At 46.8% G+C, this 71,497-nt stretch overlaps 1 protein-coding gene across 1 annotated transcript; it reads right to left on the reverse strand.

The window, feature by feature from the left end:
• Positions 1–3,463: 3,463 nt before the first annotated feature.
• Positions 3,464–36,072, reverse strand: LOC143645518 (solute carrier family 22 member 11-like). The gene is made up of 10 exons (XM_077114830.1): positions 35,668–36,072; positions 33,755–33,858; positions 30,698–30,852; positions 30,446–30,614; positions 29,814–29,937; positions 28,554–28,669; positions 26,990–27,204; positions 26,370–26,478; positions 25,199–25,405; positions 3,464–3,659 (listed from the first exon to the last, which is right to left on the reverse strand). Exons 1-10 carry the CDS (start codon positions 36,070–36,072, stop codon positions 3,464–3,466), a joined length of 1,800 nt encoding a protein of 599 aa, XP_076970945.1.
• Between the last annotated feature and the right edge of the window lie 35,425 nt (positions 36,073–71,497).

Consider the following 71,497-nt stretch of genomic DNA (forward strand, 5'->3'; position numbering starts at 1 on the left):
GAGCCACCTTGTTATTGAGGAAGATCCAGCCCTCCGGTGTAGTAGAGCCTCCCTGTGCAAGGAGGTTTTCACGTTCCCTGGAAGAGTAGGCGGGTTGGAGGGAAGGAAGAGTAAAGAAAAGAATTGGTGCTGGAGGGTTGAAAGGTGAGGGCTCTTTGGTCAGTTCTCGCGCAACAGCATCGACCCGGTTATTTCTGCAGGTGATATCAGAGTTATCTGTTTGGTGCCCTTTGCAATGGATGATGGCCCCCTGTGAGGGCAATAGAAGTGCTTGAAGGAAGCATTGGATAAACTTTAGCATTAATTACAGGTGAGCCTTTGGTGGTAAGGAACCCTCCCTCCTTCCAGATGGCTGTGACAGTATGTGATTAGGAAAGCATATTTGGAGTCTGTGTAGATATTGGCGGATCTGTTCTTGGCTAGGTGTAATGCTATAGTGAGAGCAATTAATTCAGCTTTTTGGGATGTGGTTCCCTCTGGAAGCCATACAGCTGCAAGTATTTCAGTGGGAGAAACTATAGCGTATGAGGCCCTGCGCCATCCCTGTTGGTCTATAATTGAGCTGCCGTCTATAAAAAAGGGTGAGATCTTGCGATAGTGGCATGTCTGAGAGGTCCTGGCATGGGGACGCGAGCTCTTCCATGATTTCAGTGCAAAGGTGAGTGAACTGTGGAGAGAAGCTTGATAGGGGACCGTGAGGGAGGAGAGTAGTAGGGTTGAGGCTAGGCGAGACAGAGAGAGTGACATCTGGGTTTTCTAGGAAGAGCAAATGGAATTCCTGGAGATGAGAAGGGGTGAGCAGAGAGAGAGATTTATAGGATAAGAGGTCTTGTAGATGATGTGTTGACAGGACTTGGAGAGACCTACCCAGAGTAAGTTTAAGAGCTTCACGCATTAGGGTTGCAGCCACAGCCAGCGCTCGGAGACAGGGAAGCCATCCATGGGTGGTGGGGTCCATCTGTTTAGAGAGATAGGCTACTGGATTGTAAGTTGGTCCCAGAGGTTGGGTTAAGATTCCCACCGCTATTCCTTGCTTGTCATCGGTGAAAAGGAGGAAGGGTTTGTTAGAATTTGGGAGAGCGAGTGGAGGTGATTGAAGGAAGGCATCACGGAGAACCGAGAAAGTTTTGGGTCCAGTAGAGGGGTCGTCTAGGGGTCCCGCGGGTGTCGCCTTGGCCATGTCATAAAGAGGCTTCACCAGGAGGGAAAAGCCAGGGACCCAGTGTCAGAAGAACCCCACAAAACCTAGGAAGGATAAAATTTGTTCAGTGTTTTCTGGAGGTTGGAGCTCTTGGAGGGCTTACTGCCTGTCTACTGTTAGATGTCGGGATGTAAGAGTGAGGCAGAGCCCCAGGTAGGTGCCATTGGAGGAGGAAAATTGAGCTTTGGTGGGGGAGATGCGATATCCTTTGTTAGCTAAATAATTTAACAGGGTCACTCTAGCCTTTGTGGAAGTGTTTTCAGAAGGGCTGCAAATTAACAGGTCATCTACATATTGGAGAATGACACTGGGAGTTAGATTACATTCTATTAGGTCCCTGGCTAGAGCTTGGCCAAAGATATGGGGGCTATCGTGAAACCCCTGAGGTAATACCATCCATGTTAGTTGTTGGACCACTGAAGAGTCCGGGTCTTCCCAGGTAAAGGCGAATAAATTGTAACAGACAGGGTCTGGAAGGATTGTGAAGAAGGTATCTTTAAGGTCCAGGGCAGAATAATGAGTAGTGTGAGGAGGTATGTATGGGAGAAGAGCATATGGGTTGGGAACTACTGGGTGGATGGGGATGACAGCCTCATTGATCAGTTGGAGGTCTTGGACTAATTGGTAAGAACCATCAGGTTTCTTGACAGGCAAGATAGGGTGTTATAAGGCGAGTTAGTGGGTATGAGGAGTCCCTTTCCCTTGAGCCAGTTAATGATGGGTTGGAGTCCTTTCTGATGGGTTATGGAGATAGGAAATTGTGGCCGAGATGGGAATGAGGATGGATCTTATAGTTGGATGCAAACTGGTTTATGATGGGAAGCTAGGAGGGGAGTTGAGGTATTCCATACTTCTGGGTTTACTAGGTGAGATGGTAGGGGAGGAGTGGGAGGGGTGGAATCCCGAGTGGAGGTGGAGGCCACACATAAGGGTAGTAGTAAATTTGTTTGGGGTTTTTGTATCCAGTGAAGTGAGGCCCCTAATTTGGCAAGAAGATCTCGCTCCATTAGTGTGGTGGAGCAAGAAGGTATGACTAAGAAAGAGTGTGTAATGGGGTACCCTTCTATTAAACATGTAAGTGGTCCAGTAGTTAAGGGGCTCAAAGGATGGCCATCTATGCCCATAACCGTGACCTGGGAAGGAAGGAGTTGACCTGAGTAAGAGGGGAGGACAGAAAAGGTAGCCCCCGTGTCCACTAAAAAGGATGTGGACTTACCTGCTACCTTGATTGTTACCTTGGGCTCAATGAGGGTGATCGGGGTCACTGAGGCCGGGCATCGTCAGTTGTTGGTGGCCAGGCCCAGGACTGCTAGCCGTGGGTTAGGGGTTGGAAGGACGGCCCTTCCACGGCCAGGTGCCAAGGGGCAGTCACTTTTCCAATGTCCCTTTTTCCCACAGAGGGGGCATGGTCCCTTGGGCAGTCAAAGATTGCGGCACTGGCGGGACCAGTGTCCATCGAGGCCACATTTGAAGCACCTTCCTGGTGGTGGATTAGTCATAGCTGGCTTCTTCTCCATTGAAGTGAGCTGCAGAGCCGCAATCAGGGATTGGGTTTGTAAGTTTGCCCTTCGGCGGTCCTGGGATTCCTTCTCCACCCTCTCCAATTCGCCACGAGTATTAAAAATTTTAAAGGCCGTGTTTACCAGGTCACAAATAGGGGCCTGAGGACCATCCTCGATTTTTCTAAGTTTGTGCCTAATGTCTGGGGCTGACTGGGATATAAAGTGTGTGGGTAAAACGATTTTACCAGCCTCCGAGTTGGAGTCTAGGCGGGTATATTGGGAGAGGGCTTCTATGAGCCAGTGTAGAAAAGCGGCAGGATTTTCTTCAGGACTCTGAGTAATCTCCCTCATCTTATGGAAGTTTACAACTTTATTGAAAGCTTTCTGCATGATGGCTATGAAGCATGTAAGCATCTTGTCTCACCTAATTTGTCCGTTTCTCCCCGCTGGGGTGTCCATCTGATAGTCCCACCCTGGCTCTTGGTCTGGCACTGCCTCGGCCCCCACCGGCATGGTGTGGTCGGTTATTTATACCTGGTTAGCATGAGCCCTGGCTGTATTGATAATGCGGTCCATTTCATTGGTAGTGAGGGAAGAAGAGCAGATTACATGAATGTCACACCAGGTGAGGTCATAAGCGTTAGCCAGATACTGGAATTTTTTAGTATAAGTAGTTGGGTCGTTGGAAAAGGAGCCCAACCATTTCTCAGTGTGTGAGAGATCGGCCAGGGAGAAGGGAGTGTGTACTCGGATTAGCCCTTCAGGTCCTGCAACTTCCCGGAGGGGACAGAGTAAGGTACTTTTTGAGCGGGTGCAGGAGCTTACAGGTGAGGATGGCAGGACTGTTGAGGGTAGTGATGGAGAAGGTGGTGGTGGAGGAGCCGGTAAAGAGAGAAGAGGGCACGGTGATGGTTGGAGAGTCGCTGGAATAGAAATAGATGGCGGCTGGGGAGCTGCTAGAACAGAAGGGAAAAGATAAGGATAAGATGGTGGCGGGAGTGCTGCCCGAGTGGTGGTGAGGGAGGAGAAGGACAAGATGGTGGCGAGTGCGCTGGTGGCACAAGAGGAGAAAGAAGGGGACAAGATGGCGGCTGGAAGGCCGCTGGAGTAGGAGGAAGAAGCGACAGGCAAGATGGCGGCTGAGGTGTTGCCGGAGCAGAAGGAGGACGTGAAGGACAAGACGGAGACTGAGGTGTGGCCGGAAGGGAAGGAGGAAGAGGAGGACAAGATGGCAGCTGGAGCACCACCGGAGGGAGAGGAGGGTAGAGCCGGGGAGGAGAAGATAGTTTCCCTAAATTTGGTGGAGGCCCTGGTCATTTAAAGGAAGATGAATCAAGGGGGTCGGAAAAGGAGGAAGTTTCATTGGGTTGTTTGTTTAGAAGTGGGGATTTGGGAGTTTCCTTGGCTAGGAGTACCTGAGCTGTAGAGCAGGAGGTACAAAGGGCGGGGCGGGAGCGCAGAAGGAGAAAAGCCTGGACATAAGGAATTTCGGCCCATTTGTCGTTCCTCTGGCAAAAGTTGCGGAAGTTTGTAAGGATATTAACATCAAAAGTCCCATCCTCAGGCCAATGAGAACCATTATCCAATTGATATTGGGGCCAAGCCATTTTACAAAAGTAAGTGAGGCGTTTTTGCCCGATGTCTGGAAGTAAATCCAGTGTGGACAGGTTTGTCAGAAGACAACCCAGGGGCACATAAGGTTTGGTTTTTGAGGATTTATTGCCTGTACTGATGGGTCTCTGAGGACAAAGGACTGGCCCAGGGGGTGTCGGCATCCTAACGCCCTGAGAGAGTCCTCGGAGCTCTTATGAGCGGGGGGCTTGTCTCCCCAGGGAATGTCTCACCCTGGTTTGAGGCCCTTTCAGGTCCTGGACTTGAATTTGGGAGGGAAATGAGAAGTGGGGTGTTCCCAAGACTTTTCAAGTCCTGAGAAATGGAGTGAGGCTTGTGGGCGTCCCCATTCACCTCAGCCCTTGGAAGAGAACCTGATGTGAATTCATGGTTTTCGGGGAATAATTTACGAACAGGCTCTCTTGGAACGGTGAGACCCGGCAGCAGGTCTAGGAAGGAAGGGACTTACCCAATCCATGGTGGATGCAGCAGCCGAAGGATCCCTTGTCACTGGCTTTGTGGAGGAAGCCGGGGCGCCCCTGGTCAGGCGGGCAGCACCCGTGCTCCTCTCCCGGGTTTTGGCACCAAGATGAAAAGCTTAGGAGGCGAGAGGGTGAAAAAGAAGGAAGGTAGACCAGGAAATTTAAAGTGGGTGGGTTTATTTCTGTGAACCCCAGGCATAGCTCACCAAACCCAAGATGGAGAGAGGTGAGTCTACGCACAGGCTTTGGCACGGACAGCTTTTAAGGATGGAGGCCAAGTGAGGTCTGGAAGGGGTGGTTCCAGAAGCCATGTTGGGAGGGGCGACACAGCCTCTGCAGCTCCAGTTGCAGTGCCCTTCCCCGTTCCCCGACCTAACAACCTTGTTATCCAAGATGTAGTGGAGAGGCTGAAGGGAACTGTCTGAAAATGTGGAGCTGTGTTCCAGTAGCCATGTTTCTTGAGGATGATTGAATAATGATATAGCTTTCACAATGTGACTGTGTGATTTTGAAAATCTTGTGTCTGATGCTCCTTTTATCTATCTTGTCAACAGATGGGTAGAACATATGGAATAAAATTAAATAATAAGGGGAACAAATGTTAAAATAAATTTAGATTGAAATGCTAGTGATCAATGAAAGGGAGGGGTGAGGGGTATGGTATGCATAATTTTTTTTCTGTTTTCGTTTTACTTTTCTGTTGTCTTTTTATTTCTTTTTCTGAATTGATGCAAAAGTTCTAAGAAATGATCATGATGATGAATATGCAACTATGTGATGATATTGTGAATTGCTGATTATATATGTAGAATAGAATGAGCATATGTTAAGAATGTTTGTATTTCTTTCTTGTAATATTTTTAAAAAATTAATAATAAAAAGAACAGAAGGCCAAAAAAAAGAGGGAGATTGGCCTGTAGTTTTCTGTTTTTGTAATATCTTTTTCTGGCTTTGATATGAGCATGATGTTGGCTTTGTAGAATGAGTTAGGTAGCTTTCCCTCATCTTCAATCTTTTTGAAGAATTTGAGCAGGATTGGTATTAATTCTTACTTGAATGTTTGGTAGAATTCACATTGTCGAGTTTATTAGCATAAAGTTGTTCATAGTATCCTCTCATTACTTCCTTTATTTCTGTGGGGTCAGTGGTTATGTCTCCTCTTCCATTTCTGATTTTATTTATTTGCATCCTCTCTTCTTTTTGTCAACCTCGCTAAGGGCCCATCAATCTTACTGTTTTTCTCATAGAACCAACTTCTGGTTTTCTTGATTTTCTCAATTGTTTTCATGTTCTCAATTTCATTTATTTCTGCTCTAATCTTCATTATTTCTCTACTTTTGCTTGCTTTGGGGTTAGTTTGCTCTTCTTTCTCAAGTTCTTCCAAGTGGACTGTTAATTCCTCAATTTTTTGTTCTTTCTTCTTTTTAATATAGGCATTTAGGGCAATAAATTTCCCTCTTAGCACTGCCTTTGCTGCATCCATTAAATTTTGATATGTCATGTTTTCATTTTCATTTGCCTCGAAATACTTACTAATTTCTCTTGTAATTTCTTTCTTGACCCACTGGTTGTTTAAGAATGTGTTGTTGAGTCTCCATATATTCGTGAATTTTCTGGTACTCTGCTTATTATTGATTTCCTTCATTCTTTATGATCTGAGAAAGTGTTTTGTATGATTTCAATCCTTTTAAATTTGTTGAGACTTGCTTTGTGACCCAGCATGTGGTCTATCCTTGAGAATGATCCATGAGCATTTGAGAAAAAGATATATCCTGCTGTTGTGGGATGCAATGTTCTGTAAATCTGTTAAGTCTCTCTCATTTATTGTATTATTCAAATTCTCTGTTTCTTTATTGATTCTCTGTCTACATGTTCTGTCCATTGATGAGAGTGGGGAATTGAATTCTCCACTTATGGTAGATGTATCTATTTCTCTTTTCAGTGTTTGCCTCATGTATTTCGGAGCGTTCTGGCTCAGTGCATAAATATTTATGATTGTTATGTCTTCTTGTTGAATTTTTCCTTTTATTAATACACAATGTCCTTCTTTGTCTCTTTTAAGTGTTTTACATTTGAAGTCTAATTTGTTGGATATTAGTATAGCTACTCCTGCTCTTTTCTGATTGTTATTTGCATTAAATATCTTTTCCCAACCTTTCACTTTCAACCTATGTTTATCCTTGGGTCTAAGATGCATTTCCTGTAGACAGCATATAGATGGATCCTGTTTTTTAATCCATTCTGCCAGTCTATGTCTTTTGATTGGAGAGCTTAATCCATTAACATTTAGTGTTATTACTGTAAGGGCAGTACTTTCTTCTACCATTTTGCCTTTTGGATTTTATATGTCACACCTAATTTTCCTTCTTTTTACTTTTACTGACAGTCTTCATTTTTACAGTCTTCTCCACACCTCTCTCTCCTGTCTTTTTGTATCTGTCTCTAGTGCTCCCTTTAGTATTTCTTGCAGAGCCAGTCCCTTGCATGCAAATTCTCTCAGTGATTTTTTGTCTGAAAATGTTTTAATTTCCTCCTCATTTTTGAAGGATGGTTTTGCTAGATATAGAATTTTTTTTCATTATGAAAGCTATATTATTTATTATTTTTTATTAATTAAAAAAATAACAAACACAACATTTAGAAATCATTCCATTCTACATATACAATCAGTAATTCTTAATATCATCACATAGATGCATATTCATCATTTCTTAGTACATTTGCATCGATTTAGAAAAAGAAATAGAAAGACAACAGAAAAAGAAATAAAACGATAATAGAGAGAAAAAATTAAAAAAAAATAAAATATATAAAAATAAAAAAGAAAGAATAAAAAACTATACCTCAGATGCAGCTTCATTCAGTGTTTTAACCTAATTACATTACAATTAGGTAGTATTGTGCTGTCCATTTCTGAGTTTTTGTATCCAGTCTTGTTGCACAGTCTTATCCCTTCAGCTCCAATTACCCATTATCTTACCCTATTTCTATCTCCTGATGGTCTCTGTTACCAATGACATATTCCAAATTTATTCTCTAATGTTGGTTCACATCAGTGGGACCATACAGTATTTGTCCTTTAGTTTTTGGCTAGTCTCACTCAGCATAATGTTCTCTAGGTCCATCCATGTTATTACATGGAAAGCTATATTATTATACAATCATCATCAAGAAACATGGCTACTGGAACACAGCTCCACATTTTCAGGCAGTTCCCTCCAGCCTCTCCGTTACATCTTGGATAACAAGGTGATATTTACTTAATGCATAAAAAAAACCTCCAGGATGCCCTCTCAACTCTGTTTGGAATCTCTCAGCCATTGACACTTTGTCTCCTTTAACTCGTCCCCCTTTTGGTCGAGAAGGTTTTCTCAATCCCTTGATGCTGGGTCTCAGCTCATTCTAGGATTCTTGTCCCTCATAGCCAGGAAGGTCCACACCCCTGGGACTCATGCCCCATGTAGACAGGGGGAGTGTGGTGAGTTTGCTTGTTGTGTCTGCTGGAGAGGGAGGCCACATCTGAGCAACAAAAGAGGTCTCTCAGGGGTGACTCTTAGGTCTAATTTTAAATAGGCTTGACCTATCCTTTATGGGGTTAAGTTTCATATGAACAAACCCCAAGACTGGGGGCTCAGCCTATAGCTTTGGTTGTCCACACTGCTTGTGAGAATATCAAGGATTCAACTTGGGGAGGTTGAATTTTCCCCCATTTTCACCATTCCCCGAAGGGGACTTTGCAAATACTTTTCCACTCACTGATCAAATCACTCTGGGATTCATCGGGGCATCACTCTGGACAAGCCAAGAAAATCTCAAGTCCTACCCAAGGTTCTGTGTACTTATGTTGTTCAACCAACTATCTACATAAGCTATATTAAGAAATGCACTAGTCAAAATATAAATTTGTACCAAATAAACATTTTTTACTTTAGTCTCACACATAAGTTGAAATTTTAAAATATTAATTACCATCTATTTCATCACTCTGCAGTAATGACATTCCTTTGTTTTTCCTCATGCAAAAACATTTTTAAAATTTGTACATTTAGTCACTATCCTTATACATGCTAGGCATTCCTAGATTATACCATCTCAATCTTTATCATCTATCTTTCTTTGTGATTTCATTTATGCCCCCAGCCCTCCTCCCTCTATCATTCTCACATTCAGCTTCATTCAATGTTTTAACATAATTGTATTACAGTTAGGTAGTATTGTGATGTCCATTTATGAGTTCTTATATTCAGTCCTGTTGCACAGTCTGTATCCCTTCAGCTCCAATTACCCAATACCTTACCCTATTTCTCTCTCCTGATGGTCTCTGTTACAAATGAAATATTCCAAGTTTATTCACTAATGTCAGTTCATATCAGTGAGCCCATACAGTATTTGTCCTTTTGTTTTTGGCTAATCTCACTCAGCATAATGTCCTTAAGGTCCATCCATGTTGTTACATACTTCATAACTTTATTCTGTCTTACAGCTGTATAATATTCCATTGTATGCATATGCCACAGTTTGTTTAGCTACCCGTCTGTTGATGGACATTTTGGCTGTTTCCATCTTTTGGCAATTGTAAATAATGCTGCTATAAACATTGGTGTGCAAATGCCTGTTTGTGTTCTTGCTCTCATGTCCTTTGAGTAGAGACAGCATATAGGTGGGTCCTGTTTTTTAATCTATTCTGCCAGTCTATGCCGTTTGATTGGGGAGTTTAATCCATTAAAATTTAGTATTATTACTGCATGGGTAGCACTTTCTTCTGCCATTTTACCTTTTGGATTTTATGTCATGGATATAGAATTTTTGGTTGGCAGTTTTTCTCTTTTAGTAATTTAAATATGTCATCCCACTCTCTTCTCACCTCCATGGTTTCTGATAAATCTACAGAGTCTTATTGGGCTACTATTGTATGTGATGGATTGCTTTTCTCTTTCTGCTTTCAAGATTCTCTCTTTCTTTTTGACTTCTGACATTCTGATTAGTAAGTATCTTGAAGTACGTCTATTTGGATCTATTCTCTTTTGGGTACGCTGCACTTCTTGGATCTGTAATTTTAAGTCTTTCATAAGAGTTGGGAAATTTTCAGTGATAATTTCCTCCATTAGTTTTTCTTCTCCTTTTCCCTTCTCTTCTCCTTCTGGGATACCCACAACACATATTTGTGCACTTCATGCTGTCATTCAATTCCCTGAGTACTTGCTCATATTTTCCCATTTTTTCCCTATATTTTCTTTTGCTTCTTGGATTTCAGATGTCCTGTCCTCCAGTTCACTAATCTTATCTTCTGCCTCTTGAAATGTGACATCGTATGTTTCCACTGTTTTTTTTTTCCATCTCTTCTACTGTGCCTTTCATTCCCATAAGTTCTGTGATTTGTTTTTTCAGACTTTTGATTTCCTCTTTTTGTTCATTCCTTGCCTTCTTTATATCCTCCCTCAATTCATTGGTTTGGTTTTTGATGAGAGTTTCCATGTCTGTTTGTATATTCTGAATTAATTGTTTCAGCTCCTGTATCTCATTTGTATTGTTGGTTTGTTCCTTTGACTAGACCATATCTTCAATTTTCCTAGTATGATTCCCTATTTTTTTGCTGGCTTCTAGGCATTTAATTACCTTAATTAGTTTATTCTGGAGATTGTTTTCACTTCTTTTACCTAGGATTTTCTTGCTGGATGACTTTGTTGTCTATCTGTTCTTTGACATTCAGTTCACCTAATGTGGACCTCTAGCTTAGGTTTTCTTTAACAGAGCAGAATTTTTTGGTTCTTGTTTTCTTGTTTTTTGCCCTGCCTGTATGGTGCCTTTTTTTTAACCCCCACTTAGGAGGGTCTACTTATGTATTATAGACCCCAGCCAGATATTCCCAGACCAAACTGGCCTTGTGTCGGGAGGAAAGAGTCACCTGCATCAGTTTTCCTTGAGGGTGAGACCCAGTATGTTGAAAGACTCTCCTATGAAGCCTCTGGGCTCTGTTTTTCCTATCCTGCCCAGTATGTGACACTTGTCTGCCTGCAGGTGCCACCAGCATAAGGTGATCAGGTACATTTAATTAACTTCAGCAGACCTTCCGTGCTGGGGGCGTGGTGGAGACAGAGGAGAGGTTGTAGGCTGGTTTTAATTGCTCCACTTTTCCAGACCTGGGATCTGAACTCCTTGAGGGAGGGATTCCACCTGAGCTGGGCCCCACCCCTCCCCTGGGGAAAGCACAGGCTCCAGACAAACACTCAAACAAGCTTAATTCTGCCTATGCCTGGGGCAATGGAGCCTGAGAAGCCTTGTAGCTGTATCCAAAGAGCAGTCAAGCTATAGAAACAGAGCCACCAAAACAAAAGAGAAAAATCCTTTTCAGAGCAGGACCACCATTCCTCGCGTTTGCCAATCAAGAGGTAAAGTTGGTACGCTGCTCTGTGTATCTCCAGGTCCTATGTGCCCCTCCTTTCCTTCAGGGCCCAGAACTTTATAAATCTAAAAAAAAAACCCTCTGTTTTTTGTTTTTTTGTTTCTTTTTCCATCAGTCCTGCCCCCTCTGCACTGGGACAAAACCCAGCGACCTCCACTTTGACTCAAGGTTCAGCTGAGCTGGGGGCCTATTTTTATATATAATTAATTCCACAATTGGCGTTTGGTTGTGCTCAGCACCTGCTGCTGGTAAAGTCTCTTTCCTTTCCCCTCTGGGATGCAGCCTGTGGGGGAGGGGCGCCAGGCGCCATAGCTTGGGGAACTCACAGTTCTGGGGGGCTTGCAGCCAGTCCAGCTAGTCCAGACTGGGGTACGCTGTGTGTCTGGTCACTGACGTGGCCCCAGCAGGTGTTCTGTACTGTTCCTGCTATGTATTAGCTGCTCTGGAGGATGAACTAAACCCCACACGTAGCTAAGTCGCCATCCTGGGCCTCCTCCTAGACTTAAGCTTCCATATAAATTTGATGATTGTCTTTTCCATTTCCAAAATTCTGTTAGAATTTTGATTGGTATTGCTTTGAATTTGTAAATTTTTTTGAGTAGAATGGAAAACTTAACAATGTTTAGTTTTCCAATCCATGATTATGAGATGCCCTTTAATATATTTAGGCTACCTTTTATTTCTCTTGCAATGTTTTGTACAGGTCTTTTATAGTTCTGATTAATTTTATACCTTGATATTTGATTATTTTAGTCACTATTTGAAATGGATTTCAAAAAATTTCCTCTTCAGATTTTTTTTATTATTAGTGTAAAAGAAACACTACTAACTTTTTGTGTGTTCGTCTTTACCCAGCTCTGCTGAATTAGTTTATTTGCTCTTGTGGCTTTGTTATGCATTTTTCAGGAATCTCTCTAGATAGGCTCATGTCATGTGAAAATAGGGAACATTTAACTTCTTCCTTTCCAGTTTGGATGTCTTTTATTTATTTTTCTTGCCTAATCACTCTGGCTAGCACTTTCAGTACAACCTTGAATCTCTGTAGTGACAGTGGCCATCTTTTTCTTGTTCCTGATGATGATGAAAGCTTTTGGTCTTTCACCATGGAGTAGGATGTTAGCTGTGAGTTTTTCATATATGCCCTCTATCATGTTGAACATTTTTCCTTTTAGCCCTAGTTTTCTAAGTGCTTTTATCCAAAACTGGTGCTGGGTTTTGTCAAATGCCTTTTCTGCCTCACTTGAGATTATCATGTGTTTTTCTCCTTTGTTCTAGTAATGTGGTGTGCTATAGTCATCGATCTTCTTATGTTGAATCACCCTTTTACATAGGTAGAATAAATAACAACTTGATCATGGTATGTAGTGCTTGTAACATGTTGTTGGATTCGGCTTTTTTAGCATTTTGTTGAGGACTTTTGTATCTATATTCACAGAGATATACTGGTCTATAATTTTATTTCCTTTTGATACCTTTATCAGGCTTTGGTATTAGGGCAATTTTGGCCTCCTAGAATGAGTTAGGAAGTATTCCCTCCTCTTTGAATTGTTGAAAGTCTGAGCAGGATTGGTATTAATTCTTCTTGGAAGTTGATTTAAGTCACTAGTGAAGCCATCTGGTCCTGGGTTTTTGTTTGTTGGGAGGTTTTTGATTACTGACTCAGTGTCTTTCCTTGTTTTTAATGTGCTGAGATCTTCTATTTCTTCTTGAATCAGTGAGGTGGTTTGTGTGTTTCTAGGAATTTGTCCATTTCATCTGTGTTACCTAACTGTTGGTTTTCAGTTTTTCACAGTATCCTCTTATAATTCTTTTTTTATTTTTCGAGTGTTGGTTGTAATGTCCCCCATTTCATTTCTGATGCTATTTATTTGTGTCTTCTCACTTTTTCTTGTCGATCTAGATAAAGCTTTTTCAATTTTTTGATCTTTTCAAAGAACCAACTCTCATTTAGTGGTTCTATTATTTTCATTCTCTATTTAATTTATGTCCACACTAATCTTTATTTCCCTCCTGCTCACTTTAGTTTGTGCTTTTAGAGCCTCCAGTTGTGAAGTTACGTCTCTGATTTGACATCTTTCTTCTTTTTTAATGTAAGCATTCAGAGCTATAAATTTCCCTCTCAGCACTGCCTTTGCTGCATCCCATACATTGTGCATCCCACATTGGCATTTTCGTTTTCCTAATTTCCTACGAGATGTTGTTTAAGAGTGCATTTTTAAATTTCCACATATTTGTGAATTTTCTAGTTTCCTGTCTTGTCATTGGTGTCTGACTTCATTTCATTGTGGTTGGAGAAAATATGTTGTATGATTTCAATATTGTCAATTTATTGTGACTTGTTGGAGAATGATCCTGTGCTGGTTTTAAGGGATGTATGACCCCTAGAAAAGCCATGTTTTAATCAAAATTCCATTTCATAATGGCAGAATAATTCTTTTTCAATACTGTATGTTTCAAACTGTAATCAGATCATCTCTGAATGATATGGTTTAGTCAAGAGTGGTTGTTAAACTGGATTAGGTGATGACATGTCTCCACCCATTTGGATGGGTCTTGATTGGCTTACTGCAGTCGTATAAAAGAGGAAACATTTGGGAGAATAAGAGATTCAGAGAGAACAGAGAATGCTGCAGCACCACAAAGCAGAGAGTCCACCAGCCAGCAACCTTTGGAGATGAAGAAGGAAAACGCCTCCTGGGGAGGTTCATGAAACAGGAAGCCAGAAGAAGAAGCTAGCAGATGATGCTGTGTTCTCCATGTGCCCTTCCAGCTGAGAGAGAAACCCTGACTGTATTCGCCATGTGCCTTCTCACTTGAGAGAGAAACCCTGAACTTCATTGGCCTTCCTGAACCAAGGTATCTTTCCCTGGATGGATGCATTTGATTGGACATTTCTATAGACTTGTTTTAATTGGGACATTTTCTTGGCCTTAGAACTGTAAGCTAGCAACTTATTAAATTCCCCTTTTTAAAAGCCGTTAAGTTTCTGGTATATTCCATTCTGACAGCTAGCAAGCCAGAACAGATCCATATGCTCTAGAGCAGAATGTGCAATCTGCTGCTGTGGGGCAAAGTGTTCCATATATGCCTGTTAGGTCTAATCAGTTTAGAATATCACTCTGTTCCCTATATCTCCACTGATGCTCCGACTCTACTTGTCCCTTCCAATCTGTCAATATTTGCTTCACAATTTGGGGTTTTTCCATTAGATGTATATATGTATTTACATTTGCTATTTCTCCTTGTCGAATCAACCCCTTTATCAAGGTGCTAGTTTGAAGCTGTTATGTACCCCGGAAAAGCTTATGTTCTTTTATGCCATCCCTGTGGTTGCAGACCTATTGTAGGTGGGACATTTAGCTTAGGTTGTTTCCATGGAGACCTGACCCAGGCCATTGAAAGTGGGTCTTAATCCTCTTGCTGGAGTCCTCTGTAAGAGGACAAAAGGCATATGAAACTCAGAGATCCCAGAGAAGCTATGAGAGAGGGAAATGTCCAGAGATATTTGGGGAGAGCCATTGAAACCAGAGCTAGGAGAGAAGGGCCAGCAGGCATCACCATGTGCCTTCCATGTGCAGAAGGGCCCTGGATGCCAGCAGCTCTACCTCAGAGAAGGAGTCTTCCTCTTGATGCCTTAATTTGGGCATTTTCATGGCCTTAGAACTGTAAGTTTGTAACCTAATAAATCCCCTTTGTAAAAGCCAATCCATTTCTGGTATATTACATTCCAGCAGCTTTTGCAAACTGAAACATTCAGCATATAGTGATCTTCTTTGTTCTTGATAACACTGTTTGAATTAAAGTTTATTTCATCTGATAGTATGGCTACCCCAGCTCTCTTTTGGTTCTGATTTATATATTTGGTATATATATTTTCCCTACCCTTATACTTTCAATTTATATGTATCTTTGAATTTAAGATGAGTCTCTTTTAGACAGACCATAGTTGGGTCATGCTTTTAAATCTATGCTGTCAATCTCTGCCTTTTGACTGTACAGTTTGACCCATTTACATTTCAAGTTGGTATAATAATGTAAGACTTTCTTCTTCCATTTTGTTAGTCTTTGTAACTTTTATACCTTTTTTTACTCCTCAGTCTACTTTCATGTTTGTTTGATTTTTTAGTAGAGTACCATTTTGAGTCCCTTCTCATTTCTTTTTGTGTATGTCATGGTCAGGTTCATGTGCCAACTTGGCCAAGCGGTGGTTGGGCAAGTGCTGGCTTGTCTGTTGCGATGAGGACATTTCATAGAATTAAATCATGATCATGTCAGCTGCATCCACAGCTGATTCTATTTGTAATCAGCCAAGGGGCATGTCTTTTGCAATGAGTCATGCTTAATCTAATCACTGAAAGCCTTATAAGGAGGATTCAGAAGAGACAGGCGCTTCTTATTTCGGCTGGTGAGACTCTCCTGTGGATTTTGTCCAGACCCTCCATCGGAGTCATCAGCTTCACAGCCTACTGTGCAGATTTTGGACTCTGCGGTCCCGCGGTCACGTGAGACACTTTTATAAATTTTGTATTTGTGAGTGTTCCCTGTTGATTCTGTCTCTCTAGAGAACCCTAACTAATACAGTGTATTTTTCATATATTTTGGGGAGAGCCATTGAAACCAGAACCAGGAGAGAGAAGAGCAGGCATCACCATGTGCCTTCCCATGTGACATATTTTTCATATATTTTTATTGAGGTTATTATGGGGCTTAAATTTAACATCTTAAATCTATAATAAGCACATTTGATTTGGTATACCAACTTAGCTTTAATAGTATCACATGCAATTCCCATATCCCTCCACAACACCTCCTCCCATTTTTTTTGTTACTTTATTTATTTATTTTTTGTATGCTGTATGGCAGGGTCACATATTATTATTTTTCCCTGTGAGTATCCCATTATTGCAGCACCATTTGTTGATTTTTTTCCCACTGGTTTTTGTTTGTTTATTTGTTTTGGGAAGTGCATGGACTTGGAATTGAACCTGGGTCTCCCGCATGACAGGCAAGGATTCTACCACTGAATTGCCCTTGCATCCTGCTCCCCCTCCCCATTTTTGTGGTACCTGTTACATAGTGTATCTTTATACATTGTATGTCCAAAACTATAGATTTTTAAATTACTTCTTATGTACTTGTATTTTAGGTTATCTAATTGCTGCTATTCAGTTGTTTATAGTATCCTGTAAAAAGTAAAAGTGGAGTTATATACCAAAAAAAAAAAAAAAAAAAAACCCCACAAAAGCACTGGCATTTATAATTACTGAGTTCATTACCTTTACTGGAGGTCTTTATTGCTTTATATTTCTTCAACCCACTGTTTAGTGTCCTTCCTTTCAGAATGAAGAACTCCCTGTAGCATTGTTTGTAGGTCGGTCAGGTCTAACAGTGGTGACAAACTCCTTCAGCCTTTTTTATGTTTTAATCTAGGAATGTCTTAATCTCTCCCTCATTTTTGTAAGACAGTCTCACCAGATATAAAATTCTTATTTGGTAATTGTTATCTTTCAGCACTTTATTTCCTTCCACTGCCTTCTTGCCTCCATAATTTCTGAGGATAAATTGGCAGTCAGTCTTCTTAAGGTTTTGGGGGCACCCTTGCACATAAGTTATTGCTTTATTTCTTGGAACTCTCATCCTTGGCATTTGACAGTTTGACTACTATGTGACTGTGCACGGTTCTCTTTGAATTTATGTTCTGTGGAGTTCGTTGGGATTCTTGAATGTGTATATTCCTGTCTTTCATTAAATTTGGAAAGCTTTCTGCCATTATCTCTTCAAATATTCCTTCTTCCCTTTTCCCTCTTCTTCTGGGATTCCCGTAAGGTGCACATTATTATGCTTGGTTGTATCTCATGGTCTTTTAGACCCTCTTCTCTTTTTTCATTCTGTTCCTCAGCCTGAGTCATTTCCATAGTGTCACCTTGAGTTCCCTGATTCTTCCTTCTGCCAGCTCCAATCTGCTGTTGAAGCCTCTAAGAATTTTTCATTTCAGTTATTATGACCTTCTCCTCCAGTGTTTCTGCTTTGCTCCTTTTGAACATTTCTCCCTTTAATGAGCGTCTCCTTTTGTACATTCATCACTTTCCTGATGTCCTTTAGTTTTTTCTCTGTGTTTTCCTTTATCTTCTTAACCATACTGAAGATCCATTTTAAAAGTTTTTTCCTGGTTTGTCTAAAGTCTGATATTCTTCACTGATGGTTCTGAATTTCTGTCTTGTTCCTTTGGATGGGTTATCAGTTCCTGTTTGTTTGTTGTGTAAATTTTTTGTGTGCACACTTGTACATTTTAATGTATTAAGTCTGGGATTTAGTCCCTGAGCTGCCTGCTCTTTGAGTTTCTATCCTTATAGTGATATGACAGAAGTTTTCTTGCATGCCAGAGCTAAGAAAAACAAATAAATCAACATGTAAAATACCTTTCACATTTTTTTTTTTTTGCAAATTGGCCTTACATTAGCTGGTGTCCTCCTTTAGCCTTTACCCTTCCTATCAAGAAGATAAGCCCAAGGTAAAAGGAAAGTACAGGGTCATCTCTGTCTCTTCTGAACCTGTGTTTTGTCCTAGGCTTATGCTTGCACATGGCTTTAAGAATTCCCCCCTTTACACCTAGTTGATTCTTACAATGCTTTAGCTGTCTACAAGCTGCTTCTGCCTGAAGGGCAATTTCTGGGAGAGCGAGCCAGGGATGAGTGTCCTGGGTCCATGTTTAAAGGTAGCCACCCAACAGATTGACACTGACATGCAGACACCCCAGTGAGTGCAGGGTGACTCTGCTGCCTGCAGGACAGGGTTAGGGCACACAGTGGAAGGTCGGCTCCACACTGCGCTGGGGAGGAAACGAGTCGGGACCAACAAGGGTGCCAGGAGCTTCTGCCACCATTTTATAAGCTTCATGTTCTTGCGTCAGCACTCGCCCAATTACTTCAACCCTTTAGCGGTTTCCAGAGTTTCGAGGAAACTGGTTTTGACTGTTTTTGCTAGTTGTTCAAAGATTCTTTGCAGTAGCATCCTATGCCACCATCTGCCCAACTGGAGGCCTCTTTTCCCTTTAAATATTTTTGACCTTTGTTCTGGTTCACAGTTAAGCTACTTGGGCACAGTTTTAGATTTTAAGGTTTATGTATACACTTTGCTAGGTGGGACCAGAACAACCGTTATTCTAGGGCTAACTTGCTCTACTATTGAGGCAGTATTGGAATATTCTATCCAATACTCTGTTTATTTTGATGTTTCTCTAACTTGGCTTTTGGAAACCTGAGATGAGCTCTAGAAATTGTTGTTTTCCCCACCTCAGGTAGTTTCCCCACACTTGCACTGGTCAGTTCTCAAGTGAAAACTCAAGGGAAGCTGCACATCTCTGGAGCTCTCGCTCTGTGCAGTTTTCTCTTCTCCAGTGTCCTGTCCTGCAAAATCTCACCTCCATGTCTTCATGAAACCTCAACTCTGTCTCAGTAAATCAGCGAGTCCACAGGCTGAGTGGGATATCCCTTCTTTATGGGACAGCCTGGAAACTCTCCCCAGGCGGTCAGCTGGGACAACCGAACATCTCACCTCATTTATTTCCTTTCTCTCAGAGATCACTGTCCTGCATTGCCTGCTGTCCATTTCTGAAAACTACCTATGGTCAATGTTTTGTCCAAGGTTTTGGTGTTTTAATGTGCAAAGGTAAATCCAGTTCCGTTTACTCCATCATGTCTGAAACTGGCATAAGAAATATATGCTACATTTCAGATGAAAATAAAAATAAGAATGCATTTGTCCCTAAACAGCAGAGGTGATTCAAAACTCAATAGATTGGTGGCTGGTGGCTGCACTTTTCTCTTGCCGCTCAAAAGTATGTAGCATGGAAACTGGTGTTACTGTTTTATAATATTCTAGGTGATTACACTCAGCTGATTTCTCCTTTCTCTTATTGGTGCACTTTGATTTGCTTCCAGTATTTTGCCATCACTGACAGTACCACTATGAACTTTTCAGATCTAGTCCTCTGATGCTGTGTACAAGAGCTTCTCTGGGCAGCTTTTTTTCCTCTTGGCTTAAATAGTGGAAATTTGTTGGCTCACAGTTTTGAGGCTAGGAGAAGTCCAAAGTCAAGGCATCAGCCAGGGGGTATCCAGAAAGATTTTACTTTAATACCCCATTAGTGGGATCATGAAATCAACTCAGTGGGTCAGTTTTTAAAAAATGAAATAGAACAAAATACAGAATATCAGATTACCTAGCACACGGTAGGTGTAAGTATAAGTCCTTGAACCTTTCATTTCAATTGTCTGTTTGTGTAAGTAGGTATGTCCATGAGCACATGTGGCTGAGTGTACTGGATTTCTATGTAAATTATATTCCTCGTCATTGTGCGAAATTACAACATATTAAAATTTAAAAGCATCAGCATCAGAAACACTGCTCTGGAGTTTGTACTATAGGTAGAATTGCTGGGTCGTGGAGCATCTGATTTAAGGTCATGTTCACTTTATAAGAAAATGCCAAAAGGTTGTCCAAAGGCATTCTCCCCTCTAACCAACAATGTAAGACCATCCACTGATTCACAATTTTGTGAATTCACAATTCACTTGTTTTTATCAGACTTCTTAATTTTGTGAATCTAGTACGTATAAAATGATGTCTCTTTTCATTTGAATTTACATTTTAATTGCAATTTTTCTCGATTGCCAAAGGAGTCAGCTATTATTTCACATATTATAAGCCATCGTGTTCCTTCTTCTGTGAAATGCCTGTTCATACCTGTTGCCTATTTTTATATCTGTTTGCTTTTTTCTTAATTATTGGTTAGGAACTTTATATATTTTAGATACAGACTTTGTTAGTTGTATTTTAAAAACATCTCTTAATGTCTTACCTTTTTACTTTCTTTATAGTATTTTGGGATTAAAATGAGCTTTATTTATTTATTTATTAATTAAAAAAATTAACAACAAACAAAAACATGAACATATTCATTCTACATATATAATCAGTAATTCTTAATATCATCACATAGTTGCATATTCATCATTTCTTAGAACATTTGCATCGATTTAGAAAAATAAATAAAAAGACACCAGAAAAAGAAATAAAATGATAACAGAAAAAAAAAAGATTATACATACCATATCCCTTACCCCTCGCTTTTAAAATGAGCTTAATTTTAATATAATCAAACTGAACAATCTCTTCTTTTAAGGTTAATGTTTTCTTCCTTTCATTTAAGAATCCTTCCCTGTCCCCCAAAGTCATAAAGACAGTCTCCGACATTGTTTCATAAAAATTTTAAATATTTTCTTTTCACTTCAGAAGGCTTCTCTCCTTCACCCCCACCCCATCATAGGCTAGTCCTAAGAGCATGCAGCCAGGATCAGCTTTCCCTTTCTTTGTGTGCTCTGGGACGCTGAGCTTGACAGTTTGCTCTCACCATTATTTTTCCAGGTTTTCCATGTGTGTGTGAGGGCAGGCATTGCCCTCTGCCCACACTGGCACTCTCCCGTGGCCCACAGGCACACAAAGGCTGGGTGTGGAGGTAGGAAGCTGAGCTGAATGCTGGGGATGCCGAGCTGGAAAATACAAATTCTTTGCTCTCGGGAAGCTCCCAGCCAGGCCTTGCCCCTTTGTTCTAGTTTACCAGTTGCCGGAATGCAATATACCAGAAACAGAATGGCTTTTAAAAAGAGGAATTTAATAAGTTTCTAATTTGCAGTTCTAAGACCAAGAAAATTTCCCAATTAAAACAAGTCTATAGATATGTCCAATCAAAGGCATCCAGGGAAAGATACCTTGGTTCAAGAAGGCCGTTGATGTTCAGGGTTTCTCTCTCAGTTGGAAAGGCACATGGCAAACACGGCGTCATCTGCTAGCTTTCTCTCCTGGCTTCCGATTTCATGAAGCTTCCCGGGAGGCGTTTTCCTTCTTCATCTCCAAAGGTCACTGTCTCGTGGACTCTCTGCTTCATGGTGCTGCAGCATTCTCTGCTCTCTCCGAATCTCTTTGCTCCAAAATGTTTCCTCTCTTATAGGACTCCAGAAATTTACCAAGACCCACCCAAATGGGTGGAGACATGCCGTCACCTAATCCAGTTTAACAACCACTCTTGATTAAATCACACCTCCAGGGAGATGATCTGATGACAGTTTCAAACATACAGTATTGAATAGGGATTATTCTGCCTTTATGAAATGGGATTTAGATTAAAACATGGCTTTTCTAGGGGACATACATCCTTTCACACCAGCACACCCTTCTACAGGCCTCAGGCTCCTCCTATATAAAATGCAGATATGGCTTATGACCTACGAGAACCCACCAACTCCAGCTTACACATGTATACAAAGCGTCTCTGAAATGCTTTTGGGAAGAGGTGGAGGAAAGCAAGTGCCAGCACAGACATGGGGATAAATGACGGAGAAGGGGTGGAGTAGGAGAAACAGGGGTGGCTGGTCAGCAGGGAGGGGCTTTCAGACCAGGGAAGACTTGGGACCGAGCCAGAGGAGGCAATGAGGGCAGAAAGGGCCACAGGTCCAGTGTGGGGTGGAGCAGGGCAGATGCAGGAGAGCTTGCGGGTGAGGCAGGGCTGGGGTGGAGCAGGGCCCCTGGGACCCATCGGGTCAGGGCACAGCTCTGCATGGAAAGGTCATGGGAAAAACATCTTAGTATGGTCATTTTGACCTCAGACCATGTTGTGAGCCTAAGAAAAAGCTTTCTGATGAAAAATATTGACTACATAACATGTTTAGGAGTCACCGTTTTCCCACCCTGACCAGCCCAACTCCAAATGACAGGAACTCCAGAAAGAAAATGGAGAAAATGGAGGAAAGAAAATCATCAACAAAATGATTCAAGACAACTTCTCAGAACTGAAGGACATGAACCAACAGACTGAAATGTCCCACCAAGTGCCCGACCAATGGATGAGAAAGACCTGTTTCAGGCCCATCATCAAGTAATTTCAGCACACAAGATAAAGAAAAGATTCTATAAGTCTCCTGAGTGAAAAAAATAGACCCCATACAAAGGATGGATCTAGAAAATTGGTCATTTTAAATTTTTTAAAATTTTTAATTAATTTTTAAATTAAAAAATATGACAACAAAGAAACACAAACATTCATAACATATGATCATTCCGTTCTACATATATAATCAGTAATTCACAATATCACATAGTTGTATATTCATCATCATGATCATTTTGTAGAACATTTGCATCAATTCAGAAAGAGAAAAAGACAACAGAAAAAAATTCATACATACCATCCCCCTTACCCCTCCCTTTTGTTGATCACTAGCATTTCAATCTAAGTTTATTTTAACATTTGTTCCCCCTATTATTTATTTGCATTCCATATGTTCTACTCATCTGTTGACAAGGTAGATAAAAGGAGCATCAGACGCAAGGTTTTCACAATCACACAGTCACATTGTGAAAGCTATATCATTATTCAATCATCTTCAAGAAACACGGCTACTGGAACACAGCTTCACATTTTCAGGCAGTTCCCTCCAGCCTCTCTACTACATCTTGACTAACAAGGTGATATCTATTTAATGTGTAAGAGTAACCTCCAGGATACTCTGTTTGGAATCTCTCAGCCATTGACACTTTATTTTGGCTCATTTCACTCTTCCCCCTTTTGGTCAAGAAGGTTTTCTCAATTCCTCGATGCTGAGTCTCAGCTCATTCTAGGATTTCTGTGCCACGTTGCCAGGAAGGCCCACACCCCTGAGAGTCATGTCGCACGTAGAGAAGGGGAGGGCGGTGAGTATGCTTGTTGTGTTGGCTGGAGAGAGAGGCCACATCTGAGCAACAAGAGGTTCTCTTGGGGGTTACTCTTAGGTTTAATTTTAAGTAGGCTTGACCTATCCTTCGTGGGGTTAAGTTTCATATGAACAAACCCCAAGACTGGGTACTCAGCCTATAGCTTTGGTTGTCCGCACTGCTTATGAGAATATCAAGATTCAACTTGGGGAAGTTGAATTTTCCCCCTTTCTCACCATTCCCCGAAGGGGTCTTGCAAATACTTTTTTATTCACTGTTCAAATCACTCTGGGATTTACTGGGGCATCACTCTGGACAAACCAACAAAATCTCATGTCCTACCCAAGGTTCCACGTACTTATGGTGTTCAATTAACCTGTCTACATAAGTTATATTAGGAAATGCACTCGTCAAAATATAAATTTTGTAAATTGGTCATTTTTAAATCGTGCTTTTTGGCAACACTATTTCACAAGTATGGTGGATTTTACCATCAGAGACATATAATGACTAGGAGTTCCTCTTTGTGATGTTAGCACACACTGCTGACACTACTCAGATCCATGATTTCATTTGGGGTTATCACATCTGTGACCACGGGAACCTCTTCGAAACCTCTTTTTTTTTTTTTTTTTTTTTTAAGGAAAGACAGAGAGAAGGAAGGAAGGAAGGAAGAAAGGGAAACATTTTTAAACATTTTCTTGTTTTTTTATTGTATTCTGTTTCTCCGTTTTTGTTACATGGGCTGGGGCCGGGAATCGAACCGAGGTCCTCCGGCATAGCAGGCAAGCACTTTGCCCGCTGAGCCACCGCGGCCCGCCCGAAACCTCTTTTTGACGCAACCACAGTGGTCTCTGCTTTCTGGGTAGACAAAATGTTCCAGGCTCATCTTGTTCATTTCCTGTTTCAGGCCGGGAACCAGACATTTCCTAAGGAATCCATCCCCTCCGAATGATGAAACTATTGCTCCCTTGCCTTGCAGCTCCTAATGATGCTTTGAGAAGTCTGAAGTCGTTCTGCCCACTCAGCCACACGGCACCTTTGAGGCTGAGGGAGAGGTAGCACCCTGTCCAGGAAGCTTCAGCTGGAGAGGGCTCTGCAGGCAGTGTTCCTAGAGCCAGGTGCTTTGTGCAACGACCACCTCTCGTCGGGGTCCCCCGAATATAGGACGGGGCCTGGCGTGGAATAGGTATGCAACAAATATTAATGAGATAAAGAATAAATTAAATCTCAGCCTCCCCACTTCTTAGGCAGGCTCCGTAACGGCACTCAATTTCCTTGAGAAATTGGTTGATAATAGCACCTTATATCAATTAAAAAGATGATATAATAAAACACTCAGAGTTCACTAAGTACAAAGCTGCTCCAATTTCTATTGTCATGCCCTCAGTTCCTGCCCAGCTCAGGGAGGATAGAAACATACCATCATCCAGGAAATGACAGCTGCCCTTAGGGAGCTCTGCTGAGGGGCAGACATTGTTTAAGTGCCTTAGTTTAACAATTCACTTAAACCTGAAATCAACTCTATTAGGGGGGCTGCTTTTTTTTTTTAGCACTCATCTTACAAATGAGGAAGCAGACACATAGAGAAGTGATTCTGGCTTCCGAGAATGAAGTTGGAGAGTGTTCCTAATTTCTGCTCTCTCAAAGAATCTTAGTGAGAGCAGAACTGTCAATTCTACTGTTAATATGTTACTCTGTCTGGGTCTGGAATTCTTTTTGGAAGATTTAACCACATCTACACCTATATAGACGATATAAACTTTCTATATCTTCTTGTGTCAGTTTTGGCAAGATAGATTAAGGAATTTGCCTGAGTAGACAGTGAATTCAGTTCCAGGCAACTTGGCTACAGCACCCAAAGCATTTTCCTGCTTCAGGCACAATCAATTTCTGGCTGTGAGACCTTGGGGAAGTCACTTCTCTCTGAGCCTCAGTTTTTCTACCTATATAAGGGGAAAATAAAAGTGCCTTCCTGAAAAGGTGGGTGTAAAGATGAAATGGTATCGGAAACACAAACCCAGATGGCCTCTGTGCCACCAACCTGGGCACGGTGCATGGAACACCACGAGTGCTGCAGTACTGTGAGGAGGACAAGCCCTGCCCCATTCCAGCACCCTCTGCCCCAGGACATCATCTTATGCCAGGATTGGGGGTGGACCCCCACCTGTACTCCCATCCCCAGCCCCTCTGTATCCTGGCTCAGGAGAAACCCCCAGCCCCACCCCCGAGGTGGCCATGGGTGACTCACTGTTTCTCCAGGTCCTGTATGGTGTCAGGGAGAGGAAGTCCCTGGGTCTCAGGCAGAAACAGCAGGATGATAAAGCTGGACACGATGGGGAGGACACTGTAGGAGATGGGGGGCAGCAGGGGCAGGACCTCTCTGGCCATCCTGATCAGGGGGCCCAGCACAGCTCCCACCTGGCTTGCCGAAAACAAGAGGCCATTTGCCGTCACCCTGCAGGCAGAGGGGAGACTGAGGGCCCATGTCACGGCTGCCATGGGACGGCTCTCCAGAGGTGCTGTGTCAGGGGATGCAAGGCCAGAGAGCACTGGCTGAGGGGCTTATCCCCCTGGAGGCCGCCCCTAATGCCACGTCCCCCAGGGAGCCCATGCAGTCTTCCACCCGGAGAGGGGCTCTGCCTCCTGGGCACATCCAGTGCCTTCCATGAGGCGCTCTCTGGGGCCGACTTCCTTCTCCCTGCTCTTGGGTGATTTGGGAGTTTGCCGCAAAGCTCCCGCTAGGCCACCAAGCTCCCAGCTTGGACTTTCCACGTACTATCAACAGTATCAATAAATATTCATTGTATAAATGGATGAAAAGAGTCAGCGAGTGAGTGAGCCCCAAAGATGTGGAAAGAGCACTGGGCTAGGGCTCTGGAGCATGGAGTCAGGTCCGACCTCTCCGTTGGGTACATCCATCTCTTCTTGCGTCTCACTCATTCAATGCACGTTTATTTTACGTTTATTTACATGTGGGCACGGAGTTCATGCTAGACCCCAGCTCTTCCATCTGTGCTCCATGGAGTCCTGGGTTCCAAGGAGGAGACGCGGGCACTCTTGGGAGTGGGGAGGGGGCACTGGGAAGTGGGTGTGGGCTCCTGGGTGCTCTCTTGGGGTTCATGTCAGGTTTCACCTGGACAGAAGGGTCTGTGGCTTGCATCGGATTCAAGACACATGCCTAGCCGCCTTCTGCCATCGCTGCCCTCTGAGTCGGGAGGTCTGGGCAGGGGAGGGGCGAGCCAAGGAAGGGGGACCTCCTGGCCAGTCCCCGTCAGCCGGCGGAGGTCTCCTCTCCCACTCTTCTGTGTGGCTCGGGGTGCCCAGCTCTTCTCTTCCTCCCCCCACCCCCCCCACTGGGCCTCCTGGGGGTGTCCTTTCCTCACCACCCCCCAGGGGCATGGCCCGCAGCCCCAGCCTACCTCAGCGAAGTCGGGAAGACTTCAGATGTGTAGGCCATGTGGCAGGTGAAGTTTATTGTAAAACATCCCATTCCCAGTACGGCGAAGGCTGCACGCAGGGTCTGCATATCTGGGGGGAGTGAGGGGGGAGGGTGGGATCCAGCCGGGAGGGCTCCCCAGGGCTGCTCCGCTCTGAGGCCGGCTCAGGGTGAAGGGCTTGGGTTTCCCCCAGGTTTTCTCTGGCCCAGGCAGGGGTTCAGCCAGGGATTCGCTATCACGGTGTTTGGGTGTGTGGGGCCCAGGGAGGGAGCCCAGCCAGGAGTGGGAGGGGGCAGCTGGGGCATCTCAGAGGCCAGGTTCTGGAAGCCTCCTCGTTGCCGCTCAGCCTTCCTGGGGGAGACCCGGCCTTCATGGGGCACCAGTGGGTGGGTGGAAAGAGGGGCCTGGCTGGGAAGCCGAGTCCCCCAGCCTCCCCCACCCTCCCTCCCAGTCCAGCCTGGAGCGTCTGTGCAAGCCCTGGCTTGTTCCCTCCTCGCTGGGGGATCTCGGTCATCAGGGAAATGGACGGGGTGCACTGGGTGGGGGATTCCCGAGACGGGGTGGGCAGGGCAGCCCCCACCCCCGTGCCCCCCTTGCATCACCTTGTGGCACCAGCGTGTTGGCCAGGATGGAGCAGCCGCATGTGAAGAGGGCGCCGGCCATGACCCCGCGGCGGCCCAAGCACCGGAGCACGAGGGGCACACAGGTCTGGCCCACGAAGTTCACCGCCCCGAGGAGAACCTGGAGGATGAAGATGTCGCCTCCCAGGCGCTGCAGATCCAGGGCCAGCCCGAAGTAGGAGAATAACATGGAGAAGCTGCAGGGCAAACACGGGAAGTCGGGTCCCCGCCCCACAGGACAGGGCACCCTTCAGCACCCCCAGCCCAGCGGCTGTCCCGAGAGGTGCAGTTTCTGCGTGGAGCGGGGCATGGCCAGAGCCCAGGAAGCCTGTGGGGTTGTGGGATGCAGGAAGGTCTCCCCAAGGTCAGGCTCACCCCAGGAAAGGGCAGGCAGGATGGGCTGGGGCGCTGGCCCTCAGGCTCCCTGGCCACTGACCAGCGAGAAGATTTGACCCTTTCTGGCCCTGAGCCAAGACCAACTGGGGGGTCTCTGTGATCCCTGCGCTGTCCCCTCTGTCCTGGCCGTGGCCCTCTCTGGTCTTCTTTCCTGGGCCGGGTCCTGCTTGACCAGCCGTGAAGCTGGGCACGTCTCTGACCACTCTCGGTATCAGGAAGACTGGGGGTCGCAGGAGTTCGGGGTGTCTGGGGGGTGCTGGACCGCACTGCCCCGAGTCTCTCCTGGGACCTTGCTCCAGCTGGGGTGACCCCGGCTTTTGGGGGCGGCGTCAAAGACCCGTCACCACTGGGCAGAGGCAGGGCCCAGAAGGGGCACCCCAGGTCCAAGCCCCCGGGGGTCAGCTGGGACCTGGCTGTCCATGCGTCTCCCCGGCGCCTCCTTCCCTCCCCCACCCGCATAGCTCCCAAGATCCCCCCCATCCCCAGTAAATGTCCTGCTCACTAATCTCCATCTCAGCGTCTGCTTCCCGGGGGACCCCTGTGACGCTCCCTGGTGGAGCTGAATTTCTGCAGTTGGGAGACTGAATTTGGATCCACACGCGGCCCCAACGTGCCATTCTTCCCGCCTGCTTTTAAAATCCGTCCGCACTCCCACAAGCATCCAGCTGAGCCTGGGGCCCAGCCTCGCCCTTCCGCAGGGCGTCCTCGCGGGCAGGAGGCTGAGCACGCACCGCCCAAGGCACGGGACCTGTGCCTGGCAGAAGCCCCGGGTGCTGTGAGGTTCTCGTGCTGACAGTGAGCCGGGAAACACTTTGCTTTGGGCTGAGTTTATTTTGAGGGGCACTCTTGGGTGCCGAGGCAGGGCCTAGGGGTGGGGCAGGGTCCGGGGGACAAATGCAGGGAGGACTCAGACCCCGGGTGTGGCTCAGCCCGCAGCGGCGCAGACCCTGCCCAGCTGCTCCTCCCACCTCGGGGACTTACCTCTCTCCTGCCTGCCAAGACCCCAGCTTACTGGGGATGCTTCTCGGACCAGCCGGAAATGCTCCTGCCACCCATAAGCCAGCAGACGCTGTTCTGCCCCTGGGCGCCCCCTCTCCCTGTCCGGGAACCCGACTCTGTCTCCAGGAGAGGCTGAGCTAGGATGGCTTACCTGACCACCAGCAAACTACAGGTTCTCAAGCGGAGCAGGGGCAGGCGGAACAGCGCCAACCCCGACGGGCGGGTCTTCGCGGTGGCCAGTTCCTCCTCCATGCAGGACATCAGCACCTCCGGAGATAACGGGTTCAGTGAATGGGGCAGCCAGGTAGGCAGAGAGGTGGGGGAGCTTGGCCTGCGCCTTGGCCTCTGAGATTGGACCCGTAGAGGTGGGGGTGGATGCAGATGGGGTTCTCTCTGGCCTCGTGGCTGAGCTCTCTTCTGCAGAGCTGCCCCACCTCCCTGGAGCCAAAGAGGGAGTGTCCGTGCTGGGGGCTGCGGGATGGTGCCCTTGACCGCCACCCTGCAAAGCCCAAACACCCTCTTTCTTGCCCAGTCAGGCTCCTTGCTGCTCCCAAGTTTCCTATGCAGTCCTCTCCAGTGCTCAGTGGAGCACTGCCCCCTGCCTCTGGGCCCTGCCTACACTGGACTCAGCTCTGTTCTGGTGATGTGGGTGGTGGTAGTGTTGGTGTGGGTACTGTGATATGTGGTGACTGGTGGTGGAGGTGCCAGTGGTGGTGATGGTGGAGGTGATGGTGGTGATGGTGGAGGTGATGGTGGTGATGGTGGAGGTGATAGTGGAGGTGCCAATGGTGGTGATGGTGGAGGTGATGGTGGAGGTGATGGTGGTGATGGTGGAGATGATAGTGGAGGTGCCAATGGTGATGATGGTGGAGGTGATGGTGGTGATGGTGGAGGTGATGGTGGAGGTGATGGTGGAGGTGTTGGTGTTGATGGTGGAGGTGATGGTGGAGGTGATGGTCATGGTGATGGTGGAGGTGCCAATGGTGGTGATGGTGGAGTTGATGGTGAAGGTGATGGTGGAGGTGATGGTGGAGGTGTTGGTGTTGATGGTGGAGCTGATGGCCGTGGTGATGGTGGAGGTGATGGTGGAGGTGCCAATGGTGGTGATGGTGGAGTTGATGGTGGAGGTGATGGTGGTGGTGATGGCTGTGATTGTGGAGTTTATGTAGAGATGGTGATGCTGTTGGTGATGGTGGTGTTTGTGTAGAGGTAGTGATGGTGGAGGTGACTATGGTGGTGCTGATGTTTTGTAGAGATGCTACTATTGGTTTTGGCGACGCTATTGGCAGCTAGATGGAGGTGATGCTAGAGTGGGTCATGGAGGTGGTGGTGATAGTACAGAAAATGCATCCATGGATGTCCTTGCCTGGGCCGGGTCTCACCCTCCAGGTCCCACATGGCAGTGTCTCACCTCCATGGTCAGCGTGTTTTTGGCGTCCTTGTGACCATTTATCCTGGCCACCTTTCTGAGTGCCCGCAGCCCTTGGTCTGGTTTGCCTGTAATAATGAGCCATTGGGCGGATTCTGGCAGCCACCTGTAGAAGGAGCAGGAGCTGGGCTGGGTCCTGGTTGTTTTGGTGTCTACTGTGACTCCCCTGGGTCGGGGAGGGTGGTGGGCAGCGGAGCCTCCAGCTGCAGAGGGAACGGAGAATGCAGGTGCCTCTCCCACTTTGCTGCAAATGCCAGGTGGGAGATGGTGGCTTGGGAATAAAGACGAGCTCCAGGGCCTGACTGCCCTCTGCTTCCCTGTGCCAGCCCACCTGGCTGCCCTGGGTACTGGGAGCCTGTGCACCCAGTCCTCTTACAGTCAGGAAATGGGCTGCTGGGCATGGGGTGTCCTAGAGGCGCCACCTCTCCTTGATTCTGGGGCCATTTCTCACAGCCAAGCGAGGGCCCAGCTCAGCCCCTCTCTCTTCTTGCCTCCCAGAGTCTGAGGACCTGGGGGCCAGCTAGGGTGGTGAGTGAGAGTCTCCCTCTCCACTCTGGGCCCCTTCCTGGGTTGCAGCGTTCACCCCAAGGAGAAAGACTCCCGACTGTGCCCACCAGGATGCCAGGAAGAGAGCAAAGTAGGGCAGCGCCACGGCCATCTGGAGGGCGTGCCAGTCCCGCAGGGCGAAGGCCAGGCCGGCCAGGACCACGTTCCCCGCGGCGAAGCAGCATCCCTGTGTTGCTATGGCGACAGCCCTCCTGCTGGTGGTGGTCCACTCTACCACTGGAAGGTGGGGAGGCCATGCAGTGAGGGCCACCCCCCAGCCCCGCGACCCCCACGTGGGAGCAGCCGAGGGAGAGACTCACAGAGCACACTTGTGATTATGGAGAGGCCAGAGATGGCAACAGCTTCAATACATCGGAGCGCGCAGTAGACGGGGAAGTTCGGGGAGAAGCTCACGGCCGTGCTGACCACGGCCACCTGCAGGCAGCACCAGCTCAGCATCGGCTTCCGTCCAACCCTGCCCGGAGGGAAGAGCGTTCTGGTGCCCGCAGAGCCTCCTCTGAGCTCTGGGGATACACGCGGGGCACTAGGGGATACACGTGGGGCACTAGGCGATCCACGCGGGGCACTAGGGGGTACACGCGGGGCACTGGGGGGCACACGTGGGGCACTAGGGGGTACACGCGGGGCACTAGGGGGTACACGCGGGGCACTGGGGGGCACACGTGGAGCACTGGTGTCTACACATGGGGCACTAGGGGTCACACTCGCGGCACTAGGGTGTACATTTGGGGCACTAGAGGGTACACGCAGGGCACTAGGGAATGCATGTGGGCACTAGGGGTTACAGTCAGGGCGCTCGAGGGCACACTCGAGTTCTGGGGGATACACGCAGGGCAATAGGGGGTACATTCGGGGAACTGGGGGGCACACATGGAGCACTGGGGTGTACACACTGGGCACTAGGGGTCACACTTGTGGCACTAGGGTGTACAGTCGGGGCACTAAGGTGTACACACGGGACATTAGGGTGTACACGCGGGGCACTAGGAGATACACACAGGGCACTAGTGGTTACACTGAGGGCACTAGAGGGCACACTCGAGCTCTAGGGATACATGCATGACACTATGGGGTACACTCGGGGCACTGGGGGGCACACGTGGAGCACTGGGGTGTACACACGGGGCACTAGGGGTCACACTTGTGGCACTATGTGTACACTCGGGGCACTGGGACTACACGTGGGAGATGCCATGCTCCGGGACGGCGGCTGGTCTCTGGGCCGTCGGGGTGGGGGTTCAGCTCTGGTCCTCCCAGGTGACCTGGAGACGTGGCTCGGTCTCTCTGAGCTCCACTCCCCCCACCTGCTGTGACTGGTGCTTCACCACGACTGCTGCTGCCCCAGACCAGGCGCCCCCAGGAGGCAGGGCACGTCCTGGACCCCGCAGGTGAGGCCAGAGACCCGGTGCCCCTTGGCTTCCTGGGGGCCAGCCTTGGGTACCAAGCGACCCCCACGGCCGCGTCGAGCTGCTCAGAGTTGCAGGCAGAGCTGGGCCCTCCCTGCTGCTGAGGAGGATATTTCCACGTGCAGAACCCAGAGGCCCAACCCCAGCCCGCAGCGCTGGCGCTCTGTCCAGGCCCTCTTCCAAGCTGCGGACGTGGATTAACTCGCTTAATCCTCACAAAGCCCCCGAGAGCAGATGCCAGGGTCCCCGCTTACACAAGGAAACTGAGGCACAGAGACGTGGAAGAGCCTGCCCTTTGGAGGCAAGGCCATGGCGGGCCTGGGACTCAGACCTCGGCGGGTCCACCCCGGGCCTGCACTGAAGGCCATTCGCGTCCCTGAATGTCTACTGAGAGTCTGCCACCTGTAGAGACCGACATGGGTCCTGGGACATGGCTCGGGTTTCCTGCCCGTGTGGAGTGTGCGACCTTGCAGGGACACAGACAGTCCGAGGGAGGCCGCGTGATGAGGGGGCGCGGCAAGGCCACATGGCCTTCGGTGCTGAGCCTGGGCAGGGTGCCTAGCCGGGAGGTCCAGGAAGGCTTCCTGGAGGCGGCGGCACTGGGTGAAGACTCTGTGGCCCAGAGACCCACGGAGGAGAGGCCCATGAGGCTGGGGAGCAGCGGCCAAGGGTGGGTGAGGCTGGGGCAGGGAGGGCTGCCGCTGTCAGCTCAGCTGGGCCTGGACATGTGGGGCCAGGGGAGGGCCAGGCTCACCCCCAGCTGACTGCAAAGTCACTGGCTGCAGGGAGTAGAGGCGTGGGGGGGGGCGTGGAGACCACAGGGTGGGGGCCGGGGCTGCGGTCCCTACGGGGCTGGAGGTGGCTGGGCTGGGGGTGAGGAAGAGCCCCTGTGTACTCAGGGGGGTGGAGGGGGATCCCCACAAGGACGGGGCTGGGCTGTGCCCCTGGGCGGGAGGAGCTCTCCTCTGGATGAGGGGCCCCAGATGGATTAGCCTGCGCCCTGGAGGGGCCTCGTGCACAACCACATGGAGACTCGAGTCTGCAGTTGGATTCACAAGCTTGGGCGGGGTGCAATTTAGGATTTGAAGACAGGATTAAGATGTGGCTAAACTGGACTGGGGACGGCCCTGTCCCAATGCAAGGCGTGTCTTTTAAGAAGGGAGAGAAGACACCCCGAGCAGCAGGCCAGCTGCTCAGCAGCCTCAGCGGTGGGGCGGCAGGGAGGGAGGAGCCCCCCCGCGGATTAGGGACCTCTGTTCTGCACCTGTGAGACACTGCCTTTCCCTCATTTCCAGCAACCCGGGCTGTGGGACCTTGTCACGGCAGCCCCAGAAATGAGAACGCCCTGGGCCTTTGCCCCCCTCTCCAGGCCCGTGTGGTCAGCGAGATGACATTCGTCCCTGACTGCCCGACGGCTAAGCCGTGGCCACACCTCACATGCTCTCTCCTGTCCCTACTTAGCTAAACTCAACTGGACCAGCCCCGAGGCCTCTGTCTCCATGTCCCTTCCTCCAAGAAGCCCTCCTGGGTTTCTACTTCTGGTGGTGTCCTGTAGTGGGGTGACAGCGCTGAGGTCAGACTCTCCCCTACCAGGCCGTACGCTACCTGGGGCCCGGCCGGGCTGCCTGAGCCCTGGCATACAGTAGGTGCTCAACAGAGGCTGGTGCACTAAGCGGAGGAGAGAATGTGGTGGGCAGAGGACGTGTGCGTCCCTGTCTCTTTCTTGTGGGGATGCTGACATGGCCTCGAGGCTCGGGAGTCAGTTCTGGGGTCACCTTGGGAGTGACCACTGCTTGGGGGCTCTGAGGGCGAGGGCCACGTCCCAGACCACGGCGTTCGCTTTTCCCAGGGCACCCTCTGACTCCCAGGGTGAGCGTGGATCTGACGTCTGTGCCTGTCTCCACAGTGCTGGGCTCCGTTCAGAGGGAGCCGGGCAGGGGACTCACTCACCGGGAGGAGAGGAGGCCCCACATGGCGGACCCCGCCAGGATCCCGGCCATGAAGATGGACTGGGCCAGGGGCTTCAGGCTCTGCGAGCCGCACACCAGGTCCCACTGGAAGAGAAGAGGGCACGGAGGCTGCTGACGGGCTGCAGCGCCAGGGAGGAGGGGCGCAGAGGGGTCCAGGTCGGGACTGCCCAGCCAGGATCACCTGGTCAGCCTGGATTCTGCTGCCACCCACAGGGGGAGATTTCTAGTACCAGGCCCCAGAGGCAGAAAGGGGTCCACTGGCAGTGGGGACCCCAGCTCTAGCTGCCGGGACACAGGATGGCCGTGCATGCGACAGTGTGACAGCTACTCTGGGTAGGTTGTGGTTGTCCAGTCATGCAGTGGCTGCAGTGGTAGGCAGCGGCTGGCAGTGGGGACAGTAGCTGGCATGGGGCAGTGAGGCAGTGATGAGTAGTGCCTGGCAGTGGGGACAATACCTGGCAGTGCCTGGTACTGGAGGGCAGTGGCTGGCAGTGAGTGGGGGCAGTGCCTGATAGATGCAGTTTGGTTAGTGACTGGCAGTGATGAGCAGTGTCTGGAAATGGGGGCAATAGCTGGCAGAGGAGGCAGTGGCTGGCCGAGGGGAGCAGTGGCTGGCAGTGGGGGCCGTGGCTGGCAGTGGGGGCAGTGGCTGGCAGGTACCTGCCGTGATTGGCAGGGAAGGGCAGTGGCTGGAAGCGGCAGGCAGGATGAATTCTAACCCTGCCCATTACTAGCCGGGTCAACCTGTTACTGCTGCCAAGTCCGTTTCCTAATCCAGATGGTGGGGCAATCACCCTGTTCCTCTCGTACAGATGGGGGTTGAATGGAGACGGCTCAGCACTTCCGCCCGTGATTCTTCCAGGGGCTCTGGCTGAGCACGGCCCACCCACGGTCCCAACGCGCCCAGCCCCATCCCTGTCAGGTCAGTCCTTGCCAAGACCTCGAACCTTCACCCATCTCTCCATTTCCTCCTCCAGCCGTTCTCTCGCCTGGTGGGGGAAGGGGGCGGGCTGCAAGGCTGGGTCTCCTCTTACTCCTACAGGACATTCTCCCCCCAGCAAAGTGATTTCTTAACAATGCAAATCTGTTCCTCTCACATCCCACCCCATACCTCCTAGCAGAGAACTGGGTCCCTTCCCACCGGCCCCCCGATGCTGTCCTCTCCCCATCCCCAGCTGCCGTGGCCACGGCCCCTCACCTCTGACACGCTGGCCTCACTCTGCCCCTACACCGGACCTTTGTCCTGCCCCAGCTCTCCTGATCTTCCCGTGGCCAATTCCATCTTACACCATTCAGACCTCAGCTGAAATGGCACGTGTGCTCAGAGAGGCCTCCCTGGCCCTGCCAGCGAAAGGACATTGTCCTTCACAGTCATTTATGACACGGAGCATCGAGGCAGGAGAATAGAGAGATTAGAAGCCTGGGCTCCAGATCCTGGCAGCCTGGGTTGAAGCCAGGTCCAGTCCATTTCAGGCCTGTGTGTCCTGGGGCAAGTTGCTTAGCCTCTCTGAGCTTCCATCTTCTCATGTATAAAATGGGCTGATAATAACAGTAAGCACCTCATATGATCTGGTGAGAGTGGGACAACCGGGTGGGTGTCTGCTCAATGCCAGGCCCCCAACGGGCTCTGTTTATTTCTGCCTAATGTTCTCAATGTTGACAGAGTCTGAATTCACCGTTAGAACGGAATGGAAGCTCCTAGAAGCCCCCCTGTGTACCTTGCAACCCCAGCCCCAGAACAGAATCCGGCATCATCAGCGCTCAGTAAGTGTGCATGGAGGGATAACATTTCCTGCATCAGCGGGGCCGGAGGGGACCCACCGTGTCCATCCATAGACTGTGCCTGCCACTCGGGGACGGGAGGGGAGCTGTGCACTGGGGACGCGCCCTTACCTGGGTCACGATGGTGGAGGTGAAGGTGCCGCGGTCATAGGCCCAGCCATCCACGCACGGCTCGGTGGCGGCCTCGCTCCAGTTGGCGGCCAAGGCGTTGGGGCCCAGCAGCTGCCACTGCGGCTCGCGGAAGCGGCCACACCGCTGGGGCCGCAGGTCGGGGCCCGGAGGGATGGAGACGGTCAGGAGGGCCTCAGGGTTCAGGGGCCCGGGGTGGGCGCCGGCCGTGGCGGTGCCGTTGTCCAGGAGGGGCGCCCAGCAGCGGTGGTCGGGCACGGCGGCCGAGAAGTTCTCCAGGATCATGTGGCAGGGGATCAAGAGGCAGACAGAGAGGATGGTGACCATCTGGAGAAGGTGGAAGCGGCCGACGCCCCCAGCTCGCTCCAGGAGCTCCGAGAACGCCATGGACCGGGCTGCAGCTGCGCACGGGCAGAGTCTCCTGGAAGCCGGCGAGCTGGGGGGCCCCCAGGCTGCTGCTGGGGCTCGCGGGTGGGGGTAGCGCCAGGGCCCAGGGCTCTCACCACCCCCTGCTGCCTGCCCAGAGCTGTCCTCCAATCCGAAGCCGCTTCACCCAGGCGATCTCTGGGGTCAGGGACAGCGAGGCCCCAACGCTCTGGGGCCGGGGGAGTGAGAGAGCAGGACCCCAGGAGGGCTGAGCTGCCAATTGGGCCCCCAGCAGGGAGAGGGAAGGTCGGGGGACTGGGCTGGTGCCAGGCCAGTGTGTGATGTTACTGACTACAGCGGTGGGGGAAACATCTCTCGGCCTTCGCCTCCGTTAAAGTTTAATCTCGGGGTGACTTCCTGGGTGGGGGAGGCAGAGCAGGCTCAGACTGCAGCGAGCTCCCCGCAGGCCGGCTGCTCTCAGGCTGTCATCTCAAACCTTCACTACTTCGTGTGGCCTTTTGCATCAGAAAACCGGTGGCCTCAGTGAAGCCCAGGTCCTGGGTTCATTTCTCCAAAGCGTGGATGGCAGGACCGGGCAGGGCCTTCGGGGGCTCTGCTGCCCTGAGGCTGCGGGGAGGAGGTGGTGGGTTCGGGGCTCTTTTCCAGGGCTCTTCCGTTGTCCCCTTTCTCCCCGGTCTCAATGCCACCTCCTGCCAGGCCATGCTGGGGGACCAGCCTGCAGGTTCTATTTCGAGGCTACGCGTTGCCTTTATTAGATTGTGAGCTCTGCCAGGGTGGAAATCATGCCTATGAGTTCCTGGCATTTGTTAGAAGCCCTTCGTGGGCCCCAGTCTGAGCAAGTGTGCAGGCCAGGAAAGTGAGAAGCCCCAGCTCTGACCCGGCCCCGGCCCCCCACCCCACCCCCGCATATCTACTGCCTGTGAGGGTATGAGGGGGGTCTGCCGTGTGCCTGGCTGTGCTCTCCATGCCACCTGCGCCCCTATTTCACTCCTCACCCCTCTTTAAATCCTCACAGCAGACTGGGAGACAGATGCTGCTGATCTGCCCAGACCACAAAACTGAGGCTCAGAGAGGGTGGGCAGCCTGCCTGAGGGCACACAGCAGAGTCGCCATTGGCACCGAAGCTTGAGTTTGCTGCAATGCCCCTGAGCAGCTGCGTGTGGCCCCCAGACTGGCACGGGCCATCCGCCAGGACGCTCGCCACATGGCAGTTGGGGACGTAGTTGGGGGACATGAGGCCCCTCCCGGGGTGTGGGAGAGGAGCGTCTGAGCCATTCTGGAGGACAGTTTTGAGAAATACTGGGAGGGGGTCCTGGGTCTGGGTGATTGGACGCTGAACTTTCCAGAAGCTCCCCAGGGGGCACCCAGCCAGGAGGCCAGAGTGGATTTCAGGACCAGCACTGGCTGCTCTGTCTATCAATCCGGGCAGGAACTCATCCAGAATTTTAAAATAACAGATGGAGATTGCTGGGAAGGAAAACCAGCTCACACTGCAGCCCAGGAGGCCTCGGGAAAGAGCTACTTGGGCCCCAAACAGCTGAAAGGAGGCACTTACACGGAAAAGAACCTTCCTCTATTGGTGTATTTGTGCAAACACCACCTGCTAGTGCTGTAACCGAGAAATTTGGACTTAAAGGATGTTTTTAATTGCTGAATCCTTATATAGCGGTTCATTTTTGCTTTCTGGTATATTGGAGTAGGCAGAGGGAAATACCTGACATCTTTGAACTGTCTTACAGCTGCCTTGATCGCTGGTCATGGTTGTAAAGTCTTTATTTGGTGCCCTTGTGATTGTAAAAACCTGTGACCAATCTTCACACATATCCATTTATCTAGTTTTTCACTTTAGACTTTGTGATCACTAAAGACAGCGCTTCATGTTTATTAATGAGGAGCCTTGGGTCAATCCAGAACTAATCACCCCAAGTCCAAAGTTATCTTGATAACCGAGACTGGATCTAATCAACGTGGGCCCACCTGACGTGCGCAGTCGCTTAATCTACAAATCTCCTATACCTCATTATAATACTGCAAATCATGCCCATCATTATCTTAAGGATTCTGCTTTCTTACATAAGTTCTGTGACTAAGCATGTCATCAGTCTGCGCATGTGCAATAATTAAAACCCCTCTAATTATGTCATCTGGGGCCACTGTGTTCCTTACCCTAAAACCTGCCCATCTTATGATGCTGTAAAATGATCAGAGTTACTGCATTGGGGGAGAGAGATCTGTCGACCAATAGGCCATCTGATCAACTGCAATGCACTTAGCAGGAAACTTTTTCTCCCTTTGAAACCCCAGTGTCTCAGGAATTGGTCATTTGGGCACATCGGGCAAAAGAATCCGCTGCCTTTGTCTGGTAATGGGGCCAGGTCTGGACTGAGACCCAAGAAAACCGGCTGAGGGTTCTTGACCTTGAACAGTGTCCTCTCCTCTCCGGACCCCAGGTTTCACATCTGTGAACCGAGAGCTGTGTTGTTCTCGTGTTTTCAAACCTTAGCGTGTGTCAGGACTCAACAGGAGTGCGGACTGGATGGGGCCCAGCAATCTGCATTTAAAAATAAGCCTCCAGGGTGATTGTGCGGCACTGGCCCAGGGCTTGCTGTGGCTCTTCAAGGCTGCAATCCCCGAGGAGGTGCTGTGTTCTTTCTCCTTCCTTCTTCCTCAGGCGTTTAAGCATTCTCTCTTCTTTTCTGCCCTTTGCCTGTCGTGGAGGCTTTGCTAACAGCAGAAGGTCAAACCTCCCAGATTTTCCAGGAGGCTCCCGGAATCTCCGACTGCCTTTCTGCTTCTAGGCCAAGGAATTTTTAATCGATATTTTCTGTTTTCCTGGGGCTGTTGGGGCAGGGCTCTCAGCAGCTGCTCTGCCACCTGGTGGCCGCACCTGGGACCGCAGCCTGGCCAGCATCCCTTGTCCTTACCCTCTCCCAAGTGACCACCTGCCGAGGGTACCTGGGCGAGGCAGGTGGGGGCAGGCAGGAACGCCAGGATGTCTCATTATTTTAAGCCATGTAAAGCAAACCCCTATTTCTCACAGGGCCAGAGTTGTCATCAGAGTTGACTTGACCAGCCAAGGGCTCCCACCAATTAAACTGCAGGCCAGCTGGCTACCAAATGACCTCTGAACTCCAATTTCCTCACCTCTAAAATGGGTGCCTTCCACTTACGATCATAAGAGTGAATGAGGTACAATCTGGGGGTTTGTTCCCATGAAACTTATCCCTGCAAAGGACAGGCTAAGCCTATTTAAAATTAGGCCTAAAAGTCACCCCCCAGAGAACCTCTTCTGTGGCTCAGATGTGGCCTCTCTCTCTCCAGCCAGCACAACAAGCAAACTCACTGCCCTCCCCCTGTCTACGTGGGACATGACTCCTAGGGGTGTGGACCTTCCTGGCAACGTAGCACAGAAATCCTAGAATGAGCTGAAATTCAGCACCAAGGGATTGAGAAAACCTCGAGCAAAAGCGGGAAGAGAGAAATGAGACAAAAATAAAGCATCAATGGCTGAGAGATTCCAAACAGAGTTGAGAGGTTATCCTGGAGGTTATTCTTGCATTAAGTAGATATCACCTTGTTATCCAAGATGTAACAGAGAGGCTGGAGGGACCTGCCTGAAAATGTAGAGCTGTGTTCCAGTAGCCATGTTTCTTGAGGATGATTGTATAATGATATAGCTTTCATGATGTGACTGTGTGATTGTGAAAACCTTGTGTCTAATATTCCTTTGATCTACAGTATGGCCAGATGAGTAAAACATATGGGTAAAAAATAAACAAATAATAGGGGGAACGAAGGTTCAAATAAATTGAGTAGACTGAAATACTAGTGGTCAGTGAAAGGGACGGGTAAGGGGTATGGCCTGTATGAGTTTTGTCTTTTTTCTTTCTTTTGCTGGAGTGATCGAAATGTTAAAAAAAATGATCATGGTGATGAATACACAACTATGTGATGCGATTGTGAGCCATTGATTGTACATCATGTCAAGAATGCTTGTTTGTTGTTTATAATAAAATATATATATATATATATATAAGAGTGAATGAGATAATGAATGCCCAGGACCCAATAATTAATAGCCTCCATCACCATCATCATCATCGCTGTATAGTCCCCCCTTGCTCTCCCTGCTTTTCTCTTCCAGTGCAAGTTATCGCGTTTCAGATGGAGCTAGGCTGATGGGGAGCCCCTCCCTTGCTTGGCCCCTCCCTGCCACCTGGAAAGATCCCGAGGTCTGGGGAAGGTGGGGCCTTTCCCAGGCTCACACAAGGGGCTGGGAGGGGGGTGGTGGGCAGCGTTCAGCCAGTTCTGGGTCCTGACTCCACGGTCCTGTGCAGTGCCCAGCGAGTCACCAGAACCCCAAAGAGGGAGGAGCCGTAAAACGTCGAATCATCTTCCTGTTCTAGAGAACAGACCTCACCCCCATGGGCACGTGGATTCCCAAGAGCTACAGTGGGGATAAAACCAGATCTTAAGTCGTGAGTCCCCTCCTTCCTCATTTTGGGAGACCGAACTTTGGGGATTTTTTTTCCCCCCAACATCACAAGTTTAGGTCACTTTTTCCCTCCCCTTTAAATTCCTCTTTGAGTCACTGCCCTGTGGCAACTCAGATCTCCTGGGTCTTACCTTATAAAGTCTCATCTGTAAAGCTTCCACAGTTCACTCCAGGCATTCTTTGGGGGGAAAGAAAGATGGAATGTAAGGAAAGCTCTTTCTCTGCCCCAGTGGCTGCAGCAATCCCACTTCCCAGTGAACCCACGTCAACGCTGTTTTCTACATATTAAGAAACACATCAATATAAATAATTTATCATTGGCTACTTCTAATTGAACAGTCATACCACTGCATGGTCTACAAGTGTGTAAAATGACAAGCAAGAGCCCTTTTCTCTACCTCCCCCCATTTCACTGCCTGGAAACAGCTGCCACCAATGGTGTATATTCTCCCAGAAAATCTGAATGCATCTTCAAATAAATGCATCAAGTTTAAAAATTTTTGCATAAGTAGTAAACTCGCACGGTTCAAAAACATCAAATGCTAAAGAAGTATGCAATGAAAAGTCTCTTTCTCACTCCCCCACCCCATTCACAGAGTTCCCACTTGCCGCTTCCCACCCCAGTAACCATTTTTAGTTTCTTGTGCTTCTTTTTAGATTTTCTTTCTGAAAACATAAGCAGGGATAACTGTGTATTCTTATTTTACTCCTTTTTACATAAATAGTGGTTTTGCAGTATGAGTTTATTTCACATAACAGTGTATCATGCATGCCTTCCACATCCTTGTACAGAGTACTCCCTCGTTCCTTTTCACAGCTGCATAGTACTCCACTGTATAAGAGCAGCATCAGTTATCTAACCAGTCTCCTGGCAATGGACATTCGGATTGCTTCTAATACACTGAAATTACAAAATGTGCTGTCACGGACAACTTTGCCCGTACGCTATTTTCAAATGTGTGCTAGTAAATCTGGAGTGTGCAATTCCAGGAGTGGAACGCCATGTCATCAAAGGGTAAATACGCTTGTGGCTTTGAGAAGCAGCCCCACTGCCCTCCACGGGTACACACCCCTTTACCCTCTCCCCAGTTGGAGCACCAGCACCTCTTACCAAACCTGCCAGTACCCATAGAGGAAAATAGTGCAGCTTTAATTTGCATTTATTTTCTCCTGAGTGAGGTTGAGCCTCTTTTAATATATTTATGATACATTTATATTTCTTTTTCTGTGAGCTGTCTCTTCAGCTCATTTGCCTGTTTTTCTATTGCAATTTGTGTTTCCTTATCAATTCTATGAGTCATTTACATATTAGGGGGTTGGCTGTTTGCCTGTGATATAAGTTGCAAATATGTTTTTTCCGGTTGTCTTTTGACTTTGTTATCATGCTGCTGTTATCATCGAGGTTTTTTGTTTTTTTTTAACATGGGCAGGCACCGGGAATCGAACCCAGGTCCTCTGGCATGGCAGGCAAGCACTCTTGCCTGCTGAGCCACCGTGGCCTGTCCATCATTGAGGTTTTTGCATGTGCTGTTGTTTTTTTTTTTTTTTGGTAATTGAATTTATCAGTCTTTTCTTTTTTGACTTTTGGATGGGGCCATAGTTAGAAAGGCCTTCTCCACGCCAAGGTGATAAAGGAATTCCTTCATGGCTTAGTACTTTTTTTTTTTTTAATTCAAGAATTGTTAGTGAATTAGCCATATGGCTTCTTTTGCATCTCCGGAGCTGATCCCATCACTTCCCTTTTTAAATCCATGCATACAAGGAATTATATTAGTGGATTTTCTGATGTCAAACCAACTTTTCGTTTCAGGAATGAATCTACTTAGACAAATTGTATTATTCCTTTGATGTTGTGCTAGATTCTTTTCATGTTTTGTTTACAGTCTCTCATTAGTCCTCACATGTGAGATTGGGCTGTAGTTCCCCCCTCCCTCCCCCTCCCCCACCACCCCCACCCTCCCTCTCCCTCTCCCTCCTCCCCCTCCCCTCCCTCCCTCCCTCCCCCCTCCCTCTCCCACCCCTCCCCCTCCCTTCCCCATCCCCTCCCTTCCTCTCCCCCTCCCTCCTCTTCCCTCCTCCCTCCCCCTCCCCCTCCCCCCTCTGTACCATTCTTGTCCGGTTTGGCATCAGTGTTACAGTCACTTTGTAGACAGGGACTGGATGTCATTCCTTCTGCTCCTCCCCCTTGTCCGCCTGCTGGACCTCCCTCCCACCGCCTGCTGCAGCTGAGCCCCGCAGCTGAGCCCCACACGGGGAAGCAGCAGTTTCCCGGGAAGGCCTGGACGCGAGGTGAGCGGGAAGCTCGGGAAGCTCCGGGAACGGGGCAGGGGAGGTGGCAGCAGAGGCTCTGGCCGAGCGGGCAGTGTCCGGGACAAGATGGTCAGCAGACCGCCCCGCGTGTGACGCGCTGCCCCGCGCGCATGGGGTGTGTCCCGTCCCCCAGGCTTGCCTTCACCACCGCGAGCGTGTCGGGGCCCCGGCTGGATGCAAAAGCTGCCGGTCTGGAAACTGAGGCCCCGCGGCCCTCCCCGTGTCCCGGCTGCCCCCCCCCCCCCCGCCCCCACCAGCTGGCCCTTGACTCTCAGCTTGTTTCCTCTGGTTTAGGGGGAACAGGCCCCTGAACCCTCATTCTTGGCGCCTTCTGAGGACTCCTGCTGTGAGGACCTGAGCCTTTCTCTGGTCACGGAGATGCCCCAAGTGGGGGTCACCCCCCATCAGTGGCCTGTGGAGCTGCTGATGCGAACCCCAGCTCACTCGCCCCCTCTGGGGGGCCACGAGTCCAGGCAGCGGCCGGAGGCCCCGTGTCCACGCGGACACCTGCTTCCCTGCTCTCCTCTTGGTGGCCTCTGTCCCTTCCCTGCCTCCGGTCCCCTCGCGGGACCCCAAGTAAACGATTCACCCTCACGTATTTGTTCCGCAGTCTGCTTTGGGGGGAACCCCACCTCAGCCGGAGTCCCCCCTCGCCTGTGAGGGGCAGCAGTTGGTGGCAGCCGGCTCTGGGCTGGGGGTCGGGCAGAGCTGAGGCCCCGGGGGCGGCCGTGGGTTCCGAGCTGGGAAGCGCCTTTTGCTCAGCACCTATCCCCCCCCAGTCCACCTCCCCCAGCCTGTCCCCCGCAACCCGTTCCCCCCAGCCCGTCCCTCCAGGTGGAGGCAGACCTCCCCGCCTCGTGGGGTGCAGACCTGTCCTGGTCCCCCGTGGGATTCACCTGGGAGCCCGTCAGCCAGGCCTCACCCCCTGCCCTGGAGGGGCCCCCGCAGCTCCTTGGCTGGAGGTGGTTTCCCCAGCTGCTCCCGAGCACAGCCCACCCTGGGTCTGCCCAGAGCCGGCCTCACGGTCCTGCAGTTGCATCTCCCCTGCCACAAACGACAAGTCCACAAACGACGGGGTCTGCCCCCGCTGGGCACGTTCCCTCGGGGAGGCTCGAAGCCCTGGGCAGTGGGCGCCGGGCAGTAGGGGACCTGAGACCAGTGTGATCCATAATTGAGCTTCAGGCACGCTGTGGGTCTGGGGTGTCACCAGGAGGCCAGGGGGGCAGCTCCGTCCCCAGAAGGGCCCCCCAATCCCCCACATCCCTCGCAGCCAGAAAGCAGGGGCGTGCCTGGAAGCCCCCCGACCTGCGGCTTCTGGGCATTTGGCAACTCCAGGTGTGGTCCTTGGACCAGCGGCACCGGCCTCACCTGGGCGTTCTGTAGAAATGCAGAATCCCAGGTGCCGTGTTCAACAAGGTCCCCGTGGGAAGTGGGAGAAGCCCCGGCCTGGGCGGCTCCACCTCCACGCGCCCCTTCACCGCTGGGCGCACGGCTGCCTCCCACCAATGAGCTCCTGAAGCGGGGAGCCCTACCTGGTCCTTCAACCCCTGCACCAAACCCTGCCTGCACTCTGGGGGCGCCTGGTCCGCGCTTGCCGAGTGAATGGAGGAACAGGGCATCTGAAAGCATGTCTGCAGAGCACCCGGCCACGGCCAGCTTTATTCTGGGCATCATCTGGCGCTGGTGTCAGGAGGCTCCGAGGCACTTGGGGACACCGAGGAGGCCGGCCCTGAGGGTGCTGTGCCAGGACATCTTCTGCAGATGTCTGCTCCCCACTGCCCATCTTCCCCCATCTTCCCCGCTCTGCCCCGACCGCAGGGAGAACCAAACTCTTCTGTTCCGTGATCCCAACCTCAGCCCCAGGCAGAGCTCACTCAGCTGCTGCTTGGCCAACCAGACTCCTGCCCTTAGGGGAGCCCCACAGAGCCCAGCCCAAGGGACACCGACGGTGGGTGCCCAGGCCACCCGCGGCTCCTGGAGGCCTGTTATCTGGTTTCCCATGCACGAAGGAGGCCTGCGGTGAGGGACAGAGCCCCCATTCCCCCGTTCCTCTTTCCTGAATTGTGAAAGGAAACAGTTTGAAAGATCCAGAGCAGCCCAGGAAAGGCAGGAAGTGGCAAACCCCAAAAGGAGTATGGGTGAGATACTGAGATCAGGTCAGCAAAGGAACTCACAGACCGAGGGGTCTGGGACCCCACGTGGGTGGAGGGAAAGGAGCTCAGTACCGAGAGCTTTCCCCAAAAAGGAACGTCCCCCAGGTGAGAGGCGGGGGGACTGGAGGACAGGCCAAGGGCAGGGGGTAAATGACATAAGGGGTGTCGGCAGATCAGCTGGCCAAGCACCCCTTAGCCTCTGACTTCAGTGTCTTCCCACAGGTTCAAGGCCCAGCGACAGCTAACTGGGGCGAAACTGGGTGTTGGGACCAGAAGAAAAGAGCAGTACCCCCAGGCAAATCAAGGGTTCCCCAAGGTTAGTGGGGGCCCTTCGCTGGGAAAATCCGATGCACACTCACCTGGCCACAGGTCCTGCCTGCCTCCACCTCACAACCTTGCAGCCATGGCTCCTGCCATCAGACCTGACATTCCCGGCCAGGACAACAAGAATTCCCACTTGACCTCATGAAGGACTTTCCAGCAACCAACCATGGTCGGTCCTCACGATTCGTCCCCCCAACATCCACGCTTGTGACACTTTTGGAGTCATTTGTGGATGTGCTCAGAGCGGGAAAATCTTGAGCTGCCCAAGACACACATTCCCAGCTGAGGGCGGACAACGTGATGCTCTGCTCCTGGTTTCAACTCTCGTTCTGAAAACCTGTCCTTTACGCGGAATATTTAGCACCATGTGTTTTGCATTTCTGTATTTTCTGTTAGTGGTTTTGCCACCTGAAGTGCCCCTAAGTGTGGAGCCTGCGTGCTGTCTAGTGCTCCTAAGCCCACCACGCTATCGTGTGCCTTACAGAGAAAATGCATGGGTTAGAGAAGCTCCGACCGGGCACGTGTTATAGCACTGCTGTCATGAGGTCAACACTAGTGCGTCAACAATAGATATTAAATAAGGTGTTTTTAACAGGAGCACACACAAAGCAAGGTTTTGCATTGATGGGTTGATGAAAATGCTGTGGCAGAGGCTTGCAGATCTCAGCCACCCATCCCCCGGAGCAGGGGCTCCGGATCTGCAAATCCCAAGTTTGTGGCAACTTTACAGATCGTAACGACCTCTGCATTCAACCCTGTATTTGGTCCTGACTCTCCTCATTTGCAAATATGAATAAGCAACTAAGAAACACCAAAAATACTAGGATTAACAACATACTGAAAGAGAGACCCCAAACTCAACAAAGATGAACCCACGTAGGAGAAAAGGAAGCCGTGCAGTAAGCTGGAGAAAGTGCTTAATTAACAATAATTTATACTTTCAGAGAATCTTAAATGGATGTCTATTTTTTTTTCTTAAAAATAGGCTGCTGTGAAAAGGAAACATTTTTTTTTTGAACACTTGACAGATTCTCAACCCATGAATTAATGGGTTGGATAATGAACTAGACACGGGTAGACCAGAAGTTCCTAGCAGGGACGTTTCCCAGGTCACTGCAAAAGGACACAATGATGAAAAATATGAACAAAGAGTGAAAAGACCTGGAAGTCACATCCAGAGACTTCAACATTTAATAGGATTTGGAGACATCAAATATAGGGGTTGAGATCATAGAAAAAATAAGAGAAGAAAATTTTCCCGAGCTAAAGAAAGAAGACTCGAGTCCCTAGACTTTCTTTTTGTTTGTTTGTTTGTTTTGTTTTTTCGTGTGGGCAGGCACCGGGAATTGAACCTGGGTCTCGGGTATGGCAGGCGAGAATTCTGCCTGCTGAGCCACTGTGGGCTGCCCAAGTCCCTAGACTTTCAGTCCCAACAATTGCTGTGGAAGAGAGATGCAAAAGACACACACCTGATGAATTGTCTAAACTCCGAGAACAGGGATGGGTCTATATGTTAAGTTGCCCCCCTCCTTTGTTTTTAATTAGAGAAGCTGTGGGTGTACAGAAAAGTTATGCATAAAATATGGGATTCCCACATATTAACACTTTGCATTGGTGTGGTATATCTGCTACAATCGATGTTAGGACTTTTTTTGTAGGCTGTGCGGTGGGGGTCACATTTCATTCTTTTTCCATGTGAATATCCCATTATCACAGCACCATTTGTTAAATGTTTTCTTTGGGTTTGTTTGTTTTGTTTTGGAGTGCATGGGCCGGGAATCAAACCCAGATCTCCTGCTTGGCAGCCAAGAATCCTACCAGCAAATTACCTGTGCATCCCCATGTTAGTATATTTTTGCAAAAGTACTATTAACTGCAGTTCCTGGTTTCCGTTATGCAGTTCAATGGATTTTTAAAAATTTTATTTTAGTAACTATATACGACCTAAAATTTCCCTTTTGAACCACATGCATGCATGTGGATGTTAATTACATTTACAATGTTGTGTTAACCATCATCACCATCCCTTGCCAACACTTTTCCATCATTCTGAATAGAAACTCTGTACATTTTAAGCTTTAACTCCCTATTCCTTACCCCTTCCCATCCCCTGGTAACCTGTATTCTAGATTCTGACTCTATGAGTTTGTTTATTCTAATTATTTCATATCAGTGACATATAGCAATATTTGTCCATCAGAGTCTGCCTTTTTACAATCAATGTGATTGTCATCAAGTTTCATCAATATTGTTGCATGTGTCAGAACTTCATTCTTCTTTATGGCTGAATAACATTCCACTGTATGTATATGTCATATTTTGTTCATCCATTCATTGGTTGATGGACAGTTGGGTTGTTTCCATCTTTGGGCAACTGTAAATAACACTGCATGAACTTGGGTGTGCAAATATCTGTTCAAGCCCCTGCTTTCAATTCTTTTGGACGTATACCTAGAATTGCTGAGTCAATGGTAATTCTATACTTGGCTTTCTGAGAAATTGCCAAACTGTCTTCCACAGTGACGGCACCATTTTACATTCCTACTTGCAAAGAACAAGTCTCCTTATTTCTCCACATCCCATCCGATACTTGTAGTTTGCCATTTTTAAATAGTAGCCATTTTAGTAAGTTTGAAATGGTATCTCATTGTGGTTTTTTTGTTTGTTTGTTTTTGCATGGGCAGGCACCGGGAATTGAACCCGGGTCTCTGGCATGGCAGGTGAGAACTCTGCCTGCTGAGCCACCATGGCCCGCCTCTCATTGTGGTTTTGATTTGCATTTCCCTAATGCTTAATGATGGTAAGCATCTTTTCATGTGTGGTGTTTTTGTTGTGTGTGGGTGCCATTTGTTTATTTTCTTTGGAAAAATGTCTAGTCTAGTCTTTTGCCCATTTAAAAAAACTTATGGAGAAATCTTCACACACATACAGTCTATACATAGTGTACAATCAGTGGCTCACAATATCATCACACAATTGTGTATTCATCACCATGATCATTTCTAGAACATTTCTTGCCCATTTTTAAAATGGGTTGCTTGTCTTTTTGTCATTGAGTTGAAGGATCTCTTTATATATTCTGGATATTAAGCCCTTTTGAAATATGTGGTTTCCAAATATTTTCTCCCAGTGTGTAGGCTGTCATTATACTTTCATGATAAAGCTCTTGGTGGCACAAAAGTTTTAAATTTTGATGAGGTGCTCTTTATCTACTATTTTTCTTTTGTTGTTTGTGCTTTGGTATAAAATCTGAGAGATGGCTGACTAGGACAAGGTCCTAAAGATGCTTTCCTATGTTGTCTTCTGGGAGTTTTATAGTTCTGGCTCTTATATTTAGGTCTTTGATCCATTTTGAGTTGGTTTTATATGTGATGTGAAGTAGGGGTCCACTTTCATTGTTTTGTAAATGGAGACCCAGTTTTCCCAGCACCATTTGTTGAAGAGACGTTCCTTTCCAGGTTGATTCATCTTTGTCCCTTGTCAAGAATCAATTGACAATAAACGTAAAGGTTGATTTCTGAGCTCTCAATTCAGGTCCATTGATCCACGTCTGTCCTGCTGCCAGTACCGTATGCTGTTTTGATTGCTGTAGCTTTGTAATACATTTTAAGTTCAGGAAGCATAAGTTCTTCAACCTCGTTCTTCTTTTTCAAGGTGGCTTTGGCTATTCAGGGCCCCTCACTCTTCTATAGAAATGTGGCGATTGGCATTTCCATTTCTGCAAAGAAAGCTTGGAATTTTTATTGGGACTGCATTGAATTCCTAAACCACTTTGGGTAGAATTGACATCTTAACAATGTTTAGGTGTGACTATTCCGAGAGTATGGAATGTTCTTCCATTCATTGAGGGGTTCTTTGATTTCTTTTAGTAATGTTTTATAGTTTTTCTGTGTACAAGTCCTTTATAGCCTCAGTTAGATGTGTTCCTAGATATTTGATTATTTTAGATGCTATCATAGGTGGAATTTTTTTTTCTTGATTTCTTCTTCTGATAGTTCAATACTAGTGTATAGAAACACTACTTATTTTTCAGCTTGTACCCTGCTACTTTGCTGAATTCTTTTATTAGCTCTAGTAGCTTTGCTGTGGATTATACAGGATCATGTAAGCTGCAAATAGGGAAAGCTTCACTTCTCCCTTACCAGTTCAGATGCCTTTTATTTCTTTCTCTTGCCTGATTGCTCTGGCTAGCCCTTCCAGTACAATGTTGAATCACTGTGGTGACAGTGGACATCCTTGTCTTTTCCCTGATCTTAGGGGAAAGCTTCCAGCCTTTCACCATTAAGAAAGATATTAGCTGTAGGGTTTTCATATATGCCTTTTATCATGTTGAGGAAGCTTCCTTCAATTCCTGGCTTACTGAGTGTTTTATCAAGAAAGAGGTGCTGGTTTTTAATCAATGCCTTTTCTGCATCAATTGAAATGATCATGTTTTTTTTTGTTTTTTTTTTGTCCCCCTTCATACTATTAATGTGGTGTATTACATTAATTGATTTTCTTTTGTTGAGCCAATATTGCATACCTGGGATAAATCCCACTTGATCATGGTGTGTAATTTTTTAAATGTACTATTAGATTTGGTGTGCTAGTATTCTGTTGGGGGGTATTCTTTTCCTGTAGTGTCCTCCATCAGGACTTTTGCAATATATAGGTAACCTTGGCCTTCATTCATCCTCTCATTTATTATTTCACTCAACTCATCTTTATTGAGCATCCTGGCCCTATGCCACTTCTATGGATGTAAAAGTGAATAAAATAAGCAGGGACTGTTAGTTTTACTCTTAAAGTTATTATCTGGCAGGGAGCACACAAACAAAACAAAAACCAGGCAACTACAACGGAGGGAGGCAGCAGAGCACAAGGGTTAGGGACGAGCTCTAGACCCAGACTGTCCGGGTTTGAAGCCAGCTGCGCAGTGACCTTGGACAAGGGACTGAGCTTCTCTGTGCCTTGATTTCCCCCTCTGTAAAATGGGGATTATCGTAACAGTGCCTGCCCTACAGGGCTGTTGTCAGGATCCTGTGTTCACATAAGTGACACACTTAGAACAGGGGCTGGCACATGGGCAAATATATAAGAATTTGATAAATGCATGTGGCACATGCTCAAGATAATGGATACATTGACTATAATGCATGTATTAAATATATACATGTATATTAACATACATTATAAATATAAAGTATTTTATATACAAAATATAAATATAGAAAATAAAATATTTTAAATGTTAAAATAAAGGTACTTCCCTCTAGCCACTGGGTGGGATCGGGGGGGGCCCTACGGTGACAGCTGCCACACAGGGCTGGGTGCAGCTTTGCTTGGGGAGGTGTCAGCCGCGTTATTCTCAGGAGTCGGGCCTCTGTGTCCACACAGCTCACGGCTGGCACGTCCGGCCTGCTCCCCAGGGCCCTCTGCCTGTCACACCCTGTCTGGGTGATGCTGATGGGATCGCATCGTCACCATTGCCTCAAGGCAGCAACTCTGGCACTCTAGATGTTTCACATTTTATTAGATATTGCTGCTCATTCGCAACCTGATGTCTTTTCAACTCATCATATTCCTTGGTCCCCAAGGCTGCGGGGACCGAGCAGATGAAGGGAGTGGGGTGCAGGAGGCTGTCACATCCTCCTGGAGGGGGGAGTGGGGGGGAGACATGGCTGCCGCACAGTCTCACGGGAGGGAAGCTGGAGCTGGGGTGGCGTGGCCAAGGGAAGGGGGCTCCAGCCTTGTTCTATCCTCTGGGTCCTGCCGCCCAGGGACAGGGGGTGAGTGGGGTGGGGGGGAGTGCCTCTCCGCAGCAGGGACCTTAAAAAGGGGGAAGCTTGAGTCTTGATCCCAAGAAGATGGCATACACTCAATGGCTCACAATATCATCACATAATTGTACATTCATCACCATGATCATTTTTAGAACATTTGCATCACTCCAGAAAAAGAAATAGAAAGAAAACATGCATACATCCCAGACCCCTTACCCCTCCCTCTCATTGACCACTAGTATTTCCATCGATTCCACTTTATTTTACCCTGTGTCCCACCTATTATTTTTAATTTTTATCTTTTATGCTGAATGGTGGTGGTGGGGGGTCACATTTCATTTTTTTTGCATGTGAGTATCCTGTTATTGCAGCACTATTTGTTGAATGTTGTTTGTTTGTTTGGTTGGTTTCTGTTTGTTTGTTTTGGGAAGTGCACAGATCAGGAGTTGAAATCAGGTCTCCTGCATGGCAGGCGAGAATTCTACCACTGAACTACCCTTGTACCCCCTTTATCCATGTTTTTTTTTTGCTCATCTGTCCATACCCTGCATAAAAGGAGCAACAGACACAAGGTTTTCACAATCACAGTCACATTGTCAAAGTCATATCTTTATACAATCATCTTCAAGAATCAAGGCTACTGGAATACAGCTCAGCAGTTTCAGGTACTTCCCTCTAGCCACTCCACTACACCATAAACTAAAAAGGGATATCTATATAATGTGTAAGAATAACCTCGAAGATAACCTCTTGACCCCGAAATCTTTCAGCCACCGACACTATTTTGTCTCATTTCTCTCTTCCCCCTTTCAGTCAAGAAGGTTTTCTCAATCCCTTGATGTTGGGTCCCAGCTCATCCTGAGAGTTCTGTCCCACGTTGCCAAGGAGAGTCACACCCCTGGGAGTCATGTCCCATGTAAAGAGGGGGAGGGCAGTGAGTTCCCCTCTCAGCTGACCTAGAAAGAGAGGCTACCTCTGAGCCACTAAAAAGGGTCTCTGAGGGTGACTCTTAGGCTTAATTTTAAGTAGGCTTAGCCTTATCTTTTGCAGGAATAAGTTTCAGAGGGGCAAGTGAGGGGTTCTACTTTTTTAAAATTCTTCCTACTTTGGGGACAATGAATTGAAAAAGACCAATATGCCTCTTGAGGGGGGTGGGTCAGGGGAACTGCAGCTCGGGTTTTGAGGCTCTGGGCCAGCAAAGGGTCATGCAGGCCTGTGAACCTAAGTACAGGTAACCCCTCATGCCACACTGCCAGTCCTTCTGGGGTGGCCTTGGTGGTGAGTTAATAATTGATGGCCAGTGACCCTGCAGCCCTCCTGGGTTCCCTGGGGTTGGGGCCTCTGGCTGCCCTCAAATGCTGGGACATCCCAGCCCAGGGGTACACTGATCGTTTTGGGTTTTCTCTGTGGCCCCTTCCCAAGCCCATGATTTTGTCACCAGGACCTTGGCTCTCTGTCTCCTCATCAGTATCCCTTTCCCCCTCACCCTCCTGCACATCCTAGAGATGGCTGGCAGCCGAAGGCCCCTTTGTTTTATGCAGAAGAAGTAAAAAGCCCCCCGACTGGCAGTAGGGGGAAGGACCCCAGAGATGAGGGTTTTATTGGGGAGCAGGGGGAGGTGAGGGGCTCTCCCATTAGTTTTTGGAACTGAGGCCAGGTGAGCACTGCTCTGGCCCGCTCCCTCCAACGTCATCCTGGAAGGAGGGAGTTAGAGCACTCCCCAAAGACCCTTTCCTGGAGGGGAGCCTGGCAGCACCCCTTTTATGCCTCACTGACCAGCCCTCCTTCACTGCCCACCACGCTTGGCATCACCAATTCCCCCTGCCGGGGGGACGGCAGCCAGGAAGTGGCTACCAAGCCAAGGGAGATGCTTTCTGCCCTTTGTCTGTCCCCAAACAGCAGGCCCCCTCTCAAGGCATCTCAGGATGGCAGGGAAGGTTCAAAGTTGCAAACGATGCAACCCTGCCTCTTAAGGTGCAGCCCTAAGAGGCTCCACGTCGCCAGCACCAGCTGTGGCAGAAGCCTGCAGAGTGAGGGGTTTCACTTCGAAAAGCTTATATGGAACAAAAAGTAAGCAGCAGGGCAAGGACCCAGGGGCCACTGTGGGAATTCACAAAACAGACTCCGAGCCAGGCAGCCTGGGTGCAAATCCAGTTCTGCCATTTACTGGCTGAGCGACCTTTGGGCAGACAGCTAACCTCAGTTTACTCATCTATGAAGTGGGGATAATGGTCCTGATGTCATGGTTTATAAGAATGAAATAAGATAACATCATAAGGCATTGGCCACACAGAAAACACCATGTGTACCCTTAGTATAAAAAAATGCACGTTCTAGGCTGCCAAAATCTACTTGGTCCAGGTGCAAGCGGCAAGAAAAGGTCAAAGAACAAGACACTGTACCAAGATAATTAATTCCTGGCCCCCAGGCGAGAATCATCTTGCCGGGCAGCTGCGTTTTCCAAACTCCTGTCACTTCCGTGCCTTCCTGACTTCTGTCTTATCTTCGGTCACAGGTGCTATTTTTTAATCCATGCTTTTCTTTCAGGCAGCTGACTTTTAAATCTAAATAACTTCTCTCCCGCAGAATGTTGATATCCTACCATCGTTGGAAAACCAGATCACTTACCACAAATACAAGGAAATTGTTAAATCAAGGCCCATGAGCTTTTGACTGGGAACCTTTTGCCCTTTGCCTGCTAAGACCCTGAGCCTGAGGCCAAGTTTCTCTTTCTTTTTAAGAAAAGAATAAGATATTAGCCAATGTTGGGAAGACTCTCCCCAGAGCTAATTAAAGTGGCTGAAAGAGAATTGAAAAGGGAATTCATTTCCAACCTAGCCTTGCAGTCACAAATATTTAATGCAGCGTCTGACACCACCTACAATCCTTGTGAGCTCTGGCAGCAGAGAGGAGTAGGCTTTTTTTGTGTGTGTGTGCAGGAGGTTTCCTTGCATTCTTTTGTTTGATGTGCCAAGGGCTTTAACCCGCCCTCTGCCCACCCCCTCCCCCACCAGACGGGGCCTGGAGAGGTGGGGGCTGCTAGTCAGGCTGGCTTTGTCCACGTGGCTGCTCCCCCACCCACACCCCGACTGCAGCCTTTGGGCAGGGGGATCATAGAGTGGGAAAGGATCTGGCAAAACAGAGCTGGGATGGGTGGGGGTGGGTGGGGGTTCCGGCCGCACCCCTAAGGCATACTAGGGTATAAAGTCACCCCCCTGAGGTCCCCGGCTCCGGGTCCTCGCCCTGGGAAGGACAGACCCCCGAGTGCAGGGCCCCCCACGACATTCTGGACACACCACGCCGGCTCAGTCGCCCCACGCGGTACAAGGGGCCGTGCTGGAGCATTTTGAGGACTTGGAGAAGGGGAAAGAACGGCGGTAAAACTCCGGAAACTAGCCCCAGGGGACGAAGCAGCCGCAGCTATTCGGGCGGTGGCCGCCAGGCGGCTCCAACGCGTCCCTACCCGGGGCCCCCAGGGAGCGACGCGCACGCTGGCTGGTGTCTGCGCGACACGGCGCGGGTTTCCCCGGGCGTGACAACTGCCCCGCGCGGACAGCGTCCCAGCAGGGGGACCTCGTAACCCCACCTCCTGCCCCGCCAGGACCTGGCCCAAAAGGCGCCCGCACACCCGGGGACCGTGCAGAGGGGGGCGCTGGACTCGCGTCCAGCACCCGCCACCTGACTCAGCTTAGCTCGAGTCGCCGCCCACGGGGCATCCTCGGAGAGCCCCAGCGCCACGTGCAAAGGGAGGGGCAGTGCACAGGCAAGCCCGGGAGAGCATGAAGGTACCCCCACAATGAGCCTTCTAAATAAAGACAGCATCTGTTGGCCTTTGACAAGGTGAGTGCTCTGTGTGCAGTAACCCATTTAATTCTCACTTTGCACGTGAAGAAACTGAGGCTCCGAGAGGGAAGAATTTGCCAGGGTCACACAATCCATAAATAATGAGCAAACCCAGCCCATAGTATTCCAGGTCCTGAGCTGAAGGCTTCTCTCTGCAGGCTTAACTTTCAGCAGTGGTAAGCCCTGGAGAGTGGAAGTGGGAAGAGAAGTCAGAGAGAACGTTAGAGTTTGCACTTTAGACTCTCAGCTACTATTTGAACTTTGTCCCCCCAAAGCACATTTTACTGTCTTAAAAAAATAAAAGCTCTGTCCCCGATCTTCTGTTTCAGTCCCTCCCAGTCCCTTTGGGACTCCGAGGACCAGAGCTTGGAGGATTGGCATCTTAACTATATTGAGCTTTCCTACCCCAAAACACCGTATTTCTCTCCATTTATTTAGGTCTTCTCTTCTTTCATTGCATTTTGTAGCTTTCAACATAAGGAACATTTGGTTAAAGTCATACCTTCATGTTTTGTGGTTTTAGGTTGTTGAACGTGATTTTTTTTTTAAAACTTCAGTTTCCAATTTTTTATCACTAATATAGAAGTATGATTGACTTTTGTATCATGGCCTTCTATCTGTAGCTTGCTAAACTTATTTCTTAGTTCAGTAGGCTTTTTGTAGATTCCTTGCAATTTTCTAAGCAGCCAATCATCTTGGCAGTGAATAGAGACAGTTTCATATCCTCCTTCTCAGTCTGGGTGCCTTCTATTTATTTTTCTTTCCTTATTGCACTAGCTAGAACCTCTAGTACCATGTTGAATAGGAGTGGTAAGAATGAATATCCTTGGTTTGTTTCCTGTTTTAGGGGTAAAATATTCCGTCTTTCACCATTAGGCATAGTGTTAGTTACAGATTTTTTTATAGATGACTTTTATCAGGTATGCTGGTTTGAATCTGTGGTGGACCCCAGAAAAGCTACATCCTTTAATCCTCATTCATTATTGCTGGGTGGGAGCATTTTGATTGTTCCCATGGAGATGTGACCCACCCAGTTGTGGGTGGTAACTTTTGATTGGATGATTTCCATGGAGGTGTGTCTCCACCCATTGAAGGTACAGTTGCTTACTAGAATCCTTTAAAAGAGGAAACATTTTGGAGAGAGTCCCTTTTGGTAGAGCCACGAGAAAGCCAGCAGATGCTGCCATGTTCACCATGTGCCCTTCCAGATGAGAGAGAAACATTGAACTTCAGGGGCCTTCTTGAACCAAGGTATCTTTCCCTGGATGCCTTAAATTGTACATTTTCTCAGCCTTCGAACTGTAAACTAGCAACTTATTAAATTCTCCCCCTTTTAAATTAATTTTAAATGTTTAAAAAATATATAACAACAAAGAGACACAAACATTCTTAACATATGATCATTCCATTCTACATATATAATCAGTAATTCACAATATCATCACATAGTTGCATATTCATCATCATGGCCATTTCTTAGAACATTTGCATCAATTCAGAAAAATAAAAAGAAAACAGAAAAAAATTCATACTTACCATACCCCTTACCCCTCCCTTTCATTGATTACCAGCATTTCAATCTACTAAATTTATTTTAACATTTGTTCCCCCTATTATTTATTTTTTACTCATCTGTGGATAAGGTAGATAAAAGGAGCATCAGACACAAGGTTTTCACAATCACACAGTCACATGGTGAAAGCTATATCATTATACAATCATCTTCAAGAAACATGGTTACTGGAACACAGCTCTACATTTTCAGGCAGTTCCCTCCAGCCTCTGTAACACACCTTAAACTAAAAAGGGGATATCTATATAATGCATATGTTCTAGTTTGCTAGCTGCTGGAATGCAACATACCAGAAATGGAATGGCTTTTAAAATGGGGAATTTAATAAGTTGCAAGTTTACAGTTCTAAGGCTGAGAAAATGTCCAATTTAAGGCATCCAGGGAAAGATACCTCGGTTCAAGAAGGCCGATGACATTCAACGTTCCTCTCTCAGCTGGAAGGGCACATGGCGAACATGGCAGCATCTGCTGGCTTTCTCGTGGCTCTACCAAAAAAAAAAAGGACTCTCTCCAAAATGTTTCCTCTTTTAAAGGATTCCAGCAAGCAACTCCACCTTCAGTGGGTGGAGACACACCTCCATGGAAATCATCTAATCAAGTTACCACCCACAATTGGGTGGGTCACGTCTCCATGGAAACAATCAAAATGCTCCCACCCAGCAATACTGAATGAGGATCAAAGGGCATGGCTTTTCTGGGGTCCACCACGGATTCAGACTGGCACAGCATATGAATAACCTCCAGGATCACCTCTCGACTCTGTTTGAAATCTCTCAGCCAGGGACACTTTATTTTGCTTCATTTCTCTCTTCCCCGTTTCGGTCGAAAAGATTTTCTCTATCCTTTGATGTTGAGTCTTGTTATTGTTAAATACGTTATATGTGAAAAAGAACATGTATACAAAAAAAAGCAATAAACAAATGTTATTTAATAAATATAAACATGATAAATAATCTAATGTATTAGATAATATAAATATAAATAAAATATATGAAGATATAATATAAAATTTACACTACATTTATAATATAAATATGTAATAAATGCTACACGTGAGCCGAGGTTTCTGAAGTCTGTTCTTTTAACATATTTTGCAATTGTTTAATTTTAAATTGTTTAAATTTAAATTTTTAAATCTCATACGCCTGCTACGGTTGCTACGGTTTCAAGTTCTTTCTCCTAAGAGGCTTTAAGAGCCATGTTGTTACTGGATTGGGTGCTGGGGTGCGCCACGAGGACCCGCCTTCAGGACCCAGGCACACATTCCTTGGCTGCCAGGAGGGGCTGCTCATGGGCCCACAGCAGAACCCTTCTGGAATGGCTCCAAGGGGAGAGGGTCTCCTTACCCAAGGTTCCTGCCCCTCCCTGGCCGAGGCAGGGGTGCAAAGGCTCGGCACCCCTCGCCTGGATTCAGGAAGGCCACCCCTTCCCCCAGCGTCCTCTGTAACGGCATCTCAGTTCAGCATGTCCCCTGCCCATCGTGCTCTCCACTCTTTCTCCTTGATGTCCTCCCTTGGGGACTTCCCAGTAACCCACCTGCACCCCCACCTCTGCCTCGCAGTCTGTTTCCCGGGGATTCCAACCTAAAGACCACAACCATGATCCTTCTTGGCCCTACTCAACAGAGCAGCTGGAAGCAACCAGAAAAAGAAGGAAGAGTGGAAGTTGCAAAAGGCCATGTTTGCAGAAAAATTATAAAATGATATAATCTGTTAGCCTTAATGGACTATTATTTTTGTTTGGTATATGGTCTTATTTTCATTTGTTTTTTTTTGGCATGGGTAGGCTCTGGGAATCGAACCCAGGTCTCCGACATGGCAGGTGAGAATTTTGACACTGAGCTACCATTGCCTGCCCAACAGGAATGGTTTAGATTGGGGTTTGGCAAGCTGTGGTAATTAGGAATATCTAGCTGAAACTTTTGTAAGAGTAGCCTCTAGAATAGCCTCTCGACTCCATTTGATCTCTCTTAGCCATCGATATCTTATTTGTTATTTACTTTCCCCCTTTGGTCAGGAAGGCATTGTTGACCCCATGATGCCAGGGCCAGGTTCATCCCTGGGAATCATGTCTCATGTTGTCTCCCTGGATGTCTCCAGGGGGAAGGTAATGATTTTCCTTGCAGAGCTGGGCTTAGAGAGAGGGAGAGAGGCCACATTTGAGCACCAAAAGAGGTTTCCTGGCAGTGACTCTTTGGCAAAACTTAGGTAGGCTTAGCTTCTATGCTACAGAAATAAACTTCACAAGAGCAAGCCTTAAGATCACTGACTTGGGTTTCCCTAATGGTATAGCTTAATAGTTTAGCTATATATATATATAAGCTATATATATATAATAGTTAAGATAAAAATGTTTTTTATCTCGTGCCTCAAGGGATTCTTCCAATACTTACTTCTTTTTTTTGTTTTGTTTTATTTTTTGGAATAAGGTGGAACCACTTTAATAAAATAAGGCTTAGTTACAAAATCAAAACAAAGAAAGGACTGGAAACATATTTATTATTTCTAGTGCTTTTCCTTCCTTTTTATGCATATGAGTTGTTCTAGTTTGCTAGCTGCCTGAATGCAATATACCAGAAACAGACTGTCTTTTAAAAAGGGGAATTTAATAAGTTGCTAGTTTACAGTCCTAAGGCCAAGATAATGTCTCAGTTAAAGCAAATCTATAGAAATGTCCAATCGAAGGCATCCAGGGAAACATACCTTGGTTCAAGAAGGCCGATGAAGTTCAGGATTTCTCTCTCAAGTGGGAAGGCACATGGTGAACACAGGGTTTCTCTCTGGGCTGGAAGGGCACATGGCGAACACGGCGTCATCTGCTAGCTTTCTCTCCTGGCTTCCTGTTTCATGAAGCTCCCCGGGAGGTGTTTTCCTTCTTCATCTCCAAAGGTCACTGGCTTGAGGGCTCTCTGCTTCTCGAGGCTATTTCATTCCTCTCTGCTCTCTCTGAATCACTTTCATTCTCCAAAATGTTTCCTCTCCATAGGAGTTCAGAAACTAATCAAGACCCACCCAAATGGGTGGAGACATGTCGTCACCTAATCCAGCTTAACAACCACTCTTGATTGGGATACATCACCAGGGAGATGATCCAATTACAGATTCAAACATACAGTATTGAGTAGGGATTATTCTGCCATTACGAAATGGGATTTTGATTAGAATATGGCTTTTCTAGGGTCCATACTTCCTTTCAAACCAGCACATGAGTCAATATCAGCTGTTATTTCCCCTCTGTCTGAAAGATTTTCTTTAGCATTTCTTGTACCACAGGTTCACTAGCATTGATTTCTCTCATTTTTTTGTTTATCTAGAAAGCCTTTATTTTGCTTTCATTCTTGAAGAATAGTTTCATTGGAAATAGAATTCTTGGTGGACAGTTTTTTTTTCTGTCTGCACTTTGAAAATGTCTTTTCAGTATTTTCTGATCTGATTTTTTTTTTTTATAAAAAGCCAACTGTGAATTGTTTCATTATTCTGCTATATATGATAGTCACTATTCTCTGCTGTTTTCAAGATGATCTCATTATCTTTGTCATTCAGCAGTTTAAGCATGATGTATTAGGTGTAATTTTCTTTGCGTTTTTACTACTGAGATTCATTGAGCATCTTGGATCTGTAAGTTAATGTTTTTCAAACTTTAGGAGGTTTTGTGTTATTATTTTTTCTAATTTTTTCTGCCTTTTTCTCTCTTTCTGTAACTCCAATTATATATATGTTGACATATTTGATATTGTCCTACAGATCTCTAGGTATCAGTTCATTTTACTTCCATCTTTTTATCTCTGTGTTCATTGGATTGGACAATCATTGATTCTTTCCTTTGCCATCTCAAGTTTGTTGTTAAGTCATTTAGAACATTTTTCACTTAATAGATGTGTTTTTCAACTCCAGAATTTCCACTTGATTCTTTTTTTTTTTTTAACTTTTCTGTTGTCAATATTTTTAAATTATCTGCCCAACATACTCCAGGTATTACCTTAAGCTATCTGGAATTCCAAGCTCTCAATCCCACTCTCGACTCCATATGTTTGGGTTTTTAAAGTAAGCAATCCAGATGGGTGGCTTTAGATTATGTGCTACAGAAAATTTAGGTTTTGGACAAAATAAACCTCTTCTCTTTAGGTCTCATTCAGTTGGTGAAGCTCTAAAATACAGACAATGTTATCTTTACCCCGTATTCTGATTTACCTTAGTCCTGACCTGACTTGCTTCCTTCTTATCTCTAATTGAAGCCTGATTTATATTTCAGTTTATTTAACAGTTGTTGTTTGTGGCAATGCTGACTTTCAGACCTGCAGAACTCTTACATTTAGTCTTAGGTGTCCCACAGGTAGCCAAAGTTCCAGGGAGATGCCAAGTTATACATTTATAGCAGAGTATCTCAAAATCTAGAAATAACACAGCTCCAGCCTAAATGTGACTGCTGTAAGAGTTTACAATCTAGGCCCCAATTTTCTTATAAGTATTTTCTAAAGGAGACCACACAATATTTATTCTTTTGTTTCTGGCTTATTTTGCACCATATAATGTCCCCATGGTCCATTCACCTCGATGTATGCCTCATGACTTTGATCCTTTCTGTAGCTGCACAATATTCCATCATATGTCCGCACCACAGTTGGCCATTCTACTTCGCGGTCAGTGCATACTTCAGCCACCTCCATCCATAGGGCATCATGGATAATGTCCACAGTCAACCATCCATTCTCACATTATCCACGCTTAGTCGTACAATTATCAACACTCAATTTTAGACCATTTTCCTTGCTCCAAAGAGAAAAATAACAGATAAACACCCTCACCCAAACAGAAAGTCCAAATCTCCCCTTAACTCTTGTCTCCACCCCCCTCTACCCAATTATTTACCCCTGGTATTGCTGTAGTACTGTTGATGTCTCCCTGTGAAATATAGACCATAGCATGCAAAAGTCGTTTTCTCCACAACGTCCTTTTACTATTGACTCTCTGTAGGAGATTCATACCTTTGAAGTAGTTCAGTAAAAACATTTATATTTGTAGTGTTAATCAGTGGTTCTATTCAACCCCTTTCAATCATGTTCACCTTCCACATGGCGATATTATTTATGAACCCTACTGAACTGCCTTCACGTCTAGCTATTCCCTTACATTTAAGTTCAACCTCATTAGCTTAACCACGATTATCACATTGTTTAAATTCTCTATTTCCTTATTGATCCTCTCTTCAGTTGTCCTATTGATAGAGTGTATATTGAAATTTCCCACTATTGTTGAAATTTCAATCGTTCCCTTGAATCTTGCCAGTATTTGCCTCATGTACCTTGGAACTCCTTGACTGGGAGCATAAACATTTAAGATTATTATTTCTTCTTGGTGAATTTTCCTTTTTGTTAATATATAATGTCTTTTCTTGTCTCTTATGACATCTTTACATTTAAAATCGATTTAATCTGATATTAATACAGTTACCCCTGCTTTCTTTTGTTTAGAGCTTGCGTAGAATGTCTTTTTCCATCCTTTCACTTTCAAGCTATTTATCCTTAGGTCTAAGATAAGTCTCTTGTAAGCAGCATATAAATGGATCATTTTTTTTTATCCATTATGCCAATCTAATCTATATCTTTTTTGTGGGGGAGGGGGAGTTACATGATCTGGGAACCGAACCCAGGTCTCCCACGTGGCAGGCGAACCACTGAACTACCCTTGCACCACCCCCAATCTATATTGATTAATTGGTAAATTTAGTCCATTAACATTCAGAGTTATTACGTAAAGGCAGTTCATGAATCTACCATCTAATTCTTTAGTGTTTATTTATCAGGTCTATATATTCCTTTCCCTCTCTCTCCTAATCTTTTAAGTTATCCCTGTTACTTTTCAAATCTGTACTCTCCTCCAGACCTCACTCTCCTGTTTGTTTTTTTCCAGTCAACAGAACACCCTTTAGTATTTCTTTTAGGGCCAGTGTCTTGTTGGCAAATTCTCTTAGTCTTTGTCAGTGAAGATTTTAATCTCTCCTTCAATTTTGAAGGACAGCTTGGCAAGATAAAGAATTTGTGGCTAGAAACTCTAACCAAAACCATTCCAGCCAATCCTAAAGAAGACCTAGGATGTTATATAAGATTCTACAAAGGTTCCATGCACTAGGGTAACTTTCAAGAAATCTACAGCCTCCAGATGGGTCCCTGGACCAGAGAAACCCTGAAATGCAGAGGGCCCAGCCTCTCCAGAACACTAGTTCTATTCCACTACCCCATATTATTTTTTTTCAAGTACTTTTTTTTAATTAATTTTTTTATGTTTTAAAAAATACCAAAAAACACCAAACAAATGCAAACGTTCTAACCTTTGATCATTACGGTCTACATATATAATCAGTAATTCACAGTATCATCACATACTTGCATATTCATCATCATGATCATTTCTTGGAACATCTGCATCAATTCAGAAAAAGCAGTAAAAAGAAAACAGAAAAAAATTCATACATACCATACCCCTTACCCCTCCCCTTCACCGATCACCAGCATTTCAATCTACTAAATTTATTTTAACATTTGTTCCCCCTATTGTTCATCTTTACTCCGTATGTTTTACTCATCTGTTGATAAGGTAGATAAAAGGAGCATCTGACACAAGGTTTTCACAATCACACAGTCAGTTTGTGAAAGCTGTATCATTATGCAATTATCTTCAAGAAACATGGCTACTGGAACACAGCTCCACATTTTCAGGCAGTTCCCTCCAGCCTCTCCACTACATCTTGACTAACAAGGTGTTATCTATTTAATGCGTAAGAATAACCTCCAGGATAACCTCTCGACTCTGTTTGGAATCTCTCAGCCATTGACACTTTATTTTGTCTCATTTCACTCTTCCCCCTTTTGGTCAAGAAGGTTTTCTCAATCCCCTGATGCTGAGTCTCTGTTCATTCTAAGGTTTTTGTCAATCTTTTGATGCTGAGTCTCAGCTCATTCCAGGATTTCTGTCCCACGTTGCCAGGAAGGTCCACACCCCTGGGAGTCATGTCCCACGTAGACAGGGGGAGGGCAGTGAGTTTGCTTGTTGTGTTGGCTGGAGAGAGAGGCTACATCTGAGTGACAAAAGAGGTTCTCTTGGGGGTGATTCTTAGGCCTAATTTTAAGTAGGCTTGACCTATCCTTTGTGGCCTACCCCATATTATTGACAGCCCCTTCCAACATGAAAAAGTTAGAATGGGCATGATTACATTTCTTAGGAAATCTATCATTTCCCTAAGATCTAGTTCCGTTTTTCCATCTTTCTTGACATTTGTTCAATTATGCATTCAAGTTCAATAATTTACTTATTCTTTCTTCTGCCTCTTTAAATCTACTATTGTGTGTCCCTAGTATACTTTTAGTTTGGTCTATATTATTTTTCATCTCTGTGAGAGCTGCTATTTTTCTGTTTATTCTTTATGCTCTTCCAATGTCTTCTTGATATCTTTTATTACTATGACATCCTTGATTAGTGGTCCCAAATTCTGTGTCCCCTCCAGTGACTTAATTTGCTCATTTAACTGGGCCATATCTGAATGAGTCTCAATGTGTTTTCTGATTTTCTGTTGCACACGGGGCATCTAAATGTCTTAGTAAGATTATTTTGCAAGTTGATCTCCTTCATGAATCTGTGGCTTTGTATTTACTTAGATTTGCACTGAAAGTCCCCTTTTGGACTGGTCTGTCAGCCTGTCCCCTACCACCCAAGTCCCAGATCTCATGTGGGGATTGCAGTTCTACTTGAAGCTCTATTGAGAGCTAGGCAAATAGGCAATTTGCCAGACTGCACTTTCTACTTCTTTCCAGCAGATGGCACTCTTGAGCCACCTGTTTCCTTCAGGCCCACCTGTTCCTGACTACAGGTACCAGCTAAATTAATTAGAAACCAGATATAATTCCAGTTAGGGCCTACCACTGTGTGCCTGATGGGTCTGGTGACCCCTAAATTCTCACTTGGGATGATCTTGGGCTTTGGGTTTGAGTATTTCAGTTTCCCCTGCTGACAGCCAATCTGGAAATACCTTGGGCAGGTAGCCATCGCACACAGTTTGGCCAGCTTACTCAGCCTTGCCTCTCTGGCCATGTATGCCTGAGGTCTCCAGGCCTCCATGGGGGTACTTGAGGGATATCGGGACCCCAAACAATTCCCTTTCGTTGGACAGTATTCAGGCCAGCAGCACTCTGCATTTTCCCCTCCTCTTTGGGGGAAGGCCTATAGTCTCAGCTGAAATAAACTAGGCACCTACAGTAGCCTGTCTCAAGGGTAGGGAGCAAATACCATTCTCTAGGTAATTGGTCCTTGTCCCTCCTGAACTTCCAGCTTGCAGAGCTATAAGGGAAATCTCTCAAGCCAGCTATGGTGGTAATCTGGAATTGTTGCAGCACTCACTCACCTTGTTGCTTCTGTCTCCAATGTCTCCACTTTTTCATTCAGGTTCTTCCTAGAATGAAGACCCTCTCTCATCACTCACACCCTGGAACTGCCGTCCTGGTCATTTTTTATTTCCTTCTCTCATTGTTGCATGGAGCCAGGGTGAACTCGTCCTCTCTTGTTCCGCCATCTTGCCAGAAGTCAAGTAGGTAAGGAACTAAAGAAAGAGCAGCAAGCTAACCCCAAAGCAAATAGAAGAAGAGAAATAACAAATATTAAAGCAGAAATAAATGAATTGGAGAAGTAAAACAATAGAAAGAATCAACAAAACTAAAAGTTGGTTGCAGGAGTTAATGTTAACCATGATCTAGAAATGCTGTGGCGGCTTCTAGGAGGAAGTGCTGTGGTTGCAACCCTAGATTAAGACTGCTTGCTTTAATAGCTTGAGAGGAAGAGAACATCCTGGGACATAGCTGGGTGTTCTTTCTACCTATTTCTAAGTAGCAAACAAACTGTGCCACCGCCTGCTTTCTACATTGTATACTTGTTCCTGGTCACATATCTGTAGCCCTATATAACCTGTTGCTATCTGACAATAAACTTGCTTGTTGACGGATGTCTGCAGGACCCCTGATCCCAGTCTTTCTTTCTTTTCATTTCTTGGTACTTTGAGCCTCACCGCAGTAAACAATTGCAACAGTTGGTTTTTTGAGAAAATCAATAAAGTTGATGGACCCCTAGCTAGAGTGACAAAGAGAAAAAGAGAGAGGGTTCAAAAAACAAAATTAGAAATGAGAAGGGAGTTGTTACTATGGATTCTGAAAAAAATTTAAAAATCATAAGAGAATATTATGAACAACTATATGCCGACAAACTAGACAACTTAGATGAAATGGAAACATTTCTAGAAACAGATGAATTGTCAGCATTGTCTCGAGAAGAAATAGAAGGTTGTAGCAAACCAGTCAAATATCTTCCTACAAAGACGAGTCCAAGGCCAGATGGCTTCACAGGGGAATTTTATCAAACATTCTAGAAAGAACTAACACCAATTCTGCTCAAACTCTTTTAAAAATTTGAGGAAAAAAGATCACTACCTAACTCAATTTATGAAGCTAATGTCATTTTAATACCAAAATCAGATAGAGATATTACAATAAAAAAATACTACAGACCAATTTCCCCAATGAACATAGATGCAAAAGTTCTCAACAAAATTTTAGCAAGTTAAATCCAAGGATATTATACATCATTACCAAATGAGGTTTATACCAGGAATGCAAGGGTGGTTCAACATAAGAAAATCAGTTAATGTAATACAGCATATTAATAAATTAAGTGGGAAAATTATATGATCATATCAATTGATGCTGCAAAAGCATTTGACAAAATTCAGCACCCTTTTCTGGTAAAAACACTACAAAAGGAATCATAGGAAACTTCCTCAACATCAGAAAGGGCATATATGAAAAACCTATAACCAGCATCGTTCTCAATGGTGAGAGACTGAAAGCATTCTCCCTAAGATAGGGAGCAAGACAAGGGTATCCATTGTCACCACTATTATTCAACAGTGTACTAGAAGACCTACCTAGAGTGATTAGGCAGGAGAAAGAAATAAAAGGCATCCAAAGAAGTAAGGAAGAAGTAAAACTTTCATTATTTGCAGATGGCATGATCTTGTACTTGGAAAATCCTGAGAAATCCATGATAAAGCTACTTGAGTTAATAAACAAATTTAGGATACTGGCGGGATACAAGATTAATATACAAAAGTCATAGATATGTCTACATACAAATAATGACCTATGTATGGAGACAATTAAGGAAAAAATTCCATTCAAAATAGTCACTAAAAGAATCAAGTATCTAGGAATAAGCTTAACTAGGGAAGTAAAAAGCCTGTACATAGAAAATTACAAAATATTGCTAAAGATCTAAACAGATGGAAAGATAGTCCATGCTCATGGATAGGAAGGTTGAATGTTTTTAAGATGTCATTCTTACTTAAATTCATCTATAGATTCAATGCAATACCAATAAAAATTCCTAACATTTATTTTGAAGACTTGGAAAAGCTAGTTATCAAATTCATTTGTAAGGAAAAGAAACATTGAACAGCTAGAGATAATCTGAAAAAGAAGGACAAAGTGAGAGAATGAACACTTTTCAACTTTAAAGCTTACTGCAAAGCTGTAGTCATCGACACAGCATGGTATTGGCACCAAGATAGAAGTATTGATCAATGGAACCAAATCAAGAACGTGGAGATTGACCACCAAGTTTATGGTCAACTGATCTTCGACAAGGCTCCTAAATCTACTGAATTGGGACAGAATAATCTTTTCAATAAATGGACTCGAGAAAACTGGATGTCAAATGTCAAAAGAATGAAAGAGGACCCCTACCTTACACCCTATGCAAAAATTAACTCATAATGGATCAAAGACCGACATACAAGAGCCAGAATTATTAAACTCCTGGAAGAAAAAATAGGATAACATCTTCAAGACCTAGTAATTGGAGGTAGTTTCCTGACTTTTACACCCAAAGCGCAAGCAATGAAAGAAAAAATAGATAAATTCGAGCAGCTCAGACTCAATATCTTCTATGCCTCAAAGGGTTTTATCAAAAAGGTGAAAAGGCAGTCAACTCAATAGGAGAAAATATTGGGAAGCCATAGATCAGATAAAGGTTTGATGTCCCAGGCACGTAAAGAAATTACACAACTCAACAACAAAAGAATAAACAACCCAATTATAAAATGGGCAAAAGACATTAATAAACATTTTTTCTGAAGAGCAAATGCAAATGGTTAAAAAGCACTTGAAGAGCTGCTCATCTTCTTTAGCTGTGAAGGAAATGCAAATTAAAACCACAATGAGATATCATCTCACACCTATAAGAATGGCCACTATCAAACAAACAGGAAACTACAAATGTTGGAAAGAATGTGGGGAAATTAGAACACTTATTCACTGCTGTTGGGAATGTATAATGGGGCAGCCACTGTGGAAGACAGTTTGTCTGTTCCTCAGAAAACTAAATATCAAGTTGCCCAACAATCTGGCAATACCAATACTAGTTATATGCCCAGAAGAGCTGAAAGTAGTGACACAGACAGAAATCTGGACACTGATGTTCATGGAGGCACTATCCACAACCTCCAAAAGATGGAAGCAGTCCAAATGCCCATCAACAGACAAGTGGATTAACAAAATGTGGTATTTACATATGATGGACTAGTATGCAGCAGTAAGATGAATGAGGTCCTGAAGTAAAGACCAGATGGCTGGGCCCTGAGAACGAAATCTTCAATTAAATAAGCCAGACACAGAAGGACAGATACTGTATATTCTAGTTTGCTACCTGCCAGAATGCAATATACCAGAAACAGAATGGCTTTTACACTGGGGAATTTAATAAGTTGCTAGTTTACAGTTCTAAGGCCAAGAAAATATCCCAATTACAAGAAGTCTATAGAAATGTCCAATCAAAGGCATCCAGGGAGAGATACCTTGGTTCAAGAAGGCCGATGAAGTTCAGGGTTTCTCTCTTAAGTGGAAGGGCACATGGCAAACACAGTCAGAGTTTCTCTCTCATCTGGAAAGGCACATGGTGAACACAGTCAGCGTTCCTCTCTCATCTGGAAGAGCACATGGTGAACACAGCGTCAAATGCTAGCTTCTTCTCCTGGCTTCCTGTTTCATAACACTCCCCGGGAGGCATTTTCCTTCTTCATCACCAGAGGTCGATGGCTGGTGGACTCTGCTTCTCGTGGCTATGTCGTTCTCTGCTCTCTCTGAATATCTCTATCTCTGTGGCCTTCCTTATAAGGCGTGACCACAGGAACACAGAGTCCAAAATCCGCAGGGCAGGCTGTGAAGCTGATGATTCCGATGGAGGGTCTGGACGAACTCCACAGGAGAGGCTCACCAACCGAAGCAGGAAGCATGCCTGTCTCTTCTGAATCCTCCTTAAAAGGCTTCCAGTAATTACACTGAGCATCACTCATTGCAGAAGACCCTCCCCTTGGCTGATTACAAATGGAATCAGCTGTGGATGCAGCTGACGTGATCATGATTTAATTCTATGAAATGTCCTCATCGCAACAGACAGGCCAGCACTTACCCAACCAGACAAACAGGTACCACCACTTGGCCACGCTGACACATGAACCTGACCATGACACTGTATGATCTTGATATGATGACCTGGTAAAGGTGACAATGTGAAGGCACAGGGGAGCCTAATGTGTTCTAGATCACAGGCCAAGAAGTAAGCAGCTCCCAGACAGAAAGTCACTGCAATTTCCTCGGACATTTCTCTCTAGTGTGCTCTGGATGAAGATTTGGGGGACAGATGGGGAATGTGCTGCTGCCCTGCCCACATTACCCTCCCCCTCCCCACTCCTCTCCCTCCTGTCTTCCTTCTTTCCTCTTTTTTTTTTCTATCTCTCTTTCTCTATTTATTCCCTTAAAAAATAAAATAAAGAAAAATATGCTCAGAAGGCAAGGGCCTGCTGGCAAGGGGTAACTGTTAAATAATTAAAAACAAACAAACACAAAAAACCCACCGCATCTAGCATGGCATTATGCACACAGTAGGTGATCAATAAATGCTTGCTGATTACATTATGGTAGGAAAACTCTTTGCTTATCTTCTCTATAAGTAAAGATTTTCAAGCATGACCTCCACAATTCTTACATTTACTTATTGATTTAATTGATTATAACTTATTCATCTATAATAACCATATTTATTGATATATTGTTAGGAGTTGAACTAGGTTCCCCCAAAGACATGTTCGAGTCCTAACCCCTGGCCCTTGACTGTGACCTGATTTGGAAATAAGGCTTTGAAGATGGGATTAAATAAGCCAACTGGAGTTGGGTTAAGCCCTGATCTAGTATCGCTGGTGTCCTTATGAGAAGGGGAAATTTGGACACATAGAGATGGGTGCCGGGGGGGAAGGCCATGTTGAGACGGGGTTGGCAGAGGTTAAAGTGATGCATCTACAAGTCAAGGAACACCAGATACCAGAAGAGGCCAGGAACGAGCCTCCCCAATGGGTTTCAGAGGGAGCACGGCCTTGCCAGCACCAGGATTTCAGAGGTGTTGCCTCCAGAATGTTCAGACAATAAATCTCTGTGGTTAAAACCACAGAGTTTGGAGGACTTAGTTACTACAGTTCTGGAAAACCAAAGCATTCTTATACCCTCTTCTAATATGTTCGATAGAATAGAAAAGATTCTTGAGAAATGGAAATATAAGTGCACGAGCTAAAACTAAATAAATGGGAGTTCTGATATTTCTTCTCAAACCCCGAGAGATTGCCCTGTGCCTTCTCCCACCCAGCCCTCTCCCAAGAGTGCATGCACACACCCACTTTGGAGACATCTGGATCAAAGGCACGTGGGCACACCTGACTTGCTGAGAACTTACGCTCAGATGCAGTGAGCAAGGGCTTGGCCTCCTGGCCGGCCTCCATCAGTTCAATGCCAGGACTCGTTGGGCCATCCTAGAACCCAGATCACATCTCCCAAGGCTGCCCGGGGTGGAGATGGGAAGAAGCAGAAAGTGCAGTGTGGAGCACAGACACCCAGGGCCGTCCTGCAGTGACCGGCGATGATGGTCACCAGGGGTCCAGGGCTGGTTTGCAATGCCGGGAAGCCTGCGGGTGAGACCCACTTTAGGGAGAGATGGACAGAGAAACTGATGGTCAGCCCCAAGGTCAGGTCCAGCGTGTACCACCTGCAGACTTACAGGGAGGACCGAGCCACTATTGAGTGGCCGTAGCCATGCCCACCAGGAAGCCAGCAAGCAGTAGCTGGAGCAACCGCAGGGACCACTCAGCACCAACCTTTACTCAAACCTAGTCATGGAAATGGAATTCCTGCAAGCCAGATGCCTGGAACCAAGGGACTCACCTGTCAGACATCTAGTGACTTGCAAGGCTTCTGCCAATCTCCACCGCTCAGAAGCAGGGTCTGGGGCAGCTGCTTCAGGTCCTGGGAGCCATAGACCAGACCATATATGTGAGAATACGGGCCGTTTCTACCATTTTCCATCTCTGACGCTGTTCAGACAACGTTACAGCTTGTAGGACATGGTGGGGCCTCTCACCTTAGATGCAGCGGTAGCGGGAACAGTTCTCGGCCACACAGCCAACCATGCCCATGTGGCTCCATGTCCAGCTTGCCCATGCCAGGGCCTGACTCATTTGAGTCTAAAGGGTCCACTGTGGGCCTGGAAACTGGTAGTGTTGGTTTTGCTTCTGCTGTGGGTCCAAGCACCACGGAGACCCTCAGGAGGGCACTGAGACCATTGTCAAGGGCAGGGATGGGCTGCTGAGAAGTTCTCCACCAACTGCTGAGAAGTTCTCCACCAACTGGTGAGCTGCAGCAGGATGCTAGGAAAGATGTGGCAAGGACACAAAGGACCTGACATCTCTCCAGGTCCCGGAATTCGTCCAAGGGGTCATCAAAGGCCGCGGGGGACCCAACAGCAGGAGCTTGAGACTCAGCGTGAGCTCAAATCCATGTGTATTAGTTTCTTGTTGCTGCTGTAACAAATGACCAGAAACGTGAGGA

The sequence above is a fragment of the Tamandua tetradactyla genome, chromosome 9 (genome assembly GCF_023851605.1).
Source record: "Tamandua tetradactyla isolate mTamTet1 chromosome 9, mTamTet1.pri, whole genome shotgun sequence".
In the NCBI taxonomy this organism is placed as follows: Eukaryota; Metazoa; Chordata; class Mammalia; order Pilosa; family Myrmecophagidae; genus Tamandua; species Tamandua tetradactyla.

What these genes read in the sequence shown, in the direction of transcription:
- LOC143645518 (XM_077114830.1), bottom strand. Translation starts at nt 36,072, where the DNA reads ATGGCGTTCTCGGAGCTCCTGGAGCGAGCTGGGGGCGTCGGCCGCTTC. An exon ending in CCTCCACCATCGTGACCCAG is followed by an intron (nt 33,859 to 35,667) that starts GTAAGGGCGCGT and finishes CTTCTCTTCCAG; the next exon opens with TGGGACCTGGTGTGCGGCTC. An exon ending in GCTCTCTTCCTGGCATCCTG is followed by an intron (nt 29,938 to 30,445) that starts GTGGGCACAGTC and finishes CTCCTTCTACAG; the next exon opens with GTGGCTGCCAGAATCCGCCC.